Source organism: Myotis myotis, unplaced genomic scaffold (assembly GCF_014108235.1).
Source record: "Myotis myotis isolate mMyoMyo1 unplaced genomic scaffold, mMyoMyo1.p scaffold_m19_p_4, whole genome shotgun sequence".
Classification (NCBI taxonomy): Eukaryota; Metazoa; Chordata; class Mammalia; order Chiroptera; family Vespertilionidae; genus Myotis; species Myotis myotis.
The window spans coordinates 85,366,557-85,437,524 of NW_023416346.1; the positions used below are offsets into that span (position 1 = coordinate 85,366,557).

The following is a 70,968-nucleotide window of genomic DNA, read 5'->3' on the forward strand; positions in this document are numbered from 1 at the left end:
CAGTGAAACAGTAAACCAGTTCACACAGCACTTGCTGTGTCACTCCCTGTGTTTGGACAAACAAGGCGAGCACAAGGTCCAAGGCCTGGTAAGGCCCACCCTCAGAAGGAGACTTTACCTCAAGTGTTCACAAACTTCTTGGCCCCATTGTGGGGGCAACTCAGTTGAGCTCACCTGGATGTTGTCCAGGGTGAGGACAGCAGTTGAGGAGAGGCAGATGGAAACCCCACCTCTAGTTGTGCCCCACCTTGGAACTAGGCCTCTAGCCTGGGCAGCGGGCTCATGTGCTGTTCCTCCTTATTGAAACTCAATACCTTGCAGGATGCTGGAAAGCAATAACCTCACCCTGGATACCTTTCTGGGGATGAGTCCCTTCCTTGTACTTTCTGTAAGGTCTTGATCCTGTCTTCCCTTCTTCCCACATTTGCTCCAGGCAGGGAGCAAAGAATCTGGTGTCTGTGTCTGTGCCTGTGTCTGTGTCTGTGTCTGTGTCTGTGTCTGTGTCTGTGTCTTTGTCTGTGTCTGTGACTGTGCATGCATGTGAGAGCACGTGTGTGTGTGTGTGTGTGTGTGTGTGTGAGAGAGAGAGAGAGAGAGAGAGAGAGAGAGAGAGAGAGAGAATTTGTGTGTTCATACATGAGCATGCATGTGTGATGAATATGTCTATAGGCACGTGTGTTTATGCACAGGCCTACCTGAACTCAGGAGAAGGACAGGGGCTTCTTCCCAGAGAGCAGTGCATCCCCTGGGATTGGTGGAAGCTGTGGAGAGCAGAGCCTGGTTCTACTCCCCAGGCCATATCTCCACTTTCACTTGGTAGACTTTGAAGAAGAGCTGGATTTACAGGTCTTGCTCAGGATCACCTAATTCAGAAGCAACAGAGCTTAGACAAGACCCCATGTTACCTGATTCTGAGAATAGTGATTTTTTTCTACTACCCAAGAGCAGAGAGAAGAATCTTAATCCTGCCAATCCCATGCAGCATTCATGAGGCCCACAGGAGCTGGAGGGCAGAACAGTGCTTATTTGGGTATAAATGGCCATATGGCTATGTGAGGTGATTCTTAGGCATTGTGTCTTCCTGGGTTGTCCTGCAGAGTATTAAGCCCCTGAAGGATACTCAGTCCATCTACTTTATTGCCAGCAGATACTGCTGAAGAATTCTCTCAGCTACACGCCTGTCTCATCTATCTGGGCCTGGATGCCTAAGCTGAACTGGTTGTGAGGGCCCTCCTTCAGAGCTCTTGGAGGGTGGCTGTGGGTATACAGTTGGTTCCCTATAGCCCTTCTCTCCTTCTCCCTTCATCTTCTCATCCTTGATATCCTGGATTTATGGACTTTGGTCCCATCATCTTGGCCAGTTAGCGCCAATTGCAGCTGGAAGAATTTGGGTTAAACCAGGGTTTCTCAGCCTAGAACAGTGATGGCGAACCTATGACACGCATGTCAGAGGTGACACGCGAACTCATTTTTTTGGTTGATTTTTCTTTGTTAAATGGCATTTAAATATCCTATCAAATAAAAGAGAAACATGCAAGTTGACCATAACCCTGACACCCTTTCCATTGGCTAATCAGCAGAATATGCAAATTAACTGCCAACCAAGATGGTGGCCGGCAGCCATGCAGCTAAAGCGAACAGGAGGCTTGCTTGCTCCAGTGACGGAGGAAGCCAATGTTCCCGGCCTGCCGCTGACAGCCTCTGAGCTGCACTCTAAGCAACTATGTTGAAATTATAGAAGCTAAAAAAGCTCCAGAGACCTGCTTTCAGCCAGCTTTGGCCTCAGAGCTTAGAGCTGCTGTGATGGCAACAGTTTCAATTATAGAAGCCAAACAGACCCAGAAACCTGCTTTTAGCCCTCAGAGCTGGAGCTGGCTCTCAGTTCCAGTGACAGCTATAGAAGGTAAATAAATCCCAGAATTAAAAAAAAAAAAAAAAAAAGGAGAGGCTGGGAGCTTAAGTTGCCCTCCAGCCTGAAAATGGCTCTCAGGCCCTCACCCAGACTGGCCAGGCACCCCAGTGGGGATCCCCACCCTGAAGGGGGTGTGAGCAGCTGCAAACAGCCTTCAGCCTGTCATCCAGGCTGGCCAGGTACCCCAGTGGGGACCCCCACATTGAAGGGGGTGTGACCAGCTGCAAACAGCCTTCAGCCCGTCATCCAGGCTGGCTAGGCACCCTGCTTGTCCCCTGATCCGGGACACTTTCAGGGCAAACCAGTCGGCTCCCACCCGTGCACCAGGCCTCTATCCTATATTACAGGCAGGGCTGGACAGCGCGAGCTGCCACCTGGGCCCCATGTGCAGCCCTGGGCAGTGGGGCATAAGCCCTGCCCCCAGCCGGGACCCCTGTGTGCCATCTGAGCCCCCAGCCGGGACCCCCGTGCCGCCTAAGCCCCGCACTGCTAAGCCCGGCCCCCAGCCGGGACCCTATGACTATTGGAGAGCAGGAAAGTGCCGCTGGGCCATGGGTAGCTGTGGTGATCCGGCCATCAGTAAGTAGAAAAGTGCGGCCTGTAGACAGCCCCCAGCTGCGCCTGATCTGGGAGCAGGAAAGCAAGCCCTGCCTGCGGGCAGCCCCCAGCTGGGCCTGCTCCTCGGTCGCCATGGCAATCCGGGAGCAGGAAAGCCCGGCTTGCAAGCAGCACCCCCATCCTGGCCACAGCTCAATGGAGAGTACAACATGCAGTGGAGGCCAGGAGCTTGAGAGATCAACACAGAGGGGCTCCTGCTCCAAGCCTCCATAGTGTGGCTGGGGGCAGGCCCCCAGCAGACACACACACACACACACACACACACACATACACACAGTGCCTGCTCTGAGCTTCCAATGTGGCTGGGGGCAGACCCCCAGTGGGGACACACACACACACACACACACACACACACACACACACACACACACGGCAACTACTTTGAGCCTACATGGCGTGGCTGGGGCAGGCCCTAGCAGACACACACACACACACACACACACACACACACACACACACACATGGGACGCCTGCTCCGAGCCTCTGCTGCCAGACTGTGGCCATCAGTAGGACATCCACTGAGGGCTCCCGGACTGTGAGAGGGGCAGGCTGGGCTGAGGGAACCCCACCCCCCAGTGCACGAATTTCATGCACCGGGCCTCTAGTATAAAATAAATATCAAAAATATAAGTCTTTGTTTTACTATGGTTGCAAATATCAAAAAATTTCTATATGTGACACAGCACCAGAGTTAAGTTAGGGTTTTTCAAAATGCTGACACGCTGAGCTCAAAAGGTTTGCCATCACTGGCCTAGAACTACTGACATTTTGGGTAGGGAAATTCTTTGTTGTGGAGCCTGTCCTGTGTTCTAAGCAGCAGGACCTACAAGCTGGTCTCCAGAGGAAGAAATTTGCCCTACTGTTGCCAGACAATTTGAATCATTGCATGTACTCCCCAAATTTTGGTTCAATCTCCAGACCTCAAGGAGTCATTTTGGATAATCCCCTGCCTCCAAGCAAGCTACTTCTCAATAAATGAGTATTTTAGTGACCCACAGACTGAAGAAGGGCTTCCTAACATCCAACCCCAATCTTTCCAGCTGCTCCTTAGACCTGCTTTCTCTCTTTCCTCCATGGACATGGAAACCACTTCTCAAGGCCCTCTGGGTGAAGAACAGGATTAGTCATTTGTTGCTCTATCTCTGACTAGGCTCCATTTCCAGGTCCCCTCACTTTGCTGGGTTTATTCCATTGGGTCAAATGCCCATCACCCTGCCCAACCCTAGCCTTTCTTGAGTCTTTAGAGTCTGACAGACCAAGCTTCAAATCCAGGCTTTGTCATTTGCTAGTCCTGTGTCCTCAGGTAGGTCCTTTTATCTCCCTGGGTTTCAGTTGTTTTCGTGTGTAAAACAAGGTTATTAATCATATGATTGTAGTGGAAACTGAATTATCTAATGCATATAAAGTACTCAACACAGTGCCTGGCATGATAGGTGCACCAGAAGTGTTAGAGGAGGAAAGGCGTGTGAAGTGTGTAAACAGTGCTTGGCATACAGTCGTCACTAAATACATGTTAGCCACTATTATGCTGATACCCACCTCAGGGTCTTTTGGAAACAAATCAAGTGTATTTTATTGGAGGTGGTTCAGAGACAGACTGGCTTCCCAGACATGTACCAGGTAAAAGTAAGAGAAAGGGTGCTCTTGCCTGGCTCACTCCCTCACTTCTCAGCCACCATCTCACTGACTGATTTGACTGATTTGACTGATTTTCCATTCACCCAACACTGAGCCACACAGGTTCAAATTGTTCAAATCTAGTTCCACCACAAACTAACTGAGTATAACGTTAGCCAAGTATCTCCCTTCACCTCTCCAAGTCTCAGTTTCTGAACCTCTAAAATAGGGATAAAAGTTATATCTGCTTTTTTTATCTAGTAAGAATGCAGGCAGGTGAACTGTGTCAACCACACTAGAGAGGGATTGGTTTTTATTTCTGTAGCTTCTCCTCCTTTCCTTGAGCTCTGGGCACTGCCCCTCTTCTTAGTACCCTACCCACCCCCATCTCACTCTCCCTCATGTCCTCTTCTTCCCCTCCACGTGAAGCTGTCACAGGCCAAGACATGGCCATTTCCTCTGCCTACACAAGCAGTAGTTGTTTATACTGGTGCTTTTCTGTGACCTGGACAACATGTTCCACACCATGGAAAAGCTGGAGCCACTGATTCATCTGCTCCCCTTTCCCGGAAGACTGCTGGGAGTATGCCAGCTCTGGCCCTGCTCTTCCCTCCACCCTTAGAGGAGAGGAGGCTGGGAGCATGGGGTCTCTGCATTCCAGTCCGGAGCTCTGGCCCATAAATTGCTCTCTTTTGACATCAAGGAGCTTGTCTAAGGCCATAAGAGCCAGTTAGAGGCCCTGACAGGAATCTTCTTGCTCCTCTGGACTAAGAAGCATATCTGAGGTGGTGTTGGGAAATGAGTGTCTACACCCCAATAAGGGAGGCAGGAAGCACTGCTGTGGTTGCATGTGCTAGATGCACCCAAGTGTAGAGACAGAAATCCAGCTCCCTGGAGCCTCAGTCAGTACCTCCTCCCCTTCCCCAGCAGCAATGTTTTCACTTTCCTATAGGCTCTGTGCTGCCTTCTACCAGGGACAACTTATTGTTAGGCATAGTAAGCCTAGTTACCTAGGGTTCACAAAAGTGTTTTAAATTATTTTAACATCAGAAGAAAAACATGAATATAATAACAATGAATATATAATGATTAGCCCAGCCTGGGTGATATTCATTTTCATACCAATACAGTTACAAAATATATATTTTAATATTGTTTATGAAGAAAGAGCCCACAAAAGCAGAAGTAGCTAGGGTCCATGAAAGTCCAGATGTGCCCTTGGTCTCTGTTCCATCCCAGGCCCTCTCCATTGGCTCAAGGTAAAATCTGCCTATCTTAGAGGCTGTGGCAGCTCAGGACCAACCTAGGGCCCTTAGTGACCACAGCCAGAATCTTGGTGGCAGGGCACAGCAGGCCAACTCCCAGCAGGCCTCGGGGGTGAGCTGGAAGCATAGGAGGGCAGCCTCTACACCACTGTGCATACATGCCCTCTTCCCTCCCTCTTGGTCTCACTTCCTTCATTCAGCCAGCTTTCCTCAAATGTATTCCCTCCTTTGTTCAACAGCTCTCACAGCTACAGCTATTGATTCCCTCCCCACTGTGCCCCCTGCCCCCTCCCACACACACATATACACATGGAAGCCACCAGCTGGAGGTAGCAGTGTCCTCTCCCTTTGCACAGGGCTATAGTGGAAAGAAGATGGGCTTGGGAGTCTGGTGGAAAGTCCCAGGTCATCTGCTTATTTGCTGCATACCTCAGGGCAAGTCTCATTGCTTCTTGGACTCTCAGAACCCCATCCAGAAAAAGGTGATGCTAGCACCTCAAAGGGCACTTTGGAGGTTGAAATGATATCCTATGTAGGAAAATACAATGCATTGTGCCTGATATACAGTAGGAACTCAGTACCCAGGAGTTCCCTGCTAGGCAGCAGAATAATTTGATACTGTCCTCACCCACTCTTCCCCAGGTTTCTTTGAGCTCCAGTGACCTCTCCCATCCCATAGCCCCAACCTCACATACTCTACTGTCTCCCTGATTTCACAAATATTTAACTGTATTCAGTACACACTCTGAGCTCTCTGAACACTGGTTCTTCTAGACCAGACCCTATGCTGGACATGGGGCCACAGAGGTGACTCACCTGGTCTTTGTCTTCTATGTCACAGCCTAGGCAAGGAGAGACTGGCTTGTACATTTGAGGGTAGTTTTGTGTGATAAAAAGTCCACTTGAAAAGTGCTTCAAGAGCTCATGGGTGGGTTAGTTAGGAAAGGCTGGCTGAGTCGGGAAGGGTGTGAACAGCTAGAGAGGATATGGGGAGGCAAGCCAAATAAGGGGGTCTTATAGAACAATGGCTTGGAGTGAATGAGGTAACATAATACAGGTACCTTGGAGATATTGCAGGTTTGGTCCCAAACCACTGTAATAAAGTGATATAGTAAAGTTAGTCACATGGAATTTTTGGTTTCCCAGTCCATATAAAAGTTATGTTTACACTGTGTTGTAGTCTATGAAGTGTGTAATAGCATTATGTCTAAAAAAGAACAATGTATATACCTTAATTAAAAATACTACTTTATTACTAAAAAAAAAAATACTATAGCCGTCATCTGAGCCATCAGTCAGTTGTAATGTTTTTGCTAGTGGAGGGTCTTGCCTCAATGTTGATGGAAATCCATTATCTGTGAAGAGCAATAAAATGTGGCCTGTAAACAGTGATGAAATGCTCCATTTGTGCCATTATTCTATTGGGTACTGTGTTGGGATACATGGGCTCCTCTCAACACCCTAGCAAGATAGGCATTCCTGTACCCATTTTACAAATAAGAGAACTGAGGCTGAGAGAGCAAAGTTGTTTGCTCTAGGTCACACTGCTAAGAAATGGCAGAGCCAAGATTTATTTATTTTTTTTTTTTATTTTTGATATTTATTTTATATATTTAAATGCCATTTAACAAAGAAAAATCAACCAAAAAAATGAGTTCGCGTGTCGCCAGAATTCTTTTTTTTTTTTTTTTTAATTTTTATTGCTTAAAGTATTACAAAGGGTATTACATATGTGTCCATTTTATCCCCCCGCCCTAGACAGTCCCCTAGCCTCCCCTATCCCCCAATGTCTTATGTCCACTGGTTATGCTTATATGCATGCATACAAGTCCTTTAGTTGATCTCTTACCCCCCTACCTCCTGCCCCGCAACCCTCCCCGGCCTTCCTGCTGCAGTTTGACAATCTGTTTGAGGCAGCTCTGCCTCTGTATCTATTATTGTTCAAAAGTTTATAATGGTCTCTATTATCCATGAATGAGTGAGATCATGTGGTATTTTTCCTTCATTGACTGGCTTATTTCACTTAGCATAATGCTCTCCAGTTCCATCCATGACGTTGCAAATGGTAAGAGTTCCTTCCTTTTTAGAGCAGCATAGTATTCCATCGTGTAGATGTACCAAAGTTTTCTAATCCATTCATCTACTGATGGGCACTTAGGCTGTTTCCAGATCTTAGCTATGGTGAATTGTGCTGCTATGAACATAGGGGTGCATATATCCTTTCTGATTGGTGTTTCTGGTTTCTTGGGATATATTCCTAGAAGTGGGATCACAGGGTCAAATGGGAGTTCCATTTTCAGTTTTTTAAGGAAACTCCATACTGTCTTCCATAGTGGCTGCACCAGTCTGCATTCCCACCAGCAGTGCACAAGTGTTCCTTTTTCTCCACATCCTCTCCAGCACTTGTCGTTTGTTGATTTGTTGATGATAGCCAGTCTGACAGGTGTGAGATGGTACCTCATTGTTGTTTTGATTTGCATCTCTCGGATGATTAGTGACTTTGAGCATGTTTTCATATGTCTCTTGGCTTTCTGAATGTCCTCTTTTGAAAGGTGTCTATTTAGGTCCTTTGCCCATTTTTTGATTGGATTGTTTATCTTCCTTTTGTTAAGTTGTATGAGTTCCCTATAAATTTTGGAGATTAGGCCCTTATCAGATATGACATTGGCAAATATGTTTTCCCACACAGTGGGTTTTCTCGTTGTTTTGTTGATGGTTTCTTTTGCTGTGCAGAAGCTTTTTATTTTGATGTAGTCCCATTTGTTCATTTTCTCTTTCGTTTCAAGTGCCCTAGGAGCTGTATCAGTGAAGAAATTGCTTCGGCATATGTCTGAGATTTTGTTGCCTTTGTATTCTTCTAGAATTTTTATGGTTTCCTGTCGTACATTTAAGTCCTTTATCCATTTTGAGTTTATTTTTGTGTATGGTGTAAGTTGGTGGTCTAGTTTCATTTTCTTGCATATATCTGTCCAATTTTCCCAACACCATTTATTGAAGAGACTATCTTGGCTCCATTGTATGTTCTTGCCTCCTTTGTCAAATATTAATTGAGCATATTGGTTCGGGCCGATTTCTGGGCTCTCTATTCTATTCCATTGATCTATATGCCTATTCTTGTGCCAGTACCAGGCAGTTTTGAGAACAGTGGCTTTGTAATACATCTTGATATCTGGTATTGAGATCCCACCTACTTTGGTCTTTTTCAGGATTGCTGCAGCTATTCGGGGTCTTTTTTTATTCCAGATGAATTTTTGGAGAGTTCATTCTAGATCTCTGAAGTATGCCATTGGTATTTTAATGGGAAGTGCATTGAATTTATAGATTGCTTTGGGTAGTATGGACATTTTAATGATGTTGATTCTACCAATCCATGAACACGGTATGTTCTTCCATCTGTTTATGTCTTCCTCTATATCATTTTTCAACGTCCTGTAGTTTTCTGAGTAGAGGTCTTTTACCTCTTTAGTTAAGTTTATTCCTAGGTAGCTTAATTTTTTTGGTGCGATGGTAAACGGGATTGTTTTTATAATCTCTCTTTCTGAAAGTTCACTATTGGTGTATAGAAATGCCTCGGATTTCTTGGGGTTAATTTTGTATCCTGCTACATTGCCGAATTCATGTATTAAGTCCAGTAGCTTTTTGATGGAGTCTCTAGGGTTTTGTATGTATAATATCATGTCGTCTGCAAATAAGGACAGTTTTACTTCCTCTTTTCCAATTTGGATGCCTTTTATTTCTTCTTCTTGCCGAATTGCAATGGCTAACACTTCCAGTACTATGTTGAAGAGGAGTGGTGAGAGGGGGCATCCCTGTCTTGTTCCTGTTCTTAGGGGGAATGGTGTTAGTTTTTGTCCATTGAGTATGATGTTGGCTGTGGGCCTGTCATATATGGCTTTTATTATGTTGAGGTATGATCCTTCTACTCCCACCTTGCTGAGAGCTTTTATCAAAAATGGGTGTTGAATTTTGTCAAATGCTTTTTCTGCATCAATTGATATGACCATGTGGTTTTTTTCTTTCAATTTGTTTATGTGATGTATCACGTTTATTGATTTGCGGATATTGTACCATCCTTGCATCCCTGGGATAAATCCTACTTGGTCATGGTGTATGATCTTTCTGATGTACTGCTGGATCCGATTTGCTAAGATTTTGTTGAGGATTTTGGCATCTATGTTCATGAGGGATATTGGCCTGTAATTCTCTTTCATTGTGTTGTCTTTACCTGGTTTTGGTATTAGGGTGATGCTGGCTTCATAGAATGAGCTTGGAAGTGTTCCTTCCTCTTGAATTTTTTGTAGTAGTCTGAGGAGGATAGGTTTCAGTTCTTCCTTGAATGTTTGGTAAAACTCCCCTGTGAAGCCGTCTGGTCCTGGGCTTTTGTTTGCTGGAAGCTTTTTGATGACTGCTTCAATTTCTTCCATAGTTATTGGCCTGTTGAGATTTTTAGATTCTTCCTGATTGAGTTTTGGAATGTTGTATTTTTCTAGGAATTTGTCCATTTCCTCCAGGTTGTCTAGTTTGTTGGAGTAGAGCTGTCCATAGTATTTTTTAACAATCATTTGTATTTCTGTGGGGTCTGTTGTTATTTCGCCTCTATCGTTTCTGATTTTGTTTATTTGGGTCCTCTCTCTTTGCTTCTTGGTGAGTCTGGCTAGAGGTTTGTCAATCTTGTTTATCCTTTCAAAGAACCAGCTCTTGGTTTCATTGATTTTCTGTATTGTTTTTTTGGTCTCTATGTCATTTATTTCTGCTCTAATCTTTATTATCTCCTTCCTTCTGCTCACTCTGGGGTTTTCTTGTTGCTCTCTTTCTAATTCTTTGAGTTGTAGAGTTAGATGATTTACTACCATTTTTTCTTGTTTTTTGAGATAGGCCTGTAGAGCTATAAACTTCCCTCTCAGGACTGCTTTCATTGTGTCCCATAGGTTTTGGATTGTTGTGTTTTCATTGTCATTAGTTTCCAGGATGTTTCGAATTTCTTCTTTGATTTCATTGGTAACCCAATCAATATTTAATAGCATGCTATTCAGCTTCCAGGTGTTTGAGTATTTTGGGTTGTTTTTATTGTAGTTTATTTCTAATATTATGCCATCGTGGTCTGCGAAGACGCTTTTTATGATTTCAATCTTCTTGAATTTGGGGATACTTTGCTTGTGACCCAATATATGGTCTATTTTTGAATATGTCCTATGAGCATTTGAGTAGAATGTATATTCCCTGGCTTTCGGGTGAAGTGTTCTGAAGATGTCTATTAAGTCCATCTGATCTAGTGAGTCATTTAGGATTGCTGTATCTTTGCTGATTATTTGTCTAGAAGACTTATCCAGTGCTGTCAGTGGTGTATTAAAGTCCCCTACAATGATTGTATTGTTGTCGATCTCTCCTTTGATATCCTCCAGGAGTTTTTTTATGAATTTGGGTGCTCCTGCATTGGGTGCATATATGTTTACCAGGGTTATATCTTCTTGTTGTATTGATCCCTTTAGTATTATGAAGTGGCCTTCCTTATCTCTTGTTATGGCCTTCACTTTGAGGTCTATTTTGTCCGATATAAGTATTGCTACCCCAGCTTTCTTTTCCTTTCCATTTGCCTGAAAGATATTTTTCCATCCTTTCACTTTCAGTCTGTGTGAGTCCCTTCTAATGAGGTGGGTTTCTTGTAGACAGCAGATGTATGGGTCATGTTTTTTTATCCATTCAGCCACTCGATGTCTTTTGTTTGGAGCATTTAGTCCGTTTACGTTTAAAGTTATTATTGAAAGGTACTTGTTTGTAGGCATTTCTGTTTTTGTGTGGCTGTTTTCTTTCTGAGCTTTTTATTTCTTATTTTTATACCAGTCCCTTTAGCATTCCTTGCATTGCTGGCTTGGTGGTGATAAACTCCCTTAGCCTTTTTTTGTCTGTGAAGCTTCTTATTTCCCCTTCAAGTTTGAATGATAGCCTTGCTGGATAGAGTATTCTTGGATTCAGTCCTTTGCTTTGCATCACTTTGTAAATTTCCGTCCATTCTTTTCTGGCCTGATGTGTTTCTGTTGAGAAATCATTTGACAATCTAATGGGAGATCCCTTGTATGTAACTTTCCGTCTCTCTCTTGCAGCCTGTAAGATTCTCTCTTTGTCCTGAACATTTGCCATGGTAATTATGATGTGTCTTGGTGTGGGTCTTTTTGGGTTCACCTTGTTTGGGACTCTCTGGGCTTGTGTGACTTTTTTCTTCCCCACCTCAGGGAAGTTTTCTGATATTATTTCTTCTAATAGGTTTTCTAATCCTTGTTCATCCTTCTGTTGTTCTGGTACCCCTATTATTCGTATGTTGTTTCGTTTCATGTTGTCCCAAAGCTCCCTTAGGCTCTCCTCCTGTCTTTTCATTTTTTTCTCCAATTGCAGTACGTTTTGGGTGTGTTTTGCTTCCTTGTCTTCTAAATCACTAATTCGGTCCTCCGCTTCTCCTAGTCTACTGTTGATACTTTCAATGGAGTTTTTCATTGCAGCTATATCACTCTTCATTTCTTCTTGGGTCTTACTTAAGTTGTTGATTTTTTCATCTGTTTCTTCTAGCTTCTTGGAGAGGTTGTCGATTTTTTCCTCCATCCGGTTTATGCACTCTAGGACCCTTATTCTGAATTCTTTTTCTGTCATGTTGCATGCCTCTGTATTACTTAGCTGCTTTTCTGGAGAGTCCTCCTTCTCTTTCCTTTGGGGGTTTCTTTGTCTACCCATGTTTGATCTCGCTGACATATCTAGACGTTGAGTCGTTCAGTGGCTGCTCCCTTGGTGGCAGTGACTCCTTGGTCTGTGGTTGCTCTTCGGGCGGTTGCGGTAGCAGCTGCTCTTCAGTTGGCAGCAGCTCCTCTGGTGGGTGCTGTTCACAGCTGTGGTGGCTCTTCTGGCTGGTGGGGCAAGGTTTCACGTACAGCTGCTGTTCCTCAGCAGAGGGTGTGGTGCTCAGGAGGTTGCTGTTGCTTGGATCTGCTGCGTTGATTTAAAGGCACAAAATACAACACAACAAGGCACCACGTACCAGGCACTATACACAAATATATTCACAATATGAATAACCCCAAATAAAGGTGACCACCTGAATTAAGAGAATTAGGGGATAAGGAAGAAGGAAGAGAAAAAGAGAAAAGAGAAAAAAGAAAAGAAAATTAGGGACCAAAAAAAGGAGTGCAAAAATGAAATTGGGAAAAAGGAGGGGGGAAAATAAAAGCGAGAAAAGAAAAGAAAAGAAAAAAAAAAGAGCGAAAAGAGAGAATGAAGTGGAAGAGGGGAAGAGACTTTTTTATATGAGGAGAATACTCCTATAGAACAGCCATTAATCCCAACAAATTCCAGCAACAGCTCCCTGGAGATGAATGCAAACTAGAAACAACCAATAATATAACGATGAAAATAGAATGGAGAACACTAATCCCAAAATAAAATAAAGAGAAAATAAAATGGCACTTTAAAAAAAAAATGGTAAAATGGTAGCAGTAATAATACTGGTTAAAAATAAGAAGGTAGTAATTAAAAGGGTAAAATCAGGTGATGGAAAAAAGAAGAAAAAAAAAAGAAGAAGAAAAGAAAAAAAGAAAAAAAAAAGAGAAAAAAAATTGGTTTCTTAGTTAAAAGGTGAAAAAAGAAAAAAAATATATTGCAGTAGTGAAGGTCCTTCGGTTCTTCTATTCTTCAGTGTGGCTCGCCTTAGACCTGCCAGGTATTCAGGAGAGTGTTGAGTTTCCCTGCGATACACTGTTCCTCTGTGTTATAAACCACAGTCCTTATTTTAAAGCAAGCCGCATTTGTTTCCCAGACTGCCTTATTTTGTGTTTAGCAAAGAGTCAGTTTGTGGGTCAGTCTCTGGGTGGCAGTGTTCTGGGGTTGGCCTCTGAGGCTATAGGGCCTCTCTGTCCAGTGGAAGTTCACTGCCCAGAGCTGGCTGCGTAAGAGTTATCAGTGCTGTGTTGTTGCTGGGATTGAAAATCCCTCTATAGGCCAGACCCTGTTAACTCCCAGGGACTGATCAGGTTATTTTAATCCTTGATCTCCTACAGGGTGGAATCTGGGTGTGGCTGTGTTCCTTGCCTGGGGGTTGGGGGAGGAGTCTCACTCTCCGGAAAGAATGGCTGCCTCAGCCCTGGGCTCGGGGGGTGTCTCAGCACTCAATTCGCTGCCACCTCTTCCTGTCCCCCTTCTCTCCTCAGTCTCTCCCCAGATTCCACTCCTCCGCACACTATCCCTCTCTTCAGCACAGGTGAGTGTCTGTATCCAAAATGTCCCATGAACAGGATTCAGTGAAAACAAACAAACAAACGCCGGCAGGACAACAAACGCTTCCCCGGAAACGGGGAAGGCTTGGTTTCTGTAAGCTTCTTCTCTTACCAGGACTGCATGGTCTGGTCAGCTCTTCAGGCTGCCCCCTTTAGGCTCAGTCCTCTGTGATCACAGACCCAGCTCTCAATTCCCCCGGCGGCGCCAGGAATCCCGCAGTTCTCCTTTCCCCCGTCAGGGGCTCTGCCTGTCCCAAGGGACGCGGCTGTCTGCCACGCGGTCTCCCTCCGACTCTCTGGGCTCAGAGGTGTGGCAAACTTTCCTGCCCAAATCCCTGGTTTTTTTACCTTTCCAGGGGAGTTCTGCTCTTCCCGGCTGCAAACAGTCTCGCCAGCTGAGGAATTTCGCCAATTCGGGGTGGATGTTACTAGTTTCAGCTGCTCACTCCATTTGCTCAGGGACACGACCTGGGACGCGTCTGCCTATACCGCCGCCATCTTCCCAGAAATGGCAGAGCCAAGATTTAAACACACCACTGGGTGTCTCCAGATGCCTTTCTTACTTCCCCAAGTGGGACACTATGATGAACTCAGAGAAACCCCTGATTAATGGAGGGAGAGAGCAAACCTTGCTGGAAGTTTCAGGGATGACTTCATAGTGTAGATATATCAAAATTGAGTGTTGCCAGACTGGTGAGGTTTAAGGGTGATAGCATTTCGTGATAATCAACCCCTACATTGATAAAGAATCCACACATCTCTCTGAGCCTCATTTTATATATGGGTAAATAGAATCCAAAAAGGTTAAATAACTTGCCACAGCTAAGAACTGGCAGAGCTGAAACTTGAACCTGGGTCCTCTGAGTTCAAGGCAGTCCTACATCCACTCCTGAAAGAGGTAACTAAAGGAACATGTCTGGGACACAGCTGGAGAAGGGAAAAAAAAAGGAGGGGAAATATTTGGTGGATATTTGGAGGCTGCATTGCGGGGTCCCGAATGCCACAGTTTGGTAGTCAATAGGGGAGGAGGCATAGACAGTTTTTGAGCCAGAAAGTCATAGGATGATACTTGACTTTAGAAAGATTCACCTGGTACCATGTATAGGTGAAAATGGGCAAGAGGAGAGAAAGGAGGTGAGGGACTCTTTTCTAATATCCAGGTAGAAGGGTGTGCAATATCAAGTGGGGCATTGTATCCAGCATAGGCTGGATATAGGAGATGCTGTGGAAGTAGAATAGATGGAACATGGCTAATTCCCCTTTAGATCCATGTGATCTGGCTCTTATGACCCCATCTCCTCCCACTATCCCCTTGCTCCCTGTACCCCAGCCATGCTAACCATCTGCTCATCTGGAAAAAATGGCAACTTTGTCCTCATTCCAGGGTCATTGTACTTGCTTACTATGTCCTCTGCTCAGGATTATTCACCTTGGATCTTTGTGTGTCTGATTCCTTATGCTCCCTCAGGTCTTAGCTTAAATGGTCCCTCACATATTCACAGAGGCCCTCTCTGACCACCCTATTGAAGTAACTGCCCAGTCACTACCACCTCACTCTGCTTTATTGCCTTCATCACCTTTATCATAGCTGAAGTTAGCTTGTGCATTTGTCTACCATCTACATCCCTCCACTCACCCATCTAGTAGAATGTGCACTAAAGGCATATTCCCAACAAGGTGGATCCTTGTTGGTCTTGTTCACTGCTGTATTCTCTGCACCTCAACAAAGTCTGGAACGTAACAGACATTCCACAACTACTTGCTTAATGGCAGAATGGATGAGTATTTGGATGGATGGATGGATGGATGGATGGATGGATGGATGGATGGTGGATGGATGCATGCATTTGGTTGTGAGGAGAGGTGAGGAGAGAGGGCTTATGCCTGAGACAGAGCAGGCAACAGGAAATAAACTGTGTGTTGGAAGATGATGAATTTGATTTGGGCCTCCAGGTGAAACAATGGATGTCAGCAAGGTCCCTAAAGAGCAAGGTGGTCCAAGGAGGAGAAGGATAAGAAAAAACATGGAGGAATGTTTTAGGATGAGGTGGGGAAGAGGGAGGAGAGAAGCGGGAGGGGCAAGGAAAGAAGGTTAGGAGTTATGGTCAAAGAAGTGGGAAGAGAGTTCCTTGCCTGGATGAAGGTGGGCTCAAGAAGGAAGATGTGGCCATGGAGCCACATTATCAAGGAAGAAGTGGAGTGAAAGCCAATCAGTAGTTAGGATACAAAGAGGTCATTGGAATGTTTTGAGTCTGCTGAGGAGGTAGGTGTGCCCAGAATGGTGGAACCTGAGGCTGTGGTGTCCCAAAAGGGTAGGTAGGTCCTTGATGCCAAGCAGAAAATGATATGCGTACCCCACCCACCCACCCATCCATGCAGGCCTACACCTTCTCCACAGAGCCTGACTGGCAGGGAGGAAGCAGAGCAGAGGAAACTACCACATACTCATGTCCACTATCTGCTAGGCACTGTGCAGCCACGTTCACATTAGTTCATTTAACATTGTTGACAACCTTGCAAGATATAAATGATTATCTTCTGTGAGGAAAAAGGAATCAGAAATGTTGAAGTGTCACTAAAGTTCACACAGCCAGGCAATGATATAGGCAATCTGAACCTGAGTCTGTCTACCATTGACCCTCAGCCATTCCAGCAACAGAGCACTAGAAAATAATAGATAAAATCTCACACATAGATTGTCCAATTCCCACACGGGCTTCACCCACAGCTTGGTTTCTTTGAGGTACTGGGTCAGTGGAAGCAGAAGAGAAGAAAGTATAGGCAATGGTGTTGGGAATTTGGGGGTGAGAGCTCTCTGGCACCAGAGAAAGGGAAAGGCCAACTCAAGGTGGGTGGAGATATAAGACTGAGGGCTAGAAAGAAATGGTTATGGATGATGTTCACAATGTGTGTGGCAGTGAGGGGCCTGGGCAGCCTCATCATCATGACACCTATTCCCATGCCTATTGGCCATGGCAGTGCATTCATGGACTGCACAGTAATCCAGGCAGAGCTAGGCAAGCATGAAAGCCTCTGCTTTATGTAGGAGGAATAACACTAAAGTGTAGAGAAGTTCCCCTGCTTGGCACTGCCTCTTCCAGAGCCAGACATAAGGGAGCCACACTGGGCAGCTAGTCCAGAGCGGCAGAGTCTAGGGCCGAATGGTCGGGCAAATCCTTCCAAGAGCCTCCCTCATAATTCTTTTCCTGTCCTTCGCAACAATCACATGGGTGGTGATTTTCATACCACCCATTAACAGAATGCTCAACCCCATCCTATGTACCCTCAGCCAGTCTCCTTTCATGCCCATGTGGGGCAGTGTCTGTGCCAAAAAGCCCCCTGGCTGCCTGCCTTGAAAACTACTGGCCAGAGCTTCAGTAGTTCCTTAACACCAGTGCTGCTTGAGCCAACTCCCACCCCAAAACACAAATTGCTTTTCAAAGGCAAGGGGCTAAACAGGCCCTCTGCTCACCTTGTTCCTCTCCAGGGCTAGCCCCAGACACCCAGGCAGCAGCAGAGAGGAAATAACAAAGGTCTGTAGGGGCAGCTAAACCCAGGAGAATGGAAGGAGGTGACAGTAAAATGGGACCTGACAGGCACCCTGACCTGTTCAGGCTGGGTAGCGGTGCAGACAGGGGCAGGCCAACCTGATGACTTACTGAGGCTGACTTGTGACAAGGTATCCCTGTTTTCCCTACAAGGAAGGAGAGAAGGGGGGAGAGGGAGGGAGAGAGAGAGAGAGAGAGAGAGAGAGAGAGAGAGAGAGAGAGAGAGAGAGATCCAGGCTACTCTACAGCACTCAAGGGATGCAAACACAGATTTGACTGCAAAGCCTATACTCTCTCTAGCTGCCCCTTAGAGGCTGGGAATTTTCTGGCTACAATAACCAAGGAGAGGCAAGTTTATTTCTCCAGGGAAGTCAAAATAAGGGGGTCCTTCTAGTCTCCTGGGTTTTGCTGGCCACTGGAACCAGGGCAAGAGTTGCTACAGGGGGCTCAGACCTCTTATAACCTGGCTTATGAGTGCAACAGCTTCCCCCAGCCTCCAGGGGCTGGGTCTCCACTATTTGTCCTTTAGCCCAAGCTGTGTATAGCAGGGGAAAAATGGAGAGCATAGACATAACATCTCTCTCTATGACTACTATCAGGATTCTTGAGGTCATGCTCATGCGCTGTTCAGGTGGGGGACCCTGGCTAAGAAAGGGGATGGGGTCTGCAGCTTCTTCCCAAGTCCTGGCTTCTTAGAATCCTGCCTGAATACCCCCAAATCACCTCCCAAAGAGAAGAGCTGAGGCCTTGCCCCCATTCCTCCTGTGACCTCCCTGAGTCTTAGGCCAGTAATGCTCACAGCCTCTGACCCTAACACCAAGTCCCTAACCCATAACCTCAGCAAAGACAGCTACACAGCCAGAGTGTATCTTTAGTAATGCTTTATTGTTCTTCTGAGGGGGTTATGTGGCTCCTGCTCTCCACCTCCCTTGTCTCATCTTAAGTGCCCTGCCACCCACCCCACTCCCAACCATAGATTATAATACACTTATGATATAACATATCTGTGTGTATATAGATGTGTGTATGTGTGTGTATATATATATATATATATATATATATATCTACATATACACAAATATATATATATATATATACATATTATAACTGTACAGTATTTATAGGTACAAGTAAAATAGACTTAAAAATTACAACGTTGGCTAGGAGCCATCCCACTTCATTTTATTCAGCCAAAAGAAGAATAAATCATGAGCTGGCATTTGAGTGGCACTTGAATTTCCACATGAACCAAGACAGCCAAAGGGTGGGATAGATCAGGTTTGGATCTTTCTCTAACTGGCTGAGGTAACACTAGGCCCTTCCATCTGGCCGGCTGGCCACCTGAGCCGGGGGCCAGGTCTCTGCTTGAAGAAGGGGTTGTTATGTCAGCCTCATAACACAGGCACAAAGAGCCGGAGAAGGGATGCCATCTGCTTCTGCTCGGCCTATGTGGTGGGACTGAGCTTGTTTACTCTCCAGACATGGCAGTGCATGGCCAAAGGCTGCACCGAGACCCCACGGAGTGGCAGATCAAGTGTGGGGCCCATTCCAGGGGAAACTGGTTCATTGGTTTCTTGAGACCTGAAAAAGGAAGGTCCCTCTTTCACTCTCATGTCCCAAGCTATCCCAACTTGTCATGTTGCTGACTAGGGGCCCATCAGTAACCACTCTTTAAATCAGCCTCATAAAAATTAGCATCGTATTTACACAAATAAAACACTTCTTGGTCATTGGGGCTGCCCTCTGCTCTACCCCTGTGCCCATCCACTCCCATCCAATTTATTTGGAAAAGCCAGTTTACAGACAATGATGGGCCCAGAGGCAGGACCAGAACCTTCTGCTCAACCTCAAAGAGACCCTAGTACCAAACAGGATGGCCTGGCCTCTCTGAAGGGCAGAGAGCTGGGAGCACACACTGCCCTTTCCCTCCATCCCTGCAGATGAAGAGCCAGTAAGGCTTCAGTTTGACTGGTGACTCCCTGGCCTGGAGGGCAGCAGCGGTCTTCTTGGATCCTCTGTCTCAGGAAGGCAGAAAACAGATTCAGGGATGGAGGTGGAGGTGGTGTGAAGATGGGACACTGAAATTCTTCTTCCCATGTATGTGGAGAGGAACTTCAGGAGATGGGGACAGGCAGCTGGGTGTGGGGAATAGCTCTGCCCCTGGAGTCAGCACTGGGGGCTACTGTGCTCTCATTCCCCCCTTACTCCTTTGGTACCATGGCGGCTGGGTGGTATCACTTTGGAACCAGGCTGAAGTTCACAATTTTGTCTCAGGGCCAGCTGCCTGCAGGGTGGGAAAGGAGTCCCGGATCTTTGCCACTTCCATGGCACACAGGTGCCCAAAGACTTTGTTATACCAGTCTGGAGAACGGCCCCTGGGGAGATAGAAGCAGATAGGCATGAGCCATGGGTTCTTACCAGGAGCCCTTTCCAGGAGGAAAGAAGAAAGAACTTTCCCCAGTCTCCAGAGCTCAACAGCATGGGGCACAGGCAAGGAGGGTGCCAGGGCAAAGGGGGCTTGGTACCTTAGGTCAGCACGGCAGATATGGGTGAGTCGGGAGCGACCCAGGCCACAAGGCTCCATGAGGTACTGGGAAGTGAGCATCAGGGCCCGCACCCCAGACTCTGGCACAGGTTGCTCAGGATCCAGGGACTGGGAGACAAGCAAGCAACCCCCACGGGGCAAGTCAGAACGCCACATCCTGCGGGGAAGGGACATAACATTCAGGTTCCTGAAGCTGGTTCCTACCCCACCTCCCCTGTTCCCTAAGCACAGCAGGGTGGCATCTGGAGTCCCTCACCGAAGCACCACGAAGTCACGGCAGGGATGGGGTGCCATGCTGTCGGTGACATAGTGGTACAGCTCCACACCCGGCATCAGGGCTTCCAGGACCTGGGCCCGCAGCAGGTCCTCATCCCAGAGGGCCCGTTCCCGCAGAACACGGTGTAGCACCACAGCTGGAGGGGCCGCCACCTCTGTGGATGCCTTCCACACACGCAGGGGGTGCCCGTCTGATGCCTGCAGACCATGTGAACAGGGACAGGAGACAGCTGTCAGGGCTGAAGAACTCCCATTAACCCCCCAGTCCTGGCCTTCCTTCACTCCAATCCCTGAGGAGGAAAGGCTGCAAGGCTATTGTGCTAACCCTTGTCACACCCAGACAGGCCATCCCTGTGTTCCCTGTCCTCTCTCTCTTCCAGATGTCTGCTTCTCCACCTGCTCAAGAATACAGAGATGACAGACACACATTTTCTGAGGCCTGCTAGGTTCTACCATGAAATGGGCACAGTGCTTGGAATTTCTGGAAGTGAACAGGAAGAGAAGATGGTGATGGTCCTCAAGGAACGTAACATCTAGCACTGTCCCCAAGAAGTAGACAGTGGAGAGCAACAAAAGCTGCCCTTCACTGAGCCTTTTGTATGTGCCAGGCACTGGGCTGGCTTCTCACCCCAACCCTGAGGTTTCATTGTGCCTGGTTTATATATGGTAAACCTCAGGTGTGCAGTCTTACTCATAACCAGAATCCAAGAAAGAACACGGCTGTGCAAGAGAGATACAGAAAGAAACCACCTCCAGCCCAGGGCATGACAGGAGGCTCTGAATGAAGGAAGGGGCATATCAAGTTGGGGCTCACAGGGGCTTGGGAAATGTAATGCTTGGGGCAGGTCACTCCAGGTAGCACATCATCAGGGGCAGAAGCACAGTGTGACTGTGGTGCAGGGAGAGATGGGAGGTGAAGCTCTAAAAATAGTGACATGTCTGGAGAGAGGTTTTGGGAAGATAATTCTGGCAAAATGATCCCTTCATCTCATTTATTCTTGCTTTGTTGGCTGACATTCTCCACATATCAGGCCAAGGCACAACAGCACTGACAAGGCAGCCCCTTTCTTTGGGATCCTTGGTTCCCTGGCCTGCATCAAGCCCTCTCCTAGCCCCACAGCAATACTCACTTTCCTGCAAGCCAGTTCCGTGTCCTGGGGCCCTGGCACGCTCATCCAGCCCTTGAAGCGCTCAGCAGCATCACGCAGCAGCTCCTGGACACTCTCTTCCATGTAGAGGCTCAGGCTCACACCAGCAGCCTGGGCCTGCCGCAGCTCAGCCAGGGCTGGGCCAGGAGGGCTGAGCTCAGCTGCACTGTAGGAGCCACACAATTGCAGCACCATGTCCTGGGGTACCTGACAGGACACACACACACTCTGGGCTGGGGCCATGAGGAGCAAGCAGCAGAGGGTCAGGAAGCCTCAGTCCAAGAGCCCACAGGGTCTGTCAGATTCATATTCATGGATGGGGCAGCCTGGCTACTACAGTGAGGTAGGGGAGAAACCTTGCAGGGAAGAGTTGGAAGTAGGAGGTTGAGGGGCACGTGTCCAGTCTTGGATATAAAGGTCGGACCTGATGGTTCCCCCAAGTCTGGGAGGTAGGCATCATGGCCTGTAGTTACTCACCTGGAAAAGTTTCTTACAGTCACTGATCATATGTGATAAGCCCTGGGTGGCCGCCATGTTCTCACTCAGGTCCCTAGGGCCTGGCCGGCCAACTAGGCTGCGTTTGCTCTTGATCCTGGAGAGAAAGGATGAGAGGAGAGTATGGAATAGGGAAGGAGAAAATATGGCTAATATGCTGGTTTCCAGTTCTCAGGAAGCCAGCTTGCCAATCCAGACACAAAACAACCTGCTGTCTTTCAAGGCCCAGTTTTACAGCATCCAACCTGTCCCAGGCCCCTGAGGAGTCAGGCTGACCTCTTGTGGTGATGCCTGGGAACTGCAGTGTCAGCCATCAAGGGCCTGAAGTCCAATGGGGTTGGGAGACCAAACCCTCCCTGCCTGGTCTGGACACAAGTTACCCTGTTTCACCTGGGTGAAGGGCTATCCTTCTTGGAGACGTTGAGGTGGAAGATGGAGGGTGCCAGGCACACTGCCAGGTTTCCGGCTGTCATCTGGTTTTCTTCAGCAGAGGCAATGTCACTTAGGAAATAGAGCAGGGTCTGCAGCACCTCTCGGTTCTCATCAGGAAGCAGTAAAGTGGCAGCTTGCGCTGCTGCCAACCACTGATCCTTGGGGAGGACTGTGGGGAAGGAATGGCAAAGGGCTTCCTTATTATCCTGGAGCCTACTGTTTCTAGGAACACAGAGGAAACAGTTGTCCCAAGGGAATCTAGTTAGAGAGAAGGGCAAAGGTGGGCTCTGGTATGTCTCTGGGTGCAAGATCAGGCTCTGCTCAAATGCACAGTTTAACCTTAGGTAAGTCCCTGCCTTTCCTCAGGGCCTCAGTCTATCCTTCCATATAGTGGGTTTGGGGGAATAAAACATGTTTACTCTCTTTGATAGTTGAGAATGGGGCAGGTGACTTACGCTGGTAGATCTGCAGGAAAGTGGTGGTGAGCTTGCTGGTGAAGATAGGCTCGGGTAGGTCTCGAAAATACTGCTTCAGCAGGTCAGCCACATCATAGGCAGACTGGCCCTCATAGCAGACATTGTCGGGGGAGGACTCGTTCATTTGGCGCAGGTTCTGGATCCTAGACTTCACCCCAGACTTGCGGAATATACCCACCTAGCCCATGCAGGACAGGGAGGGAGGGAAACATGGAGGGGGAGACTGTGAGGCCAGGAGTCACAAGTGTAGGCCATCCCAGAAACTTCCAGGCCCAGCAGGTCTCCTGCTGAGCAGGGTTGGAAAGAAATGGCAAAAGTAAAGAAAAGGGTTTTTATAGCCTCAGGCCAAGGAGAAACATGGCTTTAGTGGAAATAAGAAAGGGGGGACCTAGACTAATGCAGGCTCTTAGAAGTTGGGGATTACATTGCCTGGACCAGAAAGATGCTGGTACAGAGCTGGAGAGAAGGAAGCTTTGGTTCCATCCTTGCTGGGTCTTCCTGAGGCTAGAAAAGGTCTCTGGTGGGCCGACCAAGGGGGAAGCAGCTTGTCAACCCAATTTCTTAGCTTTGGACTTCTTCCCCATTGCTATCTCTCTGCAGGTCCCCTGGGGGGCGGGGCACGGGGGGAGCTCACCTGGTCCAGACACTGGCTGCGCAGGTAGCGCATGGCTTGCTGAATGCTCTGTGGCAGTGGCTGTCCTGTGCGTTGCACATGGATGAGAGGTGGCACCCCAAACACATGCTGGCCCCGGTAATCTGGGGTTTTGTTCCTTTTCATGAACTTGGGCACTGACCTGTTTGGAGGAGTGACAGAGATCAGGACTGGGCTTGTGGTAGGCTAGGACGCAGCTTGGAGACTGTCTTCAGTCTTGGGGGCTCTGGCTGGAGTGAGTGGGGGTAAGAAACACACCACATCCCCAGAATCAACATTCACTAAGCACCTTCTCTGGGCCCAGCCCTAAGAAGTCACAGAGGAACACAGAGAGCTCTCAGTCTCAGTTAAAGAAATATCTGAGTCAACAGGCAGTGACAGTACATGCAGCCAGTAGTGGACCAAGAACTTAGGGGAAGACCCATGAAGGAGAGGAACTGCAACTAGTGGATCAGGGAAGGCTTCAGAGAGGGGTAGAAATTCAACGGGCTCTTGAGAAATAAGTAGGCATTGTCCCAGAGGAGAAATGGGGAAAAGGCATTCCAGGCCAAGAGAAAAGTGTGGACAATAGCAAAGAGGCAAGGAAAGGAGCATGGCACATTCAGGGAAGGCTTTCTGGCCTATACAGTGGTGTTGCTTACGAGTGGCAGGCGAAAGAGCCTGATAGATGGGGCAGGACCGAACATGAAAGGATCATGTTGGGAAGGAAACTGGCAATGCCAAACCACAGAGCCACAGAAGGGTGCTTATTAGAAGAGTGACAACCAAAGCTGCATTTTAAGACAACCTCACTGATGGTAGCATGGATGTTGCATTAGAGGGGGTACAACTCAAGGACCTCATGTTCCCCTCCCCCACCCTCACCCCTCCTCGCACATGGCACACATACTCTCATGCACCTTATGTACAGTATACCCTCTGACACACACACACATACACACAAGCCACCCAGAGCAATGCCAACCTCTTAGGCCACGGCTCCTCCAGCCCCTTGGCACATCCCACCACTCCATTGGCCTGTGGGCTCTGCCTGTCTACACCTGCTTTTTGGAGCTGATCCTCCCAGGGCCTTGGAGTAGGGGCAGGGAGGAAGCCGTGACCATGGCCCAGGGGCACTCACCAGCCCCAGCCCTGTTTGTGGGGCACAGTGTACTTCTCCATGAAGGCTGTGAGCCGCAGCAGAGAGCCCTTGTGCAGGAGGTGGATCTGGCTGGCAAACTGCCGGTTGATCTCCAGTGACTCCGAGTTCAGGCTGGGCCGATGAGAGTTCTGGAAGCTGTGCCAACGGAGCTTCCTGGTAAGGGATGGGGGATGGGGATGGGGGTAGAAAGCCAAAGGAGCAGGGTTGTGTCAACCTTAGAATGGTTTGTGTTCTTCTGGCCCCTTTTTTCTCCCAAAAGAAATAAAATGCATGGAGATGGGACCATTGTCAGCATTGCTGCTAGGCCGCAGGGTGGAAAAAGCTTAGTCTTAGCTTGGAAGTGACAGCAAAGCTCAGGCTCCTCTAGTGCCAGCAAGTAGTACCAGCTCCTACCCTTCCAGGACTGCAGTGAATAGGTTGCTCTGAGAAATCCAGAATGGCAAAGCTAGGGATCGAAGCTCATCTCTTCTAATGCCCTCGATTTATACATGGGAAAACTGAGGCCCAAAGAGAAGCTAGAATTTGCTCAAGACCACAGCAGAGGCAGGTCCTAAACCTAACATTCTGGATTGCTGAGTCCTGTACTATTGTTGTTTCCCTCCTGTAACTGAGTGCCTAGAGGCAATCAGCTAGCTCCCAAGAACCTGCCCCTGGGCCTCATAACCAAAAAATTGGCTGAGGTGGGGTAGGGTTTGAAAATGAAGGGAGGAATTAAGAAGGGAAGAGACAGAGACAGCAGAGCTCCTTGCCCCTTTCCCTACCCTGAACTCCCACCTGCAGGGTCTGGTAAGTGAGGCCCCAACGCCTGAATCTCGTCGTTCACGGGGTGCTGATGCCTGGAGTCCAATCGGGGACCCTGAAGCCTCAGCCTCATTCATGGAGTTCCCACTACTGTCCAGTTCGCTGGAGGAGGCCACAGTGTCGGAAATGGAGTTCCCTTCCACAGACAGGCTAGAGGCAGAAGTGGGTTCTCTGCTTGAATTCGCCTCCTGCTCATTATCCTGGATTGGGCCAAGTGGCTTGGTCTCAGCCTGTGCCTGGATCTCAGCTGAGGCTTGAGCTGGGACAACTGTCTGGACACCAGCCTGGCCCGGGGCTGAGGACTCTCCGTGGGCCAGAGCGTCTACCTGGCCCAGAGCCTCAGGCTGACCTTCTACTTCAACTGTGGCTATTTCTACTGATGAAGTGGCCTCTTCTTCCTCATCTTCTTCCTCTTCCTTATCTCCAGGCCCCAGGTCTGGGTACATGGCCTGAGACCAAAGTTCTACCCGTTGTTGCAGTCCCCACACTTGCTGGAGGATGTCATCTAGGTGGGCATAGCTGCCACCATCCTCTTCTTCATCTTCGGCCTCAGCCCCAGCCAGTATAGGCTCAGTTGAATACAGCTCAGGCATGTTGTCATAGGTGCTGGCATGGCTGCCTGTGGAGCCACAGGAGCCCCGGCGCCCTCCGCAGCCCCAGCGCCTACCTGGCTGCCAATCAGCCAAACGGTGTCCATCTTCAGTACACAGGCTCTCAATGGACAAGGAGCGAGGGAATGTGCCTGGTTGGTGGTCCCCAGGCACATGCACCAGGTAGTCACCCCTGTGTATCCACTGAGGATGCCGGAGCATGGCCACAGGCCAGACCTCCCAGCCCCTCTGAGTCTCAGCGCCACTGCCACTGCCACTGCCACTGCCTGAGGTGTCTGCCTGGTTCTTGGCCCTATAGAATCTAGCTGAGAGAAAGCCACGGCGGCTCCGGAAAGAGGAACCTTTAGTGGCCTTCTCTGAGGTGACTGGGCTATGCTCAGGCTCAGCTTGCCGGCTGCCACCCTTTTCCTTCCGCCTCAGAGACTCGAGGTGCTTGAGGAAGCTACAGGAATGGCGCTTCTTGGCCTTGTCCTGGGGGCCCTCTTGGCCCTGGGTGGGGCTGAGGAGGGGCCGATCACTTGGGCTGGGGGCACTGCCTAGCAAGGGCAGGTCCACTGGCTCAGATGGTAGTCTCACGGTGATGGCCGGCAGAGAGGTGGCACTAAGCTCAGTGAGGACACTCTCACAGCTGGAGGTCACTGGTAGTCCAGGGCTCGGTGGGGCCAGCAGGTCAGAAGAGCCCATGGGAGACCAGCATTTACTTTCTCGCTGCAAGACCCAGGGATTGCTGATGGTACATTGCTCTTCCTCTTCTGAGTCTTCATTCTGGGAAGGGCACCACAGGGTCGTGTCAAAGAAGTCCACCCACAAGCCCTTGCTTGTGCTCTGCTCTACTTCAAATGCTTGGGGGACCTTGAAGCAAAGGGCCCTGCTCTTTGGCTGAGGACATGTCCTAGAAGGGGGGGGGGGGGCTGGCTCTGGGAGTGCTAGAAGAAGGAAGCCAGGAGTCATAGATGGAGCCCAGATGGATGGTAAAGGTCATCTGGTTGATCTAATCCCTCTCCATTTACAGATAGTGAAACCCAGACCCACAAATGAGAAGTCACTTGCCCAAGGTCATACAATGTCATTCAAGAAGTCAGTGACAGAGCCAGGCTAGAATCCAGGAGTCTAGACCTCCTGTCCTCAACAACCTCTCAAGTGTGGGCTAGTCTCAGATCAGAATCACAAAATACCAGAGCTGGGAGAAGATTTTTCTCATTTTCTAATTTGCAAGGTGGGAAAACTAAGGCCCAGAGTGAGAAAGAGACTTGCCTGAGGTCACTGAGCAGTCAGTGGGGACCAGGTCCCAGGGGTTTTCTGCTTCTCAGGTAAGAGGTCTGGCAACTTGGCTGATACACCTGGTTAAAGGCCTCTGGGAAAGAAAGCCCCAGAGGAAACCCACAAAACCTGACCCAGGGCAGGATGGGGTCATCAGGTCCATATCCCAGGGCTACATGCAGACCAACAGTCCTCAAGGTTTCTACAATCCCAGATTGGCAGAGTGAGAAAGGCCTTTGGGACCTATAAATCCTCCCCAAAACTAGATTCACTGTAGAGATGGAGAAAATGAGGCTCAGAGGGAAAAGACTTGGTGTGAGTAGAGTTAAGGACCCTGTCTTCTAAGATTATATAGGTCATGATTTTTCCATCACATTATTATGTTTCTACCCCCTAGTCAAGGAATTTTTGTCATCACAGAGCAGGGAGTTGGGGCAGATGGATTTCCTTAAGGAACGGCCATCTCTAGGTCAAGTTATTAGTAAACCTAACAGGTAGAAATGGGCTGAGGGGGGTGGAAGAGGCCAATAGTCAGGGTACTGATTCTCATACTCCAGACTCTAGACTAGGCTTGCCAAAACCCAGAGGTCTCAGTAAGCCTTCTACAACCTACTTCCAGACTGGAACAAGGCACTAATCTGGACATCCTGGACTCTGGGGACACTGGAGCTAGTTTCAAAAGTGGTTTGTGTATGTTTAAGTTCCCCATGGAACCACAAGGTCACAGACCCCACTGCTGCCATGACTCACCTTCTTGGATTGAAAATGAACCTCCAGTTTCATCGAGGCACAATTGTTCAAGGTCATCAGCCTCCTGCAAGGAAACAAAGCAGTGCTCATCCAAGGGTCCCAACCCCAAAGTCTTCAGGGCACAACCTATCAAGACACTCCAAAGATTCACATACCCAGACAATGAAACTTTGTGAAGGTTTCAGTGCTAGACACAATGCTGGGGAGATTATGGCCTCTGTTCTCTGAGAGCTTATAGATGTGAAAACAAACTGCTACAGAAATGAGAAAGGTTCAAGAACAAAGTAGACAGAAGGCACAGCAGGCACACAGAGGGTGGGACAAGGAAGTTCCATGAATGGAGGGGTTGTAATTAGATAAGGCTTCTTGGAAGACAGAAATGGGATTTGGAGGGAGAAAGGCAGAGGGACTCCTATCCCAGAATTCAACAGGAGCTTGGGAAAAGGTAGAGAGGGAAACAGTAGACAGACCAGTGTAGTTATGAGAGGGGACCGAAGCTGATAAGGTTGGTCAAAACCAGATTGCAAAGGGCCTCAGGTATCATGCTAAAAAGCTTTGGATTTTCCCTTCAGGCAGTGACACATTTTAAACAGAGGAGTGAGTGCACACCTGGAAACAGATTCTAGTGGCTGTTGGGCCACTGGGCCATGACAAGGAGGGGAATGCAGAGATGAAAGCAGAAAGGCCAGTTAGGAGGCTATGATGGACACAAGAAGTCATGGTTTGACCTCAAACCAGGGTCAAGCTGATGTACTAGTAAGTAGAGAGGGGAAAAATCAGAGTATGGTCTGTGGGACCTAACTGAAGGGAGAAAAGAATCAAGGACTAGTGTTTGCTTTCCAGCTAGAATGCCTGGTTGGGTGAGGGTGTCACAGACCCAGAAGACAGAGTGAGCAGCATGACTGCAGTAGATGAACTTTGTTAGTAGCTGAGGCTCCTCCTGTGTTAGGGGAACAGGAATTTTTAACACAAGGAAGCCCTAAGCTGGGCCCTAGCCTTCAGGTGTGGCCCTCAGCCCCATACCTGCACAGGGCCCCCAAAGAGTCCTTGTCCAGAAAATCGTGGTCCTTCTTCACAGAGCCAATATCCAAGGGAAATGAACCTTCTGTATGGCAGAGAGAAGCCAAGATGAGTTGAGGGTGATTGGTCAGAAATTCTGCCAGGGGCCCTTGAGTTGGAAAAGGGAGGCTGGAGAAGCAGGAAGGCAGGCCAGCAAGTATAGAGCAGAAGGAGGATGCCTAGAGGAAAGGAAGAGTCCAGGAAGCTCAGGTTGGTTATCATTAGAAAGAATGAGGAGAGGTCTGGAAGGCAGAGCTGGACAAGAAGGCCCATCGGTCAGTGAGGCAGGTCCATGGGGGAAAGCAGGCCTGAGGTGGCTGCCAAGAATCAGCATGGGCTCCCTCATTTCCCTTTGAATCCTGGGCTGCTCAAACAGGGAACCTCCTCCCTGACCCAAGGTGAACTGGGGGACCAGAGAGAACGAGGACAGAAGAAACACTTCCTACTGCTACCCATAGCATGGTCCCAGTCCCTGGGGTTTAGGGAGAATAGATGAGAGAGGAAGGAAAGGGGAGGAAGTGAGAGCAGCCAGAAAATCCCACACCTCTCTGCCTTATTGGTAAAATCAGCCCATTGATTCATTTCCTAACATTCATTGAGCATCTACTTTGGGCCAGACACTGGGGACACAATAGCAAATAAGATAGAAAGGGTCCTTGCCTTTATGGGCTTCCCACTCTCCTGGGGGCAAAAGACAAACAATACATAAAACAAACAAGAGAATGAAGTAATAAATGCTACAAAAGACATCAGCCAAAGTGTTGGGGTAAAGAGAGGCTGGGTGGGGGCTATTCCTAGAAAGGTGATCTGCAGAGGCCTGCTGGGGCTGTGACTTTTGAGCTGTCCTGAAGAATGAGAGGGGCCAGCCAGGCAGAGGGCCAGGGTACACAGCTTCTTGTGAAGTCAGGGGAAGGATCTGATTTGCTCCATTTTACATATGAAAAAAATGGAGGGATAAGGAGGTTAGGGAAGGGGAACCTTACCTTCAAATAACTGAGCATACTGAGGAAATCCTGTTGCTTGGAGCCACTCACATGCTTTTTTGGCCTCAGCTTCTAAAACAGAACAGAGGGGGATAATGAGGCAGAGAAATGGGGTTAGCAAGGGTGCTGCCTGCTGCCTCACTTCCAGCAGGCAGGCACCTCTAGTTCTGGTGATCCAGAAATAGCAAGAGAAGCATGGAGGAGCCGGCACATTTGCTTCATGTCACAGCCAGCTAAGGTTTACCCTCTACTCCCCAAGCCCCACTCATTCCCCGTATGCTCGAAACCTCTTTCTTGAATTTCCTTTCTTGAGCCTCATTCATATTTTTTTTTAAATGCTTACCCGAGGATATTTTTTTTTCATTGGTTTTTAAAGAGAATGGAAGGGGGGGGGGAGAGAAACATCCATGTGAGAGAGACACATTGATTGGTGCCTCCTTCACTCACCATGACCTAGGCTGAGAATCGATCCTGCAACCTAGGTATTGCCCTTGACTGGGAATCGAACCAGAGACCCTTTGGTCCGCAGGCCAATGTTCTAACCACTGAGAAAAACCAGCTTAGGGCTCTTGAGCCTCATTCTTTACTTGCCCAATGCCAAAGAACAGAACCCTCCCAGGACTGTCTGGGATCAAGGAGTACTCCTGGAAGGGAGAGGCACAGCTGTGTCTTCAACCCTCTTTCTCAGGGAGCCATGCCCTACTATGGCCTGGGTAGACCATCCTAGTCTAGCTGGGGAGATGAAATGTTCACCAATCATTAGTCTCTTTCTCCTCATCATATCTAACATTCTCTAGCACTTTCATAACCAAATCTCACTGAACACACACACAAGAAGCTGTGAAGAATTTTTTACTATCCCCATTTCTTAGATCTCAAAATCAGCTCAGAAAGGAAGGGCTCGTCTACAGTTTCCCAGTTGATGGGGTAGCAATCTCAGGGCTGGAGTCCAAGTTCAGTCTGACTCCAGCTCAGGGTTCCCTCTTCTGACATGGTGGCTGCCCCAGTGTTCTTCTTCCTCTACCACTCATCAAGTTCCAGCTCTCTCTCCCCTGGGAGCCTCCCAGGACTGCCCCAGCTCTCCCCTGAGACTGGTCTATTTGCAGCATAACCCAGTGCTGACTGCCATGCTGACACAGTGCCGGCCTATGGGCATCTTGGAGGGCAATGGCCGGGTCAGCCTCCTGCCTCTGCTCTGGGAGTTCCTGGCACTGAGCAGGACACCCTGCCAGCCTCAGTGCAGACATGCTGCTGGACTGCAGCCACAGAGGAGGCCCTACTGGCCCAGTGTAGGCTGAGTGCCAGCAGCGAAGCCCTGGGACTACTCAGGCAGCTGTTTGTCCCTACCTGGCATTGAGGATGGGGCGGGCTGCTGGCTCAGCAGAGCTGCTCTAGCCACGAGTCCTGTCCCCATTTCCAACATTTTCTTAGTACCTGTGACCAAGGAACTCCAAGGAGACTGGTGGGGTTTTTCCTAGGCAGCAAGTGTACCCTCCCACAAAGAACCCAGGATGAGAACCTTGCAGCCGGGACTGACAATTTAAAGTACAAAACTGTATTTCAGATATGCTGTGTGGGTAGAGCAGGAAAGAGCGTGGGAAGGTGGAAGTTGGTTAGAAAAACTAACAAGATCCTCAAGGGTCACACACTAATGAGGGGGAGAAAAGAAGGCTCTGCAGCCCCTGAGTGCTTTCTGGGGAAAATGGGATGAGTAGGGTTGCACACTTGTGCATTTTTGCAAGTGTGTGCACCTGGTGTTGCACCCTGGTATCTGCTTCTGCGTATAGCTGCATCCAAGTTTGCTCATGTCCATGATCCACATGGATTGGTGTGGACTTATGCGCTTGCATACACACCCTGCAGGCCCCTTGGTCTGTGTATGCACCTGCATCTGTGTGTATGTGCATGTTTCTTGTTACTGCAACTCTCTAACCTATGATGAAGAGCTAGAAATCACCAGGACCTCCAAGAGATCCTGGAAAGCATTTGTTCCCAGCTAGCACTACCTTAGGCCCTCTGGCAGAAGGCAATGCAGGCCTGGGAAAGGCTCCAGGTCTCTAGGCAGATGATGGTCTGGAAGATGGGGGGTGTGGTAAGAGCAGTGTGAAGGGACTTCACACCCACCCAGGGAGCATTTGAGGGACAGGATTTTGCTACTAGGACAGCTGAGCCGACTGCTGTACCCACCACCTAATCTCTTACTCCTGCCACACACCCAAGAGAAGGGCCTTCCCTGTCCTCAGAGCCCCTCCCAGCAGCCAGCTCTGCTTTCCTGTCATTAAGACAAAGAGGAGGTGCCAAAGGAGGTACCAGATCGGAGATTCCAGAAAGGTGAGCATAAAAGGAAATAGTGACACCTAAAGGGCCATGAGTTTGATATGGCCACCCAAGTCAGGGGAGCCAATCCCTAAGGATAGTCATGCATGTCACACACTTGAAATCCACTACAGCCCCTTGTCACTCATGGTTTGAGGCAGAACAAAAGGAGAAGGGAGGAGAGAGGCATCCACCTATGCATTATTCCTGTGCCCCTCCCTAAGCAGGGAGGCAGAGCACAGTGATCAAGTCCTATATCTGCCTGAGCCATAGGGTCCATGGGAGAATGGTGGGCTACCTGCTCTCCTAATGCTAGGCAGTGGCCCTAACCAGGGTTGGTGGGAAGGAGATCAGCTCATTCAAGTGAGTGCCAATTTGTTTCATTCATACTTAGGGCCCTCTAGCCCCTGCTATTCAAAGTGTTGTCCCTGGACCAGCAGCAGCAGCATCAACCTGGGAGCATGTTAGACACACTGGGGTCAAGCTCACTGAACAGGATCTCCATTAAACTAGATCCTCAGGTGATTTGCAGCACATTAAATATTGAGAAGAACTGACTTAAACCACTTAGCTCAGGGATTCTCATCCTTGTGTGCACATTAGAATCAACTAAGAAGTTTAAAAATACCAATTCCCGCCCTAACCAGTTTGGCTCAGTGGATGGAGCCTCGGCCTGCGGACTGAAGGATCCCGGGTTTGATTCCGGGCGGGGGTATGTACCTTGGTTGCGGGCACATCCCCGGTGGGGATGTACAGGAGGCAGCTGATTGGTGATTCTCTGTCATTGATGTTTCTAACTCTCGATCCCTCTCCCTTCCTCTCTGTAAAAAAATCAATAAAATATATTTTAGAAAAATACCAATTCCCCAAGGTCCCATCCCCAAAGGCTGATTTTATTGGTCTATGGTGAAACTCTCCAAATCAGTATTTTAAAAAAGCTACAGTATGGAGCATGCTAAGGCCGAGGGGACTTTTCCAAGTCACACAGTGTTAAGTGTCATTACTGAGACTATGACCCTGATTTTCAAATTCCATGTCCATCACTCTTCTTCATGGTATTATGTATACTTGCCCTCAGATGCCAGGTAAACAAGGGGTTTAGACTCAAAGGAACTAACTCCAAACCCTCAAACTTGTTTTCTGTCCCTTCTGGTCTAGTGGAGTGACAAGCTTGAGTTTAAATCTCAGAGCTGTCAGTCAGTAGCTCTCTGACATTGGGCAAGTTGCTTAGACTCAGTTTCCTCCTTGGCAAAATAAGAGCATTCAATAAAATACTGGACAGAAAAATATCCCTGACATGTAGTACCAAGCACTCAACAAATAAGTTCCCTCCCCACCAAGCCTCCCAAGGAAAAAGAGGAAAGGGGAGAAAGAGGCCCAGCTAGAGTTCGCTTCTGGGTCTAGAAAATGGCAGCATCCATATCACTGTCAGAATTGGAGCCAAATGGCTCAGGAAAGTGAGATTCTGAGGCAGAAGTTTCACAATAGCTCAAACAGACAAAGGAGCCCAGAAGTCCGAAGCAGGGCTCTAGCCTGAATCCCCAGCAGCCTTCCCTGGCAGGAATCTGGAGAATGTAATAAGTTATTGCCCCAACAGGATGTCAGAGACATTGGCTCCCTGACAACATACCACCCCATGGAGAGCTGGAAGGCCCTGAAGCCCCCTCCCAGATGAGCAGTCAGGGATTAAGGGCTGAGCTAAGGTGTTTTGCCTTCATCCCTCCACCTGGCCAGCCTGGCCAGCTCCAAGTGGCCCAGACTGAGGACTGCCTTATGTGCCTGGCAGGGAGACTGACACGGGGCAGGCTGAGAATAATAATGTAGAAATGTCTCCCTGTGGCTCTTGGTCCTGCCTGTGTCCAGATGTGCAGATTCCAGTAGTTTCAGCCTCCATATCAGGGGTAGAGAACATCCGGCCTGTGGGCCGTATAAGTACAGAAAAATTATTTGGTCTGGCCCTGCCAAGGTATTAGGGGTGAATTAATTAAATGTTTGGCCAAATATAGCAGGCTAATTTTTAAGTTGATAACTTTGTACGGCCTGAGAATCTATACTAATAAAAGGGTAATATGCTAATTAGACTGGGAGATCTTCCAGGAGACCTTCCGGATGTTCTTCTGGACAAAGCCATGGTGGCGGGGCTGAGGTAGAGGCCAAGAAGGGAGGACAGTTGTGGGTGATCAGGCTGGTGGGGGGCGGGGCCATTGGGGGTAAGCAGACCAGCAGGGGGGCCAGTTGGGGGCAAGCAGGCCATCAGTGGGGGTCAGTTGGAGGTGATCAGGACAGCGAGGGGGGAACAGTTTGGAGTGAGCAGGCCAGCGGGGGGGGGCAATTGGGGGTGATCAGGTTGGCAGGGGGGCATTTGGGGGCAAGCAGGCCGGAGGCAGGGGGCAGTTGGGGGCAAGTAGGCCGGCAGGCAGAGTGGTTAGGGGCAATCAGGCAGGCAGGCAGGCAGGTGAGTGGTTAGGAGCCAGCAGTCCCGGATTGCGAGAGGGATGTCCGACTGCCGGTTTAGGCCTGAACCCTGTAAACCGGCAATAGGACATTTTTCGAGGGGTCCCAGATTGGGAAGGTGCAGGCCAGGCTGAGGAACACCCTCTCCCCCGTGCACAAATTTTGTGCACTGGGCCACTAGTGATATTACAAACATCCAAATGGCCCTTCACAGGAAAAAGGTTCCCCCACCCCTGCTCTATATCATGCAAACTGTGCTCTGGCCAAGACTAGGCTGATATGCCAGGACAGGTCAGGGATGGCACCAGTTGGCACAAGCTGGATTCCATTGAGATTTAAGCCCAAACTCCCCCCCCCGTGGAGGAGCCCAGCTGAATCGAGCCAAAAAAAAATGGGGGAAAGGCATACTAGAGAGCTCTAGAGTCAAATCTGGCCTCAGGGCCACAGTCACAAGTCTCCTGAAAGGAGCATCAAATAAGGACCGGCTGAGCAGAAGCAGATGCTTTTCGAGGTCAGTGATGGTATCTGCACCTACACTTTCACAGGCCACATACCAGAGGTCCTCTTAGCACAGAGCACTTTTTCTGTGCAGAGAAGGATACAATGAGGAGAAAAGCAGGACTTCTGATCTTGGGCTGCACTCTATAAGGGTAGAGTTTATGCATCCAGGAGAAAGGCAGCAACATTCCCCTGGAATAAATGCAATAATGCCCAACAGGATAACTGAGTTGGAGAAAAAGATTTTTCCAATTAAGCCACTCCCATACTTGCTGCCAAAGTCATCTTAAGCAACTTTCGTCATTCTCTAAGCTTTCATTTTCAAATCTGCCTACCTTCCTGGTTAATCTGGATGCGGTCAGGTTCTATATGGTTTTGAAAGTATCTATATGAAAGCTATCATTAGAAAGGACTTCCTTTGTTAGAACTACTTGAACTTTGTATTCACATGGTCTTAAAGACTCCATTCTGATTTTGTCCTAGTTGTAAAGAAGTGAGAGCGAAAGCTAGGAGGAAAAGCAAAAGCAGTGGGCAACTAAGCTTTGGGAAGCCAGGCCTCACCAACTATACCTTCTTAACACCACTATTGGGAAACTTGCATCCTTATGCCTGTGGTCACTCAGTGGGCTGTGAGAGAGCTGCCCAGACTCTGGTTCAGCCTGCTCCCCTTCCAACCCAAAGTCCATCTCAGGTCTAGGGACCAAGCAAGACACAGGGCCCAGGACAAGCAATGGGGGGATGTCATGGGAGCCCAGATCAAAGTGTCTTTGTTTGAACTCAGGCTGAATATTATCATCTTTATTTATTTATTTTTTGTGCTCACCTGAGGATATGCTTAGAGAATGGGAGGAGGGGAGGGAAGGAAGGAGGGAGAGAAACATTGATATAAGAGAGAGATACGGTTGCCTTCTATACTCGCCCTGATCAGGGATCGAACTGGCAACCTTATGGTGCACAGGACGACACTCCAACCAACTGAATCACTCTAGTCATGCTAATCCGGCGAGTTTTTAAAAATGCCAGTGTCTGAGCACCAGTCATGGCCAAATAAATTAGAATCTCTGAGAATGGGATTTGTTTTTTGTTTGTTTTTGAGAGTTCTCCAGGTGACTCTAAAGTGCAACCAAGATAGAGAACCATTGTCCTAAACAGATGTGGCCAGCTAAAAAGCTATAGCATAGGTCTCTGGAAAGATTCTAGCCAGAGACCAGGCTCAGGCCATTCTAATCACTGGTCCGTGTTCTCTCTATGGCTGAGTACAGGAGCAGGAGAGAGCAATAAGCAGTAATGTGAATGCATATGGTAGAACAGGAACTGGTAGGTCTGTGGGTGTTTGTGAAGGTAATTTTTTCAAACAGCTGACCTGCTCCATAAGGCATCTTCCAACCAATTTGTTGGTTTCCTTTACTGTACTTAGTTCCTTATCTGGAAAGGCATCTCCTCCATGGCCCTGATGGCAGGATGACTGTCTCCAAAGCAAGATCTGTTATCAGCATGGCCTCTCCCACCTTCAGTGAGTGCAGGAGGAAAGCCAGTATTCTAAAGTGCTGAAGAGAAGCCTGTATTGCCACCATCTATGTGAAAACCCAAGTTCTCAAGGTGGGCTCTGTGAGGACAAGCTGGTACCCAAGGTAGGCAGAGGGGCTACCTACCACACCAGGCCCTGCCGTTGCACCTGGCAATTGCTACATCCTGACAAGTAGCTTTTCAGATCATTTCTCTTGGTTGATGCAAGGCCTGTTTCCTTTGCCCATCCCCACTCCTAGAGAGGGACTTGTTTGAGGAGGTGCTGGACTTTTGGCCGAGGGCTTCCATTCACTTGGCCTCAAGTGTATATGATTAACCCCTTTCACCCTCCCATAAGGATACATTAAGGGGCCTAGGCCACAAGAAGCATGCCCACCCATCCTCAAGCCTTGGATGGTGCTTCATTTGAATGGGCCCTCTAGGATGGCAGTGACCCTGGCAGAGATACTACAACTTGGCTATTCCACCTCTCTCTTTGGGTGACCAAGGGAAAGAAGCCTTCAAAAGGGCCCATACTAAAAGCTGTCATGGATTCCAAGACTGCCAAGACTTCCCCTCCCAACCCTAGAGTAGACATTCAGAGTGGTCTGCAATTCCCTGTACATGGAAGATTGAGTGCATTCTTGTCTCTTCCTGCTTCTACTACTCTTAACTGGAATCACAACTCTAATAGATTCTTACAGAGGAGGGAGACGGAGGGAGGAAGGGAGACGAGACCAAAATAGATCTCATCCCACATTCCAAACCTCACAGGAGGAGCACCACAGCAAGGGCTGCTGGATTTCAAGCGGCCTAGATTGGCAGTACTAGATAATGGCTGGCCTCCAGCTTGTTGGGTTGATGGGCAGTACTTGGGGCTCCTACTACACCTGTTCAGAGGCCGACCCCCATCTTAGATGGAGCTACAGCTAGATGCCAGCTCCTGGGGCCTCACAAACAACACTTTCAAGTATCCCTGTCACAACTGAGGCACCAATGTGGCAAAAGGCCCAAAAGGGTACAGTACTGTGGGGCTGGGTAGCAACAAAAGGAAGCCACTGAATCTTCTTACCGGCCAGCAGCAGGTTCAGATGTGTGGCTCTCCATTCTAATATCCCTCTATCCTCAACACTCCATGGCCAAGGCTACAGGGCCACAGAGATTTTCCAACCAGGGACAATTACCCCCAGGGGACCTTTGGCAATATCTGGAGACATTTTTGATCATCACAACTGGGGAGGGGTGCAACTAGCATCTATTGAGTAGAGGCCATGGATGTTGCTAAAATTCTATAATACACAAGACAGCCCCTGCAACCAAAAAAATGTTCACTTCCAAACCTGAAGTATGAGACCTTACCTGGGGGCCTCAGGCACCCCCAGGCAGTCCCATCCCACCTTGGGAATGGCTTGTGGGGTGAGGCAAAGAATGGACTCAATATTCATTGGAGATCCCTTGTCTTTGGGCACTATGGGCACTTTGCAGGGTTAGCCAGGGAGAGGTAGCAGCTCTAGTTTGGAGTTTTTATAATTATGGAAGTTGCATAAGGAACCATCAATTGTGCCCCCCATGAAGCTGTGGCCTGAGCTCCATATGCAGCTGTAGAGAGGGCATTAAGGGAGGGTCACAACAGCCTTGTAGCTAAAGCAGACCTCTGGCTTGCTGGGACAATAGCCTTGTAGCTAAAGCAGACCTCTGGCTTGCTGGGACTGCTTGAAAATCTGGGTCTAGAGTCAGCCAGGCCTGTGGTCACCTAGGCTAGCACTAGATACAACAGGGCCAAAGCAGACAACTGAAATTCCTGCCCCTCCTAGGGCTTTCCTGTGACAGTGAAGGTCAAAGCTGGCACCTGTTCTGCAGCAGTCTCTCTATTAGCTTTCTTGCCCCCAGGGGATCCTACCCCCAAGTGTTCTTACCAGATCACGGTGACAAGGAAAAAACAGGTGTTTTAATAAGCCATGTACTATTCCATCACTTTCAGTCCCCAACTTGGAGACAAGAGATGCCAACCTAACCAGTCTGGGGCAGATGTTAGACCAGTGGTAACTGTTCTCCACTGTGGTATGGAAGACTATTGGATTTAAGGTCAGGAGAACTACATTCTGGTTTTAATTCCACTAGGAACTTCTTGGGTAACCTTGGGAAAGCTACTATTTCTAAGTCTCAGTTTCCCCATCTAATAATGGCCATTTACCAAAATCTAGACGTGGAGCAGAGGTAGATATGATTGGCAGTGGCTGGCTCAGTGTGGGGAGCTGTTCTCCCCTGCACATTCTCTTTTAGGAGAATCAAGTGAGAGTCCTCAGTGGGGACCAAGACTAAATTTATCTTTCCCTCCTAATCCAGCTCTTCTGAATTCCTGCTTCCAAAGGCAGCAAACATCTATGCTTAAATGCCCAGTCATCCTGATCTGTTCTCTTTCTGCTCATGTATTTAGTCACCAAGTTCTATCAACTTTTCCATCAAATGGTCATGGTTTTCCATACCCAACCGTGCTCTAGGTTCTCATGCCTGGATTATTTCAGTCCTCCAAGTTCCCAGCATCCAGCTTCTCCTTTCAACTGGTCATCCTGCCAGCTTCTTTTTCCAAGAGTCCAGCTCTGACCTGGCCACTCTTCTATTCTGCAACCTAACGGGTTCCCCACAGCCCACAGCCCAGGATGGATATATCAAACTGCTATCTACCTAGCACTTGCGGTTCTCCACACTCTGGACCCAGACTGACTTGAATATGCAAACTCCTACTATTCATCAAGGTGGAGTCAAAAAATCCCTTCACACGAAGGATAAGTTAAATTAAGTGGCCCCCAACACATTTCCATTACCTTCTCAAAAGCACAAGTGTCTGTCTCTCAGACTCAACCAAAGCTCAACTCCACTCGGTTCTATTGGTCTCAGAATCCTCACTGCAGTGTGGTAAGGGCTACTGAATATTCTGGCAACATCTAGACAGGAAGTTCTGCTTCCCAACTAAATGGGGTATGTGGGCCTCTGACTCCACCCTCTTCTCTGGTAATCCACACAGCAAGGACACAGAACTAAGCACACACTTGCAACTCAGCACATTGGGTAACTGGCACAACCTTGCCCCAGGGCAGTAATCACAGGACCAGGAACCAAGGCCCAAAACTGTGAGAGAGAAAATAAACTGTTCCTGAGGGTGGGGACATTCTGGCTTCAAAGAGCACTGAGCTTTCCCATCCCAAGCTTTGGTAGGACATCGAAGCTTACTTGAGAGAAGGGACACGCACCACCTCCTGCTTCCCTCCCTTGGCCTGTAGTCTTGGTGCTCACCCATTTTGACCCTGTGCCACCACTTCTACATCCCACCGCCTTGCCTACTTCCCTTTCCTTTTTCTGAAGCCAAATATAAACTCCCGGACAGGAAATGCCTTGAAGGAGCCTGTCCCCACCCTGAGATCCAGAGAAAACTGTCTCTGACACAAAGGAAATGAGCTTGAGAGAGGTAGCCTCCTCAGCCCAGGCCTAGTCTCCCTCTGAAAGCAATGGACACAACCACTCCCCTGAGCCCTGTGGTCAGATAAAATGAGGGCTGTGATGCTGAGCACAAAGAGAAGGCAAGGGCCTAGGGCGTAACAACATTCAAGCTCAGACCATAGTGGGGTGAAGGGAAACAGAACTCCAAGTGGTGGCCAAAAGGCTACCTAAGAGACTTAGCTAGTTTGGCTTGGTGGATGGAGCTTCTACCTGCGGACTGAAAGGGCGCATGCCCAAGTTGCGGGCTCGGTTCCCAGTGTTGGGTATGCAGGAGGCAGCTGATCAATGATTCTCTCTCATTGTTGATGTTTCTATCTCTCTCTCCCTTTCTCTCTGAAATCAATAAAAATACATATATATATATATATATATATATATATATATATATGTGTGTGTGTGTGTGTGTGTGTGTGTGTGTGTGTGTGTGTATTTAAAGGCTACTTAAGACCTTAGAACATAGAGGTTTTGAGGTATAGTGGGAAGAGTAACAAGCTAGCAATCTGAAGACATGACTTTTCGTCCTGCTTTTGCTACTTCTTAGCTATACCTATGCTTATTATTGATAACAATATTTATGCCACTGAATGTAATTATATATAATTAATAATATACACTAATATTAATAGAATACTTATTATATGCCAGATTGTATTGGGAGAGACTTAACTTCTCATGCCTCCATGTTCTCATCTGTAAAATTGTGATATGATCATAGTACCAACAACATGAGGTTTTTGCAAGTATAAAATGAGATAATAATAACAGCCAAAAGGTCATTGTTATCTCCCAGGCATTTCTTTAGCTACTTTTTATATGGATTATATAATTGAATCTTCATGACCACCCTGTGAGATAAGCGCTCTGATAATCTACTTGACAAATGAAAAAACTGAGGCCCAGAGATAACAATTACTTGTCCAAGATCAGCAGCTAAGAAGTGATGAAGCAAGATGCAAAACTAGGCAGCCTGGCTCCAGAGTCAGAGCCACCAAGTTAGAATCCTCCTCATTAAACAGGGGAAATGGCCTAAGCCATAGACACAAAAAACATGTACCAGGATTTTTAAAGTATGACTCCTTAGCCTGAAGTAAATTCCCATCAGTGGAGAAAGCAGTCGGTCATCCCACATCTCTTTTGGTCCCTACAACAGCCCTGTCCAAAGTAGGCCTACTGCACAAGTGGGAAAATTGAGGCTATGAAAGGTTAAGTGGCTTTTATTGGACTACAGATGGGGCTAAGAACCCACCTAAATTTTCAGAGCCCTCCTGTTAATCTGTTACCATGTCAGCCTCCCGAGGATCTCCCCTCAAATCTACTCCCCCTTGGCTGTGCACTTATTCAATTAATATTACCTGAGCACCTACTTGGTGCCAGGACCTATGTTGGCACCAAGATCTGGAAACTGGGGGTGGAGAGGAAGCCAAAGTCCCCTGGAGTACTTGGCCAGAGCTGCTATCAGGCCCATCCTTCTCAGGGAGGCAGAGGCTAAGGTGGGATGTCCTTTGTAGCTGGAACTTGTTTGGATACAAGATAACAGAGAATGAGCTCAAAAGCAATAGAGTTGGCAGGTGGTACAGCCTGAAGCTTATAGCACCCAAGGGCCCTGAGGGGCCCTGAGGTGGAAACGTTGTGGGGAGGGCTACAGCTTTTGCACAAGAGCCAGCCCCCCACCCACACACCCAAATCTAGCATGGGCCATACCAGCTGATGGGATTAAAAAATTAATCCAGCTAAGCCTCTTGCTTATCTCTTACCACCCATACCTTCTAAATAATGCAACCTGGTTATCAAGACTGTTCATTAAAATGCCTCTTCTTTCCTGGTGCCACCCAGCACCATGGTCTCTACCCTCCAGTGCTGGAGGGTATTAATCAAGTGACCCTGCTACTGCTGTCAGAACCATCCCCCATCTCCCTCCTGCACACCCTCTTTCACCCTAGTGCAGTTCTGCATCAAACCCAGACCTTCGAGTTTTCTTTCTTGTCCATCTGTCCACCTGGGGAGGGGGCAAGCAAAGATCTGGGGACTGTCTGCCTAGGAGTGACTGATCTCTGGTGGGTATGATAAGTAGTCAGGGACAGAAGGGAGACTCAAGCTCAGCTCTTGCCTCCTGGCCAGGCATCTGGGAAAAGGAGAGGAGAGGTATGGCATAGTCGCTAAGGGTGTGGGCAGTGGGGTCAGTCTGCCTGGGTCCTGATCCCAACTCCATCACTCCCTACTTGTGTAACCTTGGGCAACTTCTTCATTTAATTTCTCCTTATCTCAGTTTCCCCATGTGTAAAATGGGGATGATAAGAGCAGCATCTACCTTTAGCATTGTCAAGGGAGTTAAGTAACTTCAAATCTGTCAAGAACCTAGAGGAGTTCACTATTGTTATTGGTATTCTTATTGGGACTACAGCCTGTTGCAGTGTCACAAATGCCAGTAAAGGAGGCCAGAGGAAGGGAGCCCTGTAGCTGACCATGGCCAGGGAGAGCTTTTCTAGAAGAGGTGGAATCTGAAATGACAGAAAAGTCCAGAGCCAATGCCCAGGAGGTGGCAGGTTTGAGCACTGCACATCCTAATTTAAGGGAAACACAGCAAAGTGATGAAGTGGCAGAAAGTAATACTAAACAACAATAATAAGAATTATGTTTATACTATTGGCTTTAATACTGAACAACCCCATGAGGTAGATACATATCCCCATTTTATAGCTCACAAAATGGAGGTTCACAGGCATTAAATCATTTGCCCAATGTCACAAAGTGTTGCATATACCATTGTATCCACTCTTCACCATGACACTCTCCTGACCCAGGGGCCATGTGTACAACTCAGAATGTATTTGTTTCAGCTCCACTCTGGCTCCTTTCCCACGTGCCCCTCTTTGTTTTTTCCCATTTAGAAGGTCCTATTCAGGTGGGGGCCACTCAGGCCAGATATCTGGGACAAGGGCTTCCCAAACTTCCTACTCCTCGCCAGCCTGGAGCAAAAAAGCTGGCTGCAAGTGCCTATCTCACACCTTAGACAACCCAGCCCAGATAAAGAACAGGAAATCCTCGACCACCTCCTCTGGAGGTTGCTCCCTCAACCATGGGAACAGAGTTTCAGCCTGTACAGAGGTTCCTCTGTGGTGGGGAAGCTGCAGAGTCAGCCCCAGCTGCCTTTGCTGTGGGGTGTGGTTTGAGGAAAACAGGGAAGACTGAGTGTCAGGAGACCTGGGTTCAAAATCCTCTCTTCCTGAAAACCACGCCCTTCCCCCTTCCTGGGCTTCAGGTAGAGATCATCCAGAGTCACACTAGGGGGATCACACTGTCTATCTTACTGGGCTGCTCTGAGAACAGAATGGGATCATGGAAGTTAAAGTGCCTTGGAAACATTAAAGACATGGGAGAATCCATCATTGTCATCACTGACTGCTAGAAGAGGAATGGCTGAGTTGGTGTTTCTCCCTGTCTGAGTCACCCTTCTAGGCTCCTCTGTGGGCATGGCTCATACTCATTTCTGTCTTCAATGCTTCTTAAAATATCTCTCCCCACCCCCACCCCCCACCCACCAGCTCAAGAGACGAAAGCAAGTGGCAGGAAAGTGGTATACACTGGCAGCCCTCACATAGTACACTGCAGTCAACTCATCAAGGTGGGTGCCTCCTCTCACCAGGACTGCCCTCTGCTATGGGGGCATGAGAAGGTGACTGTTCCCTTGAAAGGCTTCCCAGTCATAGGAACTGGCTGGACCTGAATGATGAACAAATCAGAGAGAGCTGTAGGAGGTGTCTGGACCCAGGATTCTGTAGTTCAGGAAAAGATCATGCAGAACTCTTCTGGGAAAATGCAGGCTAGAAATAAAGAGGAGAGTGAGGCGCTTCTAGAGCCCCATTTCCCACCCCAAGGGCGACAAATAGTAGCATGTGCAGAGGACAGTAATGGGGCTGGGAAGAGGACTGGTCCCAGGGCCCTGGAGGAGCACCTGTAAGAGCTGAGGCTGTTTGGCCTGGAGAGGATGAAGGGGGACTAGGATTCTTTCCTCAGATCTCTGAAAATCAGAGAGAGCAGACAGGGTCTAGGACTCTAGGTGGACTCAGGGAGAAGAGCCAGGGCCCAGGGGTAGAAGTCACAGAGAGACAGAGTTCAGTTCAGCATAAAATAAATCTTTTGGACATTCCATGGATGAAAGCAACTCTCTTGAAACATTGCACTACTAGGTATTGAAGACAGGTGAACAGGAACTTCACAAGTACTTGGCAGGAAGACCCCAGCTTCAGAAGAAGAGTTGGACCAAGTGCCCTCTAAAGGCCCTCTAAAGGAAGTTCTGCTTCCTACCTCTGGAGCACCATGGGAGAAAGCATAAAGGTGACTAGAGCTGACTAAGCCCTCAGCCTGTTCCCACAGAGTCCTGGGATCCCAGCAGCACCTTGGGCTGGTACTACCCACAGCAAGCAGGTCATTCATTAACTTGCAGCTGAATGGGTCAGAGGGTGGCCAGCTAGGACAGACACAAACATGGGGAGGGGCTAGAGCTCAAACTGCAGGAAAGTCCATGCTCAAGGAAAACCCAAGCTGTGGCAGTGTGAGACTTGGCAAGCCCAAACTAGCAGCCAGCTGAGGATATTTAGTGGCTGGACCTGGCAGAATTTGAAGCCAGCTCACCTTTGCCTGTGGATAAGAAAAGGGTCTTGACTGGGAACACATTTTCATAGCTTAAAGGGAGCCTAAGAGACCACTAAGTCTATGCCACCTGCCCTTCCCATTATAAAGATGTAGACACTGAGACCCAGGGAAAGCAAAAGTCTTCTCTAAAGTCAATGATGGAGAGGTAGCTATGGAGAGGCACACCTAGAAGCCAAGTTTCCTGACTCTATGGTGAGGCCTGCAGGGTTCACAAAATGTTGATCCCTTTTCTTCTCACTGAAACTGCAGTAAATGGCTTGTGGTCTAGAGCAGGGGTGGGGAATGTCTGGCTCATGGACCATATATGGCCCACGAAATCATTTGGTCTGGCCCTGCCAAGGCATTAGGGGTAAGTTAATTAAATGTTTGACCAATTATAGCAGGCTAATTTTTAAGTTGATAATTTTGTATGACCCTCGAATGTTATAAATATCCAAATGGCCCTTGGCAGAAAAAAGGTTCCCTACCCCTGGTCTACAGCTTTCTAAAAATGAACCTGGGACATAGCCTGACCCTTCCCAACTCCTTCTGCTTGTCAAGATACAGGCTCTCTGAGGAAGGCTGCCTCTTCCAGCCCGGCAGCTAGCAGTGTGGCTGACAGCTGACATCCCAGGCTGGTGTGAGGGACCCACAGCTATGCTGAAAACAGACACACATATGGCTCCATCTCACCCCAAGTAATCGTAGACCCTTCTTGCCTTTTAGACTTTTAAACTGAGGTCAGGGCATCAACTGCTCCTAGAAACATCCTTACTCCCCTCTAAATCTGATGCCTAAAAAAAACCCTTACCCCACCACCCACCTGAATCCCTATTAACTCAATTCCCTTACCACCTAAGGTGAATGTGTGTCCTTGAAGCAATGTGAATTATTACTTCTGTTTGCCCAAGTGAAGACAGTGGGGCAGAAGTTTAATTGGCCCCAGAAGTTCCCACTGGCTGAATGTTTGTTAAAGCTCCTTTGGGCGAAGGTGAGGGTTCAGGATGGTGTCCCTTTAAGGCGAAGCGTGGACAAGGAATTGGTTAACGGCCATTCCCAAGAGGTGACTTTCCAAGGTTGTTATTATGTGGCTCAATAATTAACCAAGCAGTGGCAGGACCCCAGGATTATTGGAAAGGAGCCACTCCTTTCCCAAGGACAGCCCAAGAGCAGGAGGCTGCAAACAGGGAGAACACCTGTGGGGTCTTTCAGTCCCTCTTACAGCCTGCTCTGGGGCAGTGGAAAGAGAGGCCTGGATGAGGGAAGTTGTCCCTCAGCCTCACATGAGGGTGGAGGAGGGCTGGTCCGGATATGGAGGAAGTCAACACACCCTTGCTAGAGTGGGAGGGAAAAGCGAGACAGTGAGGGGTTTTATCATGAATGAGAGAGGAAGCTCCAAGCTGGGCCATCGCGATTAGATGACAAATTGGGAAAGGCGCTCATCCTGAATGCATCCTGTTTTGCTCCAAACTGGCCTCATGGGCCAAGCACAGGGGAGGGGCTGGGAGGAGAGCAGCTTCCCAGGAATTCTCCCAGGCCTGTTGACCTCGAGCTCCTGGATGGCCTGGAACTGGGAAGGCAAGGGAGAAAGTAAAAACTCTCCCATGTACCAGTAGAGAACCAGGTACAGAGTTTCCACAAGAAGCCTCCACAAGCCTCAGAGCTGGAGCCCCAGAATCAGGGAGGATACACTGTAAAATGAGGACTAGAACTCCATAATCCCTCCAGCTCGAACCTTTCCTGAGCCTCTCTTCCAAGGTTCAGCCCAAATATCACTGCCTCTGTCAGTCACCTTTCCCTTAATCAAAAGCACTCTCTCCCTGGTCAGTCCTACCAGGGAAAAATGTCCTCCTAAACTACTGGAAATATGAAAACTGCCAGGATATGTAGTGTATTAAGAGACTTTTTGTTGTGATAGTGGTACCATAGCTGTATATTCTGAGTCCCTTTCTTTTAGAGCTACATATTGAACTATTTATGGATAAATTAAGGTGTCTGGGATTTATTTCAAAATAACAAGAAAGATGGAGGTGTAATTAGGGCAAGATTGGCCACCAGCTAATGGCTGTTGAAGTTGGGTGATGAGTACATGGTGTCTTAGTACACTAACAACCATCTCTACTCTTATATTTGTTTGAAATTATATATATATATATATATATATATATATATATATATATATATATATGCCTAAGCAACCATTACAACAGAATGACCAGAATACCAGTCACTATGACATTCACTGACCACCAGGGGACAGATGCTCAACTAGGAGTTGCCCCCAGCCCATAGGCCTGCCAGCCAACCTCCTGGTGTCCCCCCCCCACCCCCCTGCCCCAGCTGGCAGGTTCCAATCACCTGATCAGGGCTGGGCCCTGGACAACAGGGAACCAGGGGTGGGTGGCAGCGGACAGGGGCAGCAAGGGAAGGAAGATGTGGGGAGGCAGGGAGGCGGGGAACCTGATCCGCCCTGATCACTGGCCAGGCCTAGGGACCCCACCCGTGTATGAATTTCATGCACCAGGCCTCTAGTTTATAATAAATTTTAAAAGCCCTCTCCAAGGTAAGGGCCTGACATGTCGTGTATTATTTATGCTACTAACTTCCAAACTAGATGGTAGATTCTCTGAAGGTGGGGTTTCATTCTATGTTCTTAAAAAAAACTGAGCAATAAGCCTGGACTTAATCATTTGTACAGCACTTTGTAGTTATGGATCACCTCAGTTAATTTAGTGAAGTGGAAAAAGTGGGGAGAAAACCAAGACTCTGAGAGGTCAAGCAGAGTGGCAGAGCCTGGATACCCTGTTCTTTGCTGCATACCACCCTGGACCCCCAAGGAACTTAGCATCCAGTTCTACTGCCCCTGCCAGTTGAAGTAATAGGTACAGCAACAGTCAGCATGCAAGTTCCCAAGGTGGAGGGCTGTGCAAGAAGAGACTCAGAATACAAACACAGCACTTCAGACTATGGCTCCCAATCCACTGATTCAAGTTTACCAGGACCCGCCCCCTACCACACACACACACACCAAGACCCTAAGTCACAGATGAATAGAGCCTTCATAAACACTTGACACAACAACTGTGTGCCCAACCCTATGTTCAACTACTCTGTTTAGGGTTGCAGGGTGGAGGAGTTTACACTTCCCCTCCTAAAACCGTTGCATCTCTGAGATTACCAATCTCTATTTTACCTGATAACAACCTCCCAAAGACCAGGGTTATGACACTCTTTCTACCCAAACTGAGAACCCAAGGGAAAAGTTCTCCCTATTCTATTTAAGTCAGAGGCAACTCCTTCTTTTGGCCAGAGACTCCTCACTCCACCTTCCCCAAGAAGGTAGAGGCACAAGCCTGCCTTTGTTAAGCCTACCATCATTGAATCTGAACTTCCCATTGCTGCAACAGGGAGCTCCAGGAATCTCCTAGCAGAAAAGTACCAGCAGCTGCAATAGCATCCTGACCAGGGACTCTAACTGCTCCTCTCTTGGGACCTTCTTGCTTTCCTGTCACTGCTGCTATCCCTATACCTAGGCTCCAGGAGTCCTTTGTTCTTTCAGTAGCCCTAAGAATTAAACTGTAAAACTTTAGGAAGAGAGAGAGGGTAAAAGTTAGGGCATCTGTGTGCCACTTTCTTTGTTCCTCTGCTCAAACTCAGAAGGTTTGTGCTTTAACAGGGAAGCCTCACCCTCAACACGCACACAGGGTACGAGCCCCTTTTATACCTTCAGCACCTCTTCTTGCTCTAAACACCTCCAGATGTCATCTCCCAACAGCCTTTTCTCTCCATATTAGGGAGGGGAGCCACAGACACACAGAGAGGGTTAGCATAATTCTCCAAGAGCCACTTAAGGAGTGATAAGAAGGCAAGCAAATAGGGGAGACCAAACAAACTCTGTTCACATGGTGTTTTCTAGCCTTAATTACAGAGGCCCAGGTAGCAGAAATCTCAAATCCCAAAGCCAGAACACAGTTGGACAAAGGCCAAATCCCCAAAACAAAAACCATCCCAAAATGTCCAGCAATATGGTAGACGTAGCTTTAGGGTGAAAGAATGCCCTGCTCCCAACATCATCAATCCCATCACACCTTCCCACTTGCTCCATCAACCACTCAGAAACCACCTGCAGCCACCACCTTCTGTGCCCTTGGGCTGCCTGCCTTCTCAATACCCAGACTAGAATTGTCTTCCTCTATCCCAGGAAGATGAAAGTGAAGGGGAAATTCAGAAATCAATAAGACAGATGGTGGGTGGGAACAACAAACTCTAGAGTGGGGATGGGAACAGGTCCCACAATAGGAGTCAGGGTTTGAAAATAGCCCTGGGAGTGATTCATCACCCTCTTCTCTGGTCTGAAGACCTGGGTGCTTCTAGTGGGAAGGAGACAAGTCAGAGCCCTCCAGCCCAACCTCTGGGGCAGGGGTGGGGGTGGAGGTCTGTGTTGGCTTCACCCTTCTTCACCTTCAGTCTGGATGTTCACTCTCCCCACCACAGCTAGTTTCTAGCTGGCTTAGCTACATAATCACCACAAAGCTTTCCATCTGCATACTCCTCTTACCACAGGCATCTCAGAGACAGCTTTTTACCTGCCAGTTAGGACCCTGTACCCATGCACTAAGTCATGAAATGTCAGGCGGAAGAGACTGGCCCTTTAGATCCCAAAATCTAATCAGTGAACCACCTGAGTTGCAGTTGAAAACACCGTGGCACACACAAATTGCATGACTCTCCTAAGGTCACATGAATTAATGGTTGAACCCCAGTTTCCTGAGTCATAATTCAGTGCTCAACTTTAAAGAGTCTTTGGGAGAAGAGAAATTAAGAGAACACCAGACTCTCTAATTCGGAAATCCCCAAAACTTCTACTAAAAGGCTCAGGATTTCTCTAATCCAAAACCATTTTGAACTTCATGAGGAAACTGAACCCTGAAAGATGCAATTTATCCAAAGGTTTTCACTTGATCCCTGCAGCTACCCTAAGACCAGGAAAGTCCAGGGCATTTCTCAGAAGGGAAGGCACTGGCCAAGGGAAAGCCCATAGTGCCCGACCAGGGGCTTCCTGGAAATGCCTTCAAAAAAATAGAGGGAGGGGGGTAAGAGATCAACCGAAGGACTTGTATGCATGCATATAAGCATAACCAATGGACATAAGACACTGGGGGGTAGGAGAGGCTAGGGGACTGTCAAGGGCGGGGGGGAAAAAAGGACACATATGTAATACCCTTTGTAATACTTTAAGCAATAAAAAAAAAAAAAGGAAAGGAAAAAAAATAGAGGAAAGAGGAGAGGGTAGGAGAAGCGGCATGACCGGGTTCAGAGACAGGAGTCCCTACCCCCACCCCCCAGCTCCAGCCCCCTTCGGAAACCCCAGAACCATGGCCACAGGCCAGCCCTGGAATAACGGGCGGGCAGCCGTCTTCCACCACCCCACTCGTGGGGCTTCCCTGGGAGAAGCGTGGCCGGCAGGCTCAGGAGGTCCCCCAATTTAGGCGATTCCGACCCCAAATTCCAAGGGTGAAAGTGGCTTGGCTCGCTTCCCCTGTGTGGGTCGCGCCCCAACTCCTACCAGGAGGCCGCGTCCACCGCCTAAGGTCTGAGACTCAGACACAGTCACCAGCGCCAGCGAGCAGGAAACCAGCGCAGGAGGGACTGCTCCGTCCTGGGCACGCGCAGAGCCTGGGGTCCGGCGCGGGTAAAGGTGCCAGCCAGAGAAGCAGCTGCCTTGGCTGCTTAGCTGTTGTCAACCCGAGGCCACTCTCCTCGCAGGTGGGGAGGGAGCTGCAGCGAGTAGGGCAGTAGGGACGCCCCGCCCAAGTATAGGTCCCTCGACCAATGAGGGTGCAGTCCGGCCTACCAGACTCCTCAGAAAGTCCTACAAATTGTGGTGGGCGGGTCTCTGCCTTCCAGTTCCTCCAATCCCCTCACCCCTGCCTCTTCCTCAGGTCACACCAATGGGGGCACGGCGGGAGGTGGGGGTCAGGGCGGTAGCCGAGAGCCAGGGACTGAGTGAAGAAGCAGGAGCGAGTGGGCCAGGGACACAGCCTAATATTTATTGACGTCTGTAAGTGTCTGGTATCATGTAGGGGATTTAAGTACATATGCCATGTGCACGGGAAGGTTCCGCAGCTTGCTGAAGATAATTTACCAGGAGTTCAGAAAACACAACTTCTGTGAGATTTCAGATTAGTAGAGGCAACCAAGAGAGAACTGGGACGTTAGGTGTTTGAGCAGGAAGTTGCCATTTCCTCCTTGCCAGGCTCCAGCATTCTGCAATGTTCCCACTACTCCCAGCTCTCTACCCCAAGTCCAAACTGTAGGCATCTGCATTAATCCTAGCAGGAGAGAGCTCCCAAGAGTTGTGACAGCAAGTACCACAGAAAGCCTGTTTAAATTCACTAAGGAACAGTGTTGAGATTTGATTTCTCTCTTGCCTTTCCTCACAAGGGTCCAACACAAGTTCACAACCTTGATTTTATTATTGAATTGGGGACTCCTATTAGCCAGGGAAGGGAGTACACAAGAGCCCATATATCCAACCACCATCCTCCATATTTACAAGTACAGAAACTGAGAAGAGATGTTCACTCAAGTTTACCCAGTAACTCCATGGCAGGGACAATACCTGCATACTGGTTATTTTCTCCATACCTAACAGATGGGAGAAATGAAACTGAGGCACCAAGAAAGCAGAGACTGCATTAATGTAATTTGTTTGCTAGAGTACCCAACACAGATGAGAGCAAAAACTAGTGATTGTTAGGACAGCAACTTTCTTAAAGTCACCAGAGGCAATGGCAGAACCAAACTGGAATTCTCCTACCTTCTTCCCCTGCTAGCCCTAATGAGAATCAGAAGAAAAATGATGAAGCAAGGCTACCTCCAGTGTGTACCCCTCCTTTCCTCTCAATGGCAAGACTGTGGGTGGCACTTTGTTCAAGGTGAGCCACATCCCTGTGTATCTTGGATGTGTATGAGGCCTGTACACCGGAACTCACTCATGGATACAAAACCCTACCCAGAGTCAGGAACCCTTATGATGGGTGGGAAGGGAGCTGACTTTCTGAGTCCAGGCAGTTATATCTGTCAGCATCCCTAAGGCTTTGAGTTGGAGTCAAATTTGTCTTGCTTCTGGGGAGTGCTAGAAGGATATAAAAGTGTGCATCCTTATAAACTGATGAACAAAAATAGATACAGAGGCAGAGCAACATTGAACAGACTGTCAAACTACAGCGGGAAGGCCAGGGAGGATGGGGGGGTGGTGGTAAGAGATCAACCAAAGGACTTGTATGCATGCATATAAACATAACCAATGGACACAAGACACTGGGGGGTATGGGAGGCTAGGGGAAGGTCAAGGAGAAAAAAAAGAGACATATATAATACTCTTTGTAATACTTTAAGCAATAAAACAATTTAAAAAATATATTTAAAAAAGGAAAAAAATAAATAAAAGTGTGCATCCTGCAATGATCCTATAGCTTCCTTAAGGGTAGGAAACCATGCCAGAACCAATTCCTTCCACCCCATGGCACCATGCACAGCGGGTACAGCAGTTTCTCAGTAATGCTTACTAATAGGTGAATGAATGCCTAAAGATATGGAAGGGACAACCATGAAGAAATTACAATCATATGAATAATGAGCAAACCAAACTTATGTTTTAGTAAATACATTTAACTAAATCAGATACTTAGCACTTCTTGCTCCCCAAGCCACCACCACCTCCCAACCTAGCCAGAGTCTTGCATATAACAGGTATTCTGTGATGGTGCCTGGAATGGAGGAGGAAATGGTTCCTTTTCACAAGCTCCTTTCTGGGCTGCATCTTGAGTGGCTCTGGAGAAAACTGGAGCCTTTAGTTTCTTGGCATAGTTTTTTCCACAAGCCCCAACTCTATTTTTTTCTTGCCAGAAGCTCATATAATTAAGCCCCCACTCTTGAGTGTGTGTCCCATAGTTCTGCTGCTGTCCTGAATGCCTGCTCAGCCACCAGGCAGGAAAATGTAGAGTGCATGAGGGCTGGCTGAAAGCAGGTGAAAAAACCTTGGGTGTATACATGCATGCATGTGCTTCTATGCCCAAGGCATGGGGCTTCCCTCATTCTACTACAACCACAGTTCAGCTGTGTCATACAAAAGGCAGTATAATATATTCTGAAGCCAGATAAAGCCCAACTCTGCTACTAACTATCTGTGTGACCTTGGGAAAATTACTTTCCAACTTTCAGTGTCTTGATTTACTCATCTGTAAAGTATGGACAATAATCACAACCCTGACCTCACACAGCTGTTGAGCAGATCCACTGGGCTAAATCACACTTCGAATGGTGCCTGCCTGGCACATAGAAAGTGCTTCTAACTGTTAGACATGGTGACAGGCCTGGATCAGAAAGTAGGAGAGCTGGGTGTTAGTCTCAAATCTACCATTCTGGCTGTGTCACCCAAGGCAAGTCATTGTGTGCTCCTACCATCAGTCTCTTCACCTGTTAAATGAGAGTAAAGAACAATCCTAGCAGGCAGAGTTGAAACAGTAAATGTGAGGGTATACTGTAAAGGGTGGTGACAGTTGGCAGGATGTCACTGAATGTGTTGCAGAGCCAAGCTTTTGCCAGGGCTAATCAGCCCGTTTCTTCTAGGCGGTGGCAGAGAGAAACTCCATATACTATTACCCTGAGCCTCACTCCAAGACACTTGGGTTCTAATAAGTGCCTGAGTAATTACAACAGTCCCTACACCTTTCCCTGCCTAGGAATGGGAGTTCTGCAGACTGGTGCAGGCAGACCCATAGGCCCACACTGAAACGGCTGAGGGTAACATGGGAAGGAACCAAACAGACCCTTCCACTACTCTTTTCCATGGAGCTAAAGGAACAGCAGCAAATAATTCCAGGAAACTCAGCTGGAAAGGAAAAAGGGAGAGAAGATGCCTGAAGGGAAAATGAATTGCACTTGGACAGGCCCATCCAGCACATGATCTCACACTTGCACACACATCTCTGCATGCCTCATCAAAAGCCCACCAGTAAGGCTTGGGAGGGTAAAACTTGCTTCCTGGTTGTTTGGGGCCCCCACTCAGCCTCATGAAAAGGGGCTATTGATCAGACTCCCACAATGTGGGATAGTTAGTTACAGCTCATAAAAGAAATTCTGAGGAGACATGGCCATGGCAGGGGGTTTGCACTAAGAGGGGCAGCCAGAATAGGGCCAGACATGGGGAAATAGAGAAGTGGTAGTGGGGGGAGCTTGCAAAGGTGAGGGGAACACAGGCATTGCCCACTAAATGAGCATTGCTAAGTGGAGGTGGGGAATAGAAAACCAGCTCCTGAGAGGAGCACAAAGACTCTTTCTCAGCCCAGAACCCAGGGACCACCGTGATGGTGCTCACCCCACACACCAGAGACCCTGGAAGGGAAGGAGGAGATATGTGCTAGGCTGGAAGCCCTGGGCTGGTTGTGCAGGGAGCTGGAGCATTAGCCAAGCCAGGCACAGGCCAGGAGAGTTTCAGGGATCACTTACCCTCTGTGGGCTCCCCTTCCTTAAGTTAGGACAGAGAGGCACTCATTCCCTCCCACCTGCCTCCTAGAGCCATTGAGAGGAAAGTGTTGGGATGGCTATCAGGCCTCCAGGCACCTGGACTAGGCAAATTGGAGGCAGAAAGCCAAGGCCCACTCAGTGCCTGTCCCTGACTCTTTCCCCAGACACCCAAAAGCCTGTCCCCTTTCCCCCAACAAACACCAAAGTGTCAGCTTGATGATGGGAGGGCTCCCAGCATCCATGTAACAAACCCACCAAGCCATGACAGTGTGATGGGTCTCATTTCACACCCAGGATGGGCCCCTGACCTGGATTTACTGGCCCATCTCAAAGGGGCAAGAGGTTCTCTGCTGGAGGCAGATGGAGCACCCCACTTCCCACAGGGAGGTCTTCCTGCCTTGGCCTAAACGAATAGGTGAGGTCAACCTGGACAGAGCTCTTGGGAATTGTGGCACAGACACCCAAAGCAGGATATCCACCACCCTCCACACCCTACCTCAGAGGAAGGTCACAGGGTAGTGAGGGAAGATGAGTAAAGGCAAACCCACTTCTAACACAAACCCCCTCATACCCTCCCCATGCACACATACAAGCAGCTGAGGTCAGAGGAACCCTCTCTCTACTCTTCCCCAACAGGCCCCCTCTGCCTGATTTAGTTTAGGCCCTCAACTTGCTCCCTCCTGGCTAGGCTCCGTTTCCTAATCTTAAAAAAAAAAAAACACAACCAAACAAACAAAAACCAGAAAAACAAAACAAGGCTTGGCCCTGATTTCCAAGGCCCCTTCTTTCCAGCATATTCTCTGCCCCTGTGAGCTTCTCTGTGTGTTACCGTGAGGGTGGGCCCCCCAGAAAAACAATATTCATGGGGCTTCTGCAGAGGAAGGGGGTGGGGGGGAATGAGTGCTCTCTGAGGGTGGGGAGTAGCTAAGGGCCAGGCCAGAAAGAACAGAGGAAAAAAGGAATGGGGAAGGCTCAGGTGAAAAGCAGGGAAAAAGGCGGGGATCTTGAAGCCAACCAGGCCTAGAAAACTGGGGATCTGACCTCTGCCTCCAGCACTGTCCCCAGTTCACCCTGCAGCAATGAATACCCAGAGTCCCTGAAAAGAGTTCAGGATCCTTCCCCCTTGCCTAGGACCCTTACACATGAACCTCCAGGGAAGGAGCTCCCAAGACAAAACCTGGGAGGGTGAGGAGGAGATGGAAGAAGAGGAAAGATGGGGCTCTTCCTTCCTATCCACAGGCTCCCACATCAATCAGCCTGACCTTATGTGCAACCAAATCTGTTGCCCATGAAGCTAGAGGACTATGAGGGGGGCGGGGTGTAGTTTTACAGGCTATGCCCAAAGCCTGGCCCAGTCCAACCCTGTGATTATGGTGCTCCAGGACTTGGCAATCTCAATTCAAGCAGACACAGCCAGTTCCCTGGACACCCACCCACCCTGTCTCCTTTCCCTGAAAACAACCACAGAGGCCCCAGGATGACATCAGAGAGGACCTGGAATGTGTGATGAGACCTGAGTGCCACTCAACAAAGCATCTGGGCTCTTCTTGGTCTTGGAATTCCTGTCCCCTCTCAATGGGCCCTTCTCCAAGTACAATTATCCACCCCTACTCTCCAAATACCCTTTCTGTCCCTCCCTCCCTCCTTTCCTCCCTCCCTCCCTCTCTCCCACCCTCATTTACTCACTAAAAAAGTTCTGATCTGACTCTCAGCCAGGGCCAGGGCTAGGGCTTCCCTATACATATGTATCAACCTGTTGTCAACATGGGAACCCAGGCACCAACAGGGGACCTGGACTATAGACCAGGACAGATAGGCCCAATAGTTGGAGTGTCCCTGTCTTCCTGGCACTGCTATACCAGTAGAGGAGACAACAGTAGCCCCAAATGGAGAATGCCCAACCCAGGCAGGTGGGCAGCTAGGTCAGGTCGAAAAGGACAGGGAGAGAGGTAAGGCAGCAATGCTCTCAGGTTGGACACCTTATGTCTCTGGATCAACAGACCTCCCTTCCCGCCCCCATGAAACACCAGGAAGTGGCTCCTGGGTCCCACCCCCACCAAGGCTCCTGCATCAGGGGCAGGACACTGCAATTCTGGCTTCTGCCCTGCTTCTGTGGAGATGCTGTGTGACCTTGCTTAGAGTGTCACCGTCTCTGAGCCTCAGTATCCACATATATATAATCAGAGGGTCTGATCTGAGCATCTCCGCAGGCCCTGTCCGTTAGTTCGTTCATGTTCCATGACAAATCTATGTTGAGAAACCCAACCTAATTTGTTATTTCCTCCCTGCCATTTGGGCAGGGGCAAGGGATAATTTACTGGGGAAAAGGAATAGGCAGAGCCTGGAAATTTTTTTAAGTCCTCAAATAAATACATATTTGTTTAAAAGACAAAGTGCCAGGCACTCTGGGAGACCTGTTCGAGTGAAAACAGGCCTTGGGATACAGCTTTTAGTCCATTTGAGGTGACCAAATATGTGCTGCCAGGGTAGCTGGGCTACATCATGCAACTAGGGAACAGAGCTAGGCAGTAAGGGGCCATTGGAGTGATGGAGGGGGGAGCTACGGAATAGGTAGTGAGACCCAAGAATATGGAGACAAAAAGATAGGGCAGACAGACAAACAATGGAATGAAGAGGTGAAAATACAGGCATATAGTGGGACAGGAAGACAGGACAGTGGGAGTGCAACAACAGAGGTAGAGACAAAGAAAGTGTTGTAGGAATAAGGGGTTGGGGACATACTGTTTATTAAATAATGTTCTTTTTGAGTGGAGGATGAAGGCAGAGAGAGGTGGGTAGGAATGAAGTGAGAAAGACAGTAGGAATAAAAAGACAGAACACCTTGGGACAGAGCAAGAGCTGGCTAAGAATTAGAAGAAAGCAGGCATGCTGAGGTGGAAGGTCTGATAAACGGGGACTGATAGCCAGGGGTGGGGTTGAGACAAACGGAGGGACATAGGACTAGCAAATTAAAACAAGACTGGGACCAAAGACAAGGGGCTGGGAACTTAGCAGAGCGGCGGCGAGAACAGCAGCACCGAAGCTCTCAGCCAATTGCAGCGGAGCCCTGACCTCCCACCAGGGTCCTCCCCACTCCGTTCACCTTGTTTCCAGCCCGGCGGGTCGCCCCTGGTGCCTTTCACACCCCATCTCGTCCTTGGCGCCCAGGACCTTGGCTTCCGAAGCTGCCGTGGCTGCCTCCCCGCCCCGCGCCTCGGCCGTAGTAGGTCGGTGGCGGCTCCAAAGCCTGCAGGCAGCAAGCCGGATCGCTGGCGCCTCCGAGGTTGCATCCAGACTGAGCAGACAGCCCTGGAAGGGCCGAGGGAGGGCGGGGCTGAGGGAGCCAAGGCCTGGTTGCCCTGCCCCTCATAGCAACTAGAAAGTTCCATTCCCCCACCTTGAGCTGTAAACCGCCTGGTCCCCCCCCCAAACCCACTCCTTCCTACTCTTCTACCCCATTGTGAGAGAGTGAGGGTCTTCTTAGTCCCTGGGTCAGCCCCTCCACTGCTTCTCTAGCTCAAATCTCACCAAACATGTAAAAGGTGCAACAGTCAGATGGAGAGGGCCAAAGCAGCAGAACTCAGGAAATAGGGGAGGGACATGGCTCCCTCCATCTAGGCACTCAGTCACTTCTCATCACCCACCAGGGTTTCTGTCTGACCAGAGCAAGGGGAACTTGGATTCCAACAAGAACACATTGAAACCCTTCTAGTGCCAAGAATATCCTGAACTTTATGAACAGAAGCATGCCTTATAGACTTGCTTATATTACAGATGCAAAACTGAGGCCGAAGAATGCAGATGACTTAGCAATTATCTAAGGGGGAACAATTATCTTTACCTTGCAGGACTGCTGTGAGAATACAAAGGGGCTGAGCATGATGCCAGAATACAGTCTCTGTAAATAAAGATTTGTTTTTTTTTTCCTCAAAGATATCCACATTGGAGAGCTACCACACACAAAAAGTCTGGACCCAGGACCCTAAGTTACATAACTTAAATTCCCTTACTCCTAACCTCCATCCACAGCAAGCAAACTTGCATTACCTGATCTGTCTTTGTTTACAATGGAAGGAAGACAGAAAGTTGCCAACTGTCAGGTCTGGTCATTTCCATGCCACTTCTGGTGATGGCCAGTAAGGGGGACAAGGTTCTAATAGTGGTTTTGCATGAACTACAGCATAACCTGGGACATTTTTCCTCTCTCAGCCTCAGTTTCCTCATCTGTAACAAGATAGTAATCCTTATGACACAATGGGAATTATGATAAGAGGATACACAGGTAAAGGTCACAGTCCCTCCCTCTACCAGCTCCATATCTTGTGCCATGAGACTGGAGCTAAGCAGCCCCATGTGGGAAGGACAGGCTAGGAAAAGGAAGAGGAGTTTGTGAATTGAGGCATCCTTATTTATAAGAGATTTACACCCACTTTTTCTAGACTCAGTGTCAGAGCTGGAAGGGAATAAGGGATTAACATCTTGATCTCCATTGCCAGTCATCCTTTTCCCCCAAGGCAGTGGCACACAGTAGGTGTTCACAAAAAAACTTATTGAATGAACATATTCTTCACATGGGGCAGAGGACTTGCCCAAGGTCGAACAGTGACTCCACTTTAGAATCGAGACAGATCTCCTGTCTACTCCACCTTCTACTAGGCCATGCTGCTTCACGGACTTCTTTTTGTCTTTCTTCCACGTGATCATAAACCAGGGAAGCCCACTCTTCTCCCCCAGCACTCTCAAGACTATCAACAATCCCCATTCTGGACCAGCTCAGTCAGGATGAGCAGCCACTGGAAGACTCTTCTGTGTGCCCCGCTTGGTGCTGCCAAGCCTTTGACGTCTACGTTTCCAGCAGCCCCTGTATTAATCCTGCAAGTTCCCCTCTGGGGAAAAGGAGGCTGCAGTCAGCTTCCTGTGATCACAGGAGTTTCCCTTTTGCTCACTGGTGAAGCCGGAGTATAGGACACAACCCCTCCACAGCAGCAGCCTAGAAGGAAGGGCGGCAGCAGCCATTTCCTACCCTGCTAAGGCATCTCCCTCTCTGGCCAGTCCCTCCCCTATTTCCTGAGTCCTACTGCTTTGGCCCCAGCCAGGACAGTGATGTGAAAAGGCTCAAAAGTTAACTTTAATCGCAGAACCTGGAAACTAGAAAGAACCCCGAATTTATTCCTACGCCTTCACCACTGTAGGAATGCCCTACAAGGTCAAGTTCCTTTTTTTATAAAATCACAGGATGACACCCACCTGACAATGTTGTTGTGGTGTGGTAAGACATGTGAGAAGGGACTTAATAAAAGCTGATGTGTACTGAGTGCTAACTTTGTGCCTGGCATCATTCTTACCACAACCCTCTAAAATAGGTACTATCATTATCATTATCATCATCATCATCCTCCTCCTCATTTTATAGATGGAGAAATGAGGAATGACAAATGTAATGTAACTTGCTCAATTCACACAGTTAATAGTGGCGATGGCAGAATTTGAGCCCTGAAGCTCACTTTCCACCCTTGTAAGGGTGGTCATCATCCTTACCCCAAAGAATGATCTATCTTAAAAGTTCTAGGAGTTCACATGTCTCTGTGCCTGGAACTTTTGTACCCAAGTACCCCTAAGGGCCAAGGGGAGAGAATTTGAAGAAACCCTGGGGAAGAGGGGCTGAAAATGGACCCTGAAACTTCAGCTCCAAGCAGGGCATGTCTTTGAAGTCCCTGCTTTTATCTTAAACACCTGATTGAATTTCCCGGTGTCTTTGAGGAAAATTGGCACTCCAAGAAGATGGAACACATTGGTCCTGTGCATTCATATGTTCCATGCCACTGCCTTTTACCCCAGGAGTACCAGGCACTTGGCACATGGTAGGCCCTGCATCACTGTGAAGAGTTAATGTTTATGAAACATGTGATATTCAAGCCAGCATTCTAAGCACTTTTCACATATGATTTAATCATCATGACAACTCTATGAAGATGTCAAATTATTATCATCACTCTCATTTTTAGTGGAAAAGTGTAGCACAGATAAGTGATTTGCCCATGGTTACACAGTTTGGAAGTGACCACTGGGCTTTAAACCCAGACAGATGTCAGCTTTGGCTAGTAACCACTGTACATACTTCCCTTCAGGCCACAACAGAGTCTTTCTTACCTGCCCATCTCCACCACTCTCCACCAGAATGATTGGTTGATTCTTGGCAGAAGCAGGCCTTATCCCAATTAGGTTAGCAGCTCCTTGAGGGCAAAGATGTAGTGTCTATCCCCCCAACTCACCCTTCCTCAGAACAATGCTACGCCAGGGGTTGGGCCATGTACAGGGCTTGTCATTCATATGTACCAACTGACTGCTTCCTGGTTTATGGCACACATAGGGCTGGTGGATAGAGCATTAAAATTTCAGGCAAGAGTCCTCTGCCGCCCTCCATGGCAAAGATCCAGCTTCAGAAATGGCTACCCATCCATCTACAGGGACAAGTCCACACTTCTAAGATTGACATTCAAAGTGTTGCACAAGGTCACCCAGCCAAATCAGCTGGCATTCCTAGAACTTCATTAACTTCATCCTCTAAATGTCTAACATATGCTCTTCTCTCTCATGAAAATGCTAATCCTTATTTCCTTTGACTTATTTCCCGAACAGTTATTTGGTGCTTTCAATGTGCCTGGCACTGTTCTAAGCTCTTTGCACATTTTAACTTACAGACTCCTTACAGAAACCCTGTGGGTAATATCCCATTTTACAGATGAGGAGGCTGAGGCACAAAGAGGCTAAGTTATTTGCCATATCCCCTGCACCTGGCAAAGTCCTACATATCCTTTCTGGCCCTCCTATGAATAACTTAAGCCATTCCCTTTCTGGGGGCTCCCTCAGCTCAGTTGTACCAGCAATCATTCTATACTGAGTTTAGTTATCTAGTATATGCCTTCCTGCCCAATAAGAGTTTAAATTCTCTGAGAGCAAGGACTGTGTTTTATTATTTATGACATATTCATTGCTCAGGAAGGATTTGGCAATTAGGGAATATTTCTTAAAAGACTGAATGAAGAGTGAGTGAGTGGCCCAGAAGCTGCTTGACCAAACCAAATGGTGGCCAAGAGATTTGGGGTTTTCTTTCCCAAATGCCATTGGAGTAGAAGACTGTAAATATGACTCAGTGACTGGGCGTGAAATGCAACCACAGGTAGTGAGGAGAAGAGAAAGAAGACCCCTCCCATCCCATCCTGTTCCTCATGTGGCTGGACCAAACTTGGCACTCTGACCACAAAATCATTGGGCTGCTGGGGCACCTAGTACACCATGAAAGCCAGTGGCTCTGGGGTCTTCTCCGGAGAACTGAGCTTCTCTGTTGCCCCCTCAAAGGCCCCATGACTGCCTCTCCAATTCAGAGGGTTATATGAAAGAGAAGGGCTTAAATGTCACCCCAGGGGGTTAGGGTTTGTTTCTTTGGGCCTCAAACATTATGCTTCAGTGAACTTGCTTGGTCCTTCCCTTGCTGGTCAAATACACTTTATGAAAAAGTAGAGGGGAATTTGAGCACAACTCTGGTCTTGAGTCCTGTTTCCAGCATTCAGTAAACAAACAAACAAACAAACAAACACCCTGTGTAGCCTTTGGCAAGTTACTGACCCTCAGTTTCTTCACCTAGAAAATGAAAATAACTTTTTTCTGCCCTACAAACCTCAAGGTAATGGATCTGAGAGCACTTTGTAATTGGAAATGACCAACTGCAGAGAGCATAGCAGTGTTTTTGCAGCTTTGCAGTTGAAGGCAGAAAGGTCAAGGACCAGAGCCTCAGCCTTTCCCCATCTCCACCTGGCTATGTATGCCTATTGCCCAATAATTAGCCTTTTCTGGACCTTAGTAAAATGGGAAGGCTAATTCCTAGGCCCTTGCAGCCAAATCTTAGAAGGGCTGCTGGATGGACGTGTGGATTTTATCAGCTCTAGAGAAGGGGCCCCTAAGAACTGCAACTCTCAAAGCAACCTTGGCTTTGAACACCAGCTTTAACACTTACTAGAGGACATATCACTTCTGTGGTCTTCAGTTTCCTCACTTATTAAAGGATACAATAACTCCTACCTCCCTAAATTGTTCTGTAGATCAAATACAAAAGCTCTGATAAGATGCTCTTGTCAGTGGCAAACTTGATCTACTTAGTACTTTGCTCTGCCTCATCACTTTCATCCTATCTTTGTATCATATAAGCTGCTCAGTTCTAAAGTCCACCAATTCTGCCTTTGTCTGGGAAGTAGTTACAGCACCTACCTATAGTTTGCCCTTACCCTCAACTCACTGGCCTCAGTACACACACTTTCACCCCTGTCATTAACTGGCAGAAGCCTCTCCTCCTCTTCCCATCACATGGCAGAGTATAGCACCAACTCAAAGTAACACATACCCTTCAGTCTGGCTCAGAGGTCCAGGTCCAGGGCTCTGTCCATTAGAGCAGCTGGCCTGGCCATAAATGAAAGCTGCTTGGGGACATAGCTTGGGGGGGGTCAGTTATCTGCCTCCTGTATCCCTACCACTTGTGACTAGCCAGGAGTGCCAGCAAGCTATGACAGTGGGCAGGCTTTGTTTGCATTCATCACTTGGTACATTCCCCTGGAATTCCAGGCCAGTTATGAGAGAGTCCCTGAGTGGCTCAAAACTCCATGGCAGCCCAGACTGGAGCTGGTTGGTTCCCAGTGAGCATGGGATCCACACCCTCATGTTATAGTTGGAGATCCTGAAGCACATCCAGGGATGGGCAAGCAACTCAAGGCCCTACACCTGGGCTTTGCCCTCCAGTATTTGTGCCTACCTTGTCCTGCCCTGGAGATTCAGTCTCCCAGAGCCCTCTCTCATAGGCCCTGAGAAGTTCAAGCAATCAGGTCAGAAGAAGGGGTTCCATAGAAGTCCCAAAAACTTCTCTTATAATTTCTACTCAGTGTGGTGTCCTCAGATAACCCATGCCGAAGTCTAGAAACAAAAGTTGGCAATGCACAGGTTCTTAGATAAACAGCAGCATGCCTTGAACAGATAGGGGCACCCACACGTAGCTGTGAAAGGTGTGGAGAGCCATGCCAGACCCCAGTACTTCCCCAACAACGAGTTGGAAGCCAGGCTGCAGTCCAGGAACCCGGAAGGAGAAAGAGCCCTGTGAAATGTCCACCTGGGTCAGTTGGTAAGCAGGATTTAGCCCGGGTCAGCTGCATCCCCCAGATTGGAGACCTCAGGGACAGGGGTCCTTGTCCAAAAAGAACCCCAAACACTGTGCAGTGTGAGGCCCCATGAGGACAGGCCTTGTCTTGTTGTCTTGAAGTCTGGGGCAGTTCCAGCAAGATAGGAGGGTACAAAGTGGCTGCTCAAATTCACAGCTCAGGGTCAAGGCCTCTGGATCAGCCTCCCCTTTCCTCCTATTCACTCTCCTTTCCTAGCTCTTCTTTTCCCAAACCTGGATGTTCTGTGTTCTAATTTAACCAAAGGGGCTGTTCTCTTTGACTAGTTACTATCCCCCATGCTTAGTGGTGCCACCATACCCCTCTCTTCCTTTGACTTGCTGTGTAACTTGCCCATTCAGTGTCAATGAGCATAAAAAGGTTAGATGCACTAGATCACACTTATAAATTGTGCCTCACAGTGGCAGGGGAAAAGCTTCAAGGCCTACCTTGGGGATGTCAAGAGAGAGAATAACAAGGGAAGGCTGAGCCTGGGGACTCTAGACCCTGACCCTTACCCCACCTTTCTAAAATCAGAGTCATGCTACTTTTTTTCTGTTTTATACAGTATATTGGGGTTCCACATTGGGTTCAGTTTTGGGGGGAAAGAAAAAATTTAAAGAAAATGGACTAGATATGTTCTTCTTGTACCTGGGCCCCAGTTACCTTCTGAGTGATCATTACGTGCCATAATACAAGTAAAATGTTTAGGACAGTGCCCAGCACAGAATGGTGAGGACAATAATAGCTATCATGTATTGAGCTCCTACTATGTGCCAAGTATTGTTCAAAGATTGTACCTGGATCAATTAATTTGATCCTTCCAAATCTTCTCAAGAAGACACTATTATCCTGACTAGAGGTCCAGTGCATGAACTCTGTGCATGGATAGGGTCCCTAGGCCTGGCTGGCAATCGGGGCAGATCTGTGGGATGACTGATGGGGCTATTGGGAGCCCCCATTGGTACCCGCTTTGGCTGGCCTGGGGCCTGTGGGCTGAGGGCAACTCCTGCTTGAGCGTCTGCCCCCTGGTGGTCAGTGTGCATCATAGTGACCCGTCAAATGACGGGTCGTTCCACTGGTCGATCTGGCATTCAGTCAATTTGCATATTAGGCTTTTATTATATGGGATTTTACAGATGAGGACACTGAAGCACAGAGAGGTTAAGAAACTTGTCCAAGATCACTGAAAGGTGCAACTGGGATTTGAATACAGGCATTTTGGTTCTAGGACCCTTATTCTTAATCAGTACAACTATTGGTTCTCAATACATATTTAGTTATTTTTTTATTCCTCTGGTGATGGTTATTTTCATTGAAAAATTATGTTACCTTCATCTGTTAAATGGACAGAGTTCACCTTGCATTATGACTGTACCTGAAAATCAGATCATGGCTGGAGAATGGGTGTGTTCCTGCTTTGGCAACCAGGCCAGGCTGCATGATGCCCTCATGTGCCACATCTGCTGAGATAAAGCCTACAGTCTGGGGCCACTTCTCCAAATAGTGGGCAGTGGAAAAATGTTGAGTTTGCTAAAAAAATAAAGACTGGCTTGTAAGCACAAAGTCTAGAAGAAACCAAGCAGCAGAGCTGCTAGGAACTTATAAAGTGACTGGATGTCCTGCATGAGAAAAGACTACTGAAGTCCAGCATTCAGCCCTTACTGACCCTACCACGATGAATGTCCTCCATTCACCTGACTTAGCCTGCCTTTTTTTCAATTCTTCTCCTTTCCAGTCCCTTCTATTTTTCTTTTCATCGCTCCTCCTTCTCCTTATTCAGCAAGACCCATAATAACTTGCTAAACCGCAACCCTCATATTTCTTGTATTTCCACTTTCCAGGGGAATTTTGCAGTTGGTCCTGATTGCTTCACCCAACTGATCCTCCCTTTCTGGCCACATTCATCTTTTCTTGGGCCCCACCCACCTTTCCAGGATACTTCCCTCAACTTCAATGCCCTCAGACCAGAGGCTTGTCCTTTCCTGCCTTTACTTGGCCAGCAGAGCCACTAACTCTCTGAACAAGTCCCTTCCATTTTCTAGGTCTCAGTTTCTCTATTGAAGATTGAAGGGGAGTGATTGGAGTAAATGATATCTGAGGAGCTTTCCAGCTCTAATTTCCCACTATTTTACATCCATTGAGAAAATTTAATATTCTTGTCCACTTCTCTCTCTCTCTCTCTCTCTCTCTCTCTCTCTCTCTCTCTCTCTCTCTCTCTCCACACACACACATACACACACACACACACACACACATTTATGTGTGTGTGAGCTTTCCTAAAAAACTCTGAAAGCATTAGTTGGGGCCAGAATCTGAGGAAATGGGAGCTGAAGGAGGTAGAGGGTGGGAACAGTAATTGCAGAATTTTCAAAGTGGAACAGCATTTTGAAAGCCAAATAATTTTAGAAAAGTGGTCCTCTCAGTTCGGTTTGGTTCCAAATGAAAGTCAAGGAACTGTGTACCCAAAACCAGGACAAGAGCAAAGCCCTTGACCACTCTAGGTGTGGTGCACTCCCTGGGATTCAGCTCATGTCCTCGGCATTCACCACACCTGCCAGTTCCAGACAAGTCATCGGGACTAGGGCAATGGGGATCTGGCTCCAGATGGGTCAAGTTTCTGTTCTCAAGGTGCTTACAGTCAAGCCACAAAGATAAGCATGGAGATAAATAGAGCACCTCTTATTAGAGTTTCCAAAGCGCTTTCATTTTTTTCTCTTTGGTTCTCACAACAACCCTGTTAGGTAGCAGGAGAGGAACTGTTACCCTATTTTACAGAGCAGAGGACTGAGAGTCAAAGTGGAGACAGAATTCACCCAAGCTGATCTGAGCAGCAAGTGGAGAGCTGAGACACAACCCTAAGTGTTCGCTCTCCAGAGCCAGCACTCTGTCCAAAGCATCATGATCTTGCATTTTCAACAGCTTTGACAATAGAAGTTTTCTGAGACACTATTAAAAAACAACAACTACCTAAGACATTTGTCTTAGCAATATCTTTACCGACACAGCTCCTAGGGCAATGGAAACTAAGGAGAAAATAAACAAATAGGACTACATCAAAATAAAAAGCTTCTGTACAGCAAAAGAAACAATCAACAAAACAACAAGAAAGCACACTGCATGGGAGAACATATTTGTCAATGTTATCTCCTATAAGGGTTTAATCTCCAAAATTTACAGGAACTCATGTAACTTAACAAAAGGAAGATAAACAGACCAATCAAAAAAAAAAAAATGGGCAAAGGACTTAAACAGACACTTTTCAAAAGAGGACATACAGAAGGCCAAGAGACATATGAAAACATGGCCAATGTCACTAATCATCTGAGAGATGCAAATCAAAATGACAGTGAGGTACCATCTCAGACCTGTCAGAATGGCTATCATCAACAAATCAACAAAGGACAATTGTTGGCAAGGACGCAGAGAAAAAGGAACCCTCATGCAGTGCTGGTGGGAATGTACACTGGTGCAGCCACTGTGGAAAACAGTATGGCCTTTCCTAAAAAAATTCAAAATGAAACTTCCATTTGACCCAGTAATCCCATTTCTAGGAATATATCCCAAGAAATCAGAAACACCAATCAGAAAGGATATATGCACCCCTATGTTCATAGCAGCACAATTTACAATAGCTAAGATTTGGAAACAGCCTAAGTGCCCATCAGCAGATGAGTGGATTAAAAAGTTGTGGTACATCTACACAATGGAATACTGTGCTGCTGTAAAGTAGAAGGAATTCTTACCATTTGCAACAGCATGGATGGACCTGGAGAGCATTATGCTAAGCCAAATAAGCCAGTCGGAGAAAGATAAATATCACATGATCTCACTCGTATGTGGGATATAATGATCAACATAATTTGATGAACAAGAATAGATCCAGAGACAAATGGTAGGGGAGGGGGTGTTAGAGAGCAACCAAAGGACTTATATGCATGCATATTAGCATAACCAATGGACACAGACACTGGGACGGTGGGGGCTAGACCAGGGTGGGAATGACTGGGGGTGTGTTCAATTGGGGGAAAATGAGGCATATGTAAAACTTTAGACAATAAAAAAAATAAAACAAACAAACAAACAAACAAACAAACAATAAATAAATAAATAAATAAATAAATAAATAAATAAATAAATAAAAACCGCCTAACAGTGGCTAATTCTGAAATGTGGAAGTTAGGGGTTATGAAACTTTGGCTCTTCATTTTATATCCAGACACACAAGTAGACATGTTTCTTTGGAAAATGTATTTTATTTCTAATCTATATGTGAAAGGAAATAGCTTCAACACAAGGCATCACATGATCCATGCTGTAAGACAGATACACAATATGCTGGGGACTTGAAGAGGGTAGGGGAGAATATTTGAACTGAGCTTCATAGAATGGGAAAGGTCTAATCAGACTGAGATTGGTAGGGCAGTCCCAGAATCCCAGAGAGTGGAGCCGTCAGCTTTCCAACTCTGCAGCTGTTGCTGGCTTCTGAGGCAACAGACCTGCCTAGGAGCAATTCTTCCTGAACAATTAGGTACATATATTGGGCAGGATTTCCTTTTTTCTTTCTTTTCCTCATTTTATATTGTGAGTTACCTGAATCACAACCTGGGGCTTGGGAAACACCTGCATCATCCACCCATCACTCACCTAGGCTGTGATCATGGATTGCTCTGGAGATGCCTAGTTGGGCCAGTCCAGCCTGGCAGGGGCAGAAGGAACCATAGGAACCAGAAAACTTACAAACAGAAGGTGGGCCCAGCCAGACCTCCCCACACTACTTTTAACTGTTTTTTACTAGGGTTCAAGATTAAGTAGTTTTAAACAATCAGATGACCAGATTGATTACATTTTTTTCAAATCACATTTTTGGGAAATCAAGATCAAATCCCTTTCCAATTAAGGGTCACATAACCATCATGTGTAGGAGCTTAAAGGGACTTAGAGACTACCCTATCTCATCCTCCATTTCATGATGGGGAAGTTGGGGCCCAGACAGGGAAGGTACTTGCCCAAGGAGTTTGCTAGCAGCCAAGTCATCATGTCTGGTTATACTTTAGCCCTCACTGACAAATGACCCTTGCTGTGAGCCTGGCTTCCAAGGGGCTCCTTGGCAGACACAAGAAGGAAAGCATATCTGCTCTTTGAAGACCTCAGGTATATGAAACATATTGATTATTTCCATCACTCAATCCCTCTGGCCTACACACAGCCTCCCTGGAGTAGGGGTGGGACTCCAGAGCTATGATTCAACATGGGCCCTTCCTGTCCCATAGGCCCAGGGGCTCATTCCTGAGACCTCAGCTCCTGCCTTCTTAATCTCAAATCAGACTTTTAGATTGGATAAAACATCTCCACCTTCCATCATTCTGTTGCCTGGGCTAGTCATGGTAATCATTTTATAATCATTTGATAACTATAATTTGTGTATTACCTGGGAGCATATAGAACACACTCTCTCCTACTATCACACTTAGTTCCCACAACAACCCAAGAGTTGGGTATTTGGATCCTCAGTTTAAAATTGAGAAAACTGAGGCTCAGAGAGGTGATCGTACAGTTAATAAGTGACAGAATTCAGACCCAGAGCTGTCTGGTTTCTCCAGAAACAGCTCTTTTGGACAGTTTAAGGCTACCTTTTTTGCTTGTTTCTTGGCAAGGATGGATGGACAGATCGGTGGGTAGAGGGATGAACCAAATAGTTTCTAGCATTCTCTCTGGGGGGCTGGATCTGTATTAGACATGAGGATACAGAGAGGAATTAGACACAGTTTATACCTCAGGGAGCCCAGTGTGTCATTGAGTGCTTCTCAAATTTTTGCACCAAAGTACCCACAATGGTTGAACATTCTCCACACAGCCCGAAGGAGCTACAGAAGCCCATACAACTAGCCACAAATGAGAAATTCCTTTGAAGTCTCCACTTTCAGCTTATAATTCATGTAAATTTAGCATGCTATTTCATACCATATATCTATATTTATTTTAATATAAAAATGATGTTTTCCCAAATCTTTTAGGGAAAATGGACCATCCCTAGTAGGTAATTTTGAAAATATCTTCCAGGAAGATGTTCTGATTACTTCTGGCCTAGGGGAGACAAATAGCCCTCTTTGAGAAGCAAGAGACAGTAGTAAGATTTTGTGTGGTGAAGATGTTTTTACCCTTCAAAACTAAGAGTTTGGTAAAGAGGCTATGAACTTGCGCATATGTGACACATGTATATGTGTGCCTATAGAAGCTCCAGAGGTGGTCAGAGCTGTTTTCTTCAGGACCATATTCCTTTAGCAGCCAAATAATTCACACTTCTACTCTGCCGACTAGTTGTGAACTAGCCATGTACTGCAGCCCCAAAACCAGGACTGGAAGGGAATAATGGAGTTCTGGAATGATTTATTTTTTTCTAAAATACTTTTGCATTGGTTCTTTTAGTAACTGCAGTTGGGAAACAAGATGACACCCACTTCCCAGTGTCAGGGAGCTGAGAGGAGAGAAAGCCAGGCAAACTTACAGCAGGTCAGGCGGGGTGATGAAGTAGTTGCCCTGAGAGATATCTGGGGACTGGCAAAGAGCTTTCCTGCTTTTGCTGGCTTTCTTAAAACAACAACAAAAAAACCATGCAGTTTATAAAGCCTAAATGTTGTTCTGCCATTTGCTTGTTCTGTACTTAATTTATATTTCTTTTCTTCTTGATTTTATCTTCTTGATTTTAAAGGCATGTTCTGAGTCCCAGCCTGGGCCATAAGTTAAAGGAAGCAGGGCATCTCTGGGGAGGGGGGGGGGCAGATGTGGTGATAACAGCAGTGAGATCAAAGGATGACAGCCAGAAGTGGGGCATGGTGGGGAAGGGCTGGAGATTCTGAACACGACTGCCCTTCCCTCCTTGAGAGTCTACTTTTTAGCCTTTTTCTCTTTCCAAACCTTGGAGGGCTTTGTGTTTTGTTTTTAATAACAAAGCTGTTCCCTTCCCCTGTGGAATGTCCTCCCTGAAATAGCATGCTCCAGGAGCACGTGGACACAGAGTTGGAAGCCTCTGTTCTCGGGAGCTCTACTTCCTATGTTTTCATTTTTCTTCTCAAAAAACCCAAACCAAACCAGCTCTTCCTGTTTCTGAGTTTGGGATGTGGAAGGTCACACAGCAGGGACTCTCTAGCTAACAGGTCAGAAGGGGCTTTGAAAGCTGTCTCTTGGCTGCCCTGCATGGAAGGAGGGCTGCCTGAATGGAATTTAGTCTTATGGAACGAGGAGGAAGACAAGGAGAAAGGTTGTGTGTGCGTGTGTGGTGGGGGGGCAGCTCTAGTTCTGACAGTTTTCTCTCCTTTATCTTTGCACTTACCCCCACCCCCACTAAAGCCTGGGTACCAGTGGGGTTTCACCAGTTGAGATGCTAATCTTCAGACTTTGGTGACTGCCAACTGAGAGTAAGTTTAGGGAAAAGTCATCATGACTGTGAGTAATCATTTTAGGACCTGGAATGGTTCACTCTAGGGAA

The 70,968-nt window shown here is 47.9% G+C and overlaps 1 protein-coding gene across 4 annotated transcripts; it reads right to left on the reverse strand.

The window, feature by feature from the left end:
* Positions 1-18,254: 18,254 nt before the first annotated feature.
* STARD8 (StAR related lipid transfer domain containing 8) lies at positions 18,255-57,526 on the reverse strand. Of its 4 annotated transcripts, none has more exons than XM_036305509.1 (14): positions 57,383-57,526; positions 29,845-29,916; positions 28,826-28,907; positions 27,803-27,866; positions 25,155-26,557; positions 24,360-24,533; positions 23,222-23,381; positions 22,567-22,765; positions 22,070-22,280; positions 21,662-21,776; positions 21,167-21,391; positions 20,017-20,234; positions 19,741-19,917; positions 18,255-19,590 (listed from the first exon to the last, which is right to left on the reverse strand). In XM_036305509.1, the coding sequence occupies exons 4-14, from the start codon at positions 27,857-27,859 to the stop codon at positions 19,473-19,475; spliced, it is 3,057 nt and encodes a 1,018-aa protein (XP_036161402.1). In that variant the 5' UTR covers positions 27,860-27,866; positions 28,826-28,907; positions 29,845-29,916; positions 57,383-57,526; the 3' UTR covers positions 18,255-19,472. The 4 variants fall into 4 exon arrangements, 3 of the variants coding, with proteins under 3 accessions (XP_036161402.1, XP_036161401.1, XP_036161400.1); XM_036305508.1 differs by lacking the exon at positions 57,383-57,526 and adding an exon at positions 50,315-50,528; XR_004966986.1 differs by lacking the exons at positions 28,826-28,907; positions 57,383-57,526 and adding an exon at positions 50,315-50,529 and having other exon boundaries at positions 19,741-19,868.
* Positions 57,527-70,968: the final 13,442 nt, after the last annotated feature.

What these genes read in the sequence shown, in the direction of transcription:
- STARD8 (XM_036305509.1), bottom strand. Translation starts at nt 27,859, where the DNA reads ATGACCTTGAACAATTGTGCCTCGATGAAACTGGAGGTTCATTTTCAA. An exon ending in ACTGTAAGAAACTTTTCCAG is followed by an intron (nt 21,392 to 21,661) that starts GTGAGTAACTAC and finishes GTGTCCTGTCAG; the next exon opens with GTACCCCAGGACATGGTGCT. An exon ending in ATCTGCCGTGCTGACCTAAG is followed by an intron (nt 19,591 to 19,740) that starts GTACCAAGCCCC and finishes CTATCTCCCCAG; the next exon opens with GGGCCGTTCTCCAGACTGGT.